The sequence below is a fragment of the Convolutriloba macropyga genome, chromosome 13, assembly GCF_964194025.1.
Source record: "Convolutriloba macropyga chromosome 13, txConMacr16.3, whole genome shotgun sequence".
Classification (NCBI taxonomy): domain Eukaryota; kingdom Metazoa; phylum Xenacoelomorpha; order Acoela; family Convolutidae; genus Convolutriloba; species Convolutriloba macropyga.
The window spans coordinates 44,213,479-44,285,567 of record NC_134480.1 but is presented as its reverse complement, the minus strand read 5'-3'; the positions used below and the strand labels follow the sequence as shown (position 1 = coordinate 44,285,567).

The window sequence follows — 72,089 nt, the reverse complement described above, 5'->3', positions numbered from 1 at the left end:
GTTCCGGCTTTTGGTAGGTATTGGTAGGTTCCGGTATCTGATAGGTTTTGGTTTTGTTAGGTATTGGTAGGTTATGGTATTGTTTTTGTAGGTATTGGCAGATTCCGGCTTTTGGTAGGTTTTTGTTAAGCATTGCTATTTTGTAGGTATTGGTTGGCTCTAACACATGTTAGGCATTGATTTTGATAGGTATTGTTAGCTTCTTGCGGTAAAAAAACTACTGTAACCATCAAAAGATTTCTGATTCCACTCGGTTTGTCTGCACAACTCTGACTTCTCATTAATGGTTGAGATGAGGTCAACCTCAATACAGTGTCAAAAATGAGTACTAATTCATCCGATTCTCCGGATGAAACAATTTTAACTCAACAATCCATAGGCACCTCAACAGCAATCAAATCAAATGAACAGAAGCGATTAGAAACGTCAAAACTAATGATTGAAAATGACATAAAGCGTCATATTGACTACTTGCTTTCCGAAATTGAAGCTTCAGACGATTTGGAAAGTTTGAACGAAACAACAGAAGACATAGGAGCGATGCAACAGAGACTTGAGCCCATAGTTCTTGAATTGCTAAGTTTCGTTGAACTTGATGAAAAGATCGGATGTCCAGAGACTTCAGTCGGCTAAAAATAGACATAAAAAGGACTTTCACGTTGTTAAGAAAACGAATTAAAGAGGTAAAGCCAAGGAACCAGCAAGAAACGACTGCTTCAGAACCTGATTCCAAGAAAAACATCATCCATTATGACATTATAATCCTGCATCAACAACAAAAGCCTCGCCTTAGTTTTTTCCGACGAATCCGTTACTGAACAAACTCAATTATTTGATTCCGCTTCACCGCTCGCTGGAAGCTTTTTTGCCGTTGGTTCAAGTTTCACTGCCCCCGGTGGTTGAACTTATAATGGCCACACAACGTCTTCATCTTTTTCGCGATCGTCAACTGCACCCTGCAGCACATCTCAACCACCTTCCGTGAGTGTTCCAGTTAGATATTCGTCAACAAAAGTCAAAACTCCCACTCAAAACTACCTTAACCCATCCAATCCACCAACTTTCAGTAGTTTCTCGCAAACTATTGTTTCACAAATGCTAAAATTTTTGGGACAATCAGTATCGATTTCCTTTTGTTTCCAGAAACCTGTACCAGAATTAAACGCAGATCATTTCAATGACGATCCGTTGAGTTGGATGAAATGGTTCAGCACATTTCAAGCTACTATTGACCGAGCCCCAATGACATCACCCGAAAAAAAATTCATTTAAAGTCGCTATTAACCGACGAAGCCAAGGCCCTTGTGGACGGTTATGGTTTCAACGGTGACCTATACGTTACAGCAATAAATCGCCTCCCAGAGCATTTTGGTAACCCAAAACTTATTGTAAACGCATTTCTCGAAAGACACTCAAGTTTCAAAGCCCCAAATCTAGCTCATCCAGAAAGCTATACACAGTTCTCTTCTTTCCTTTCAACAATGGTGGACACCTTATCCCAATTAGGTTTCATTCACGATCTACATTCAACAACTAATCTGAATGTTGCACTCGCAAAACTTCCAACCCTGTACGGCTCGAGGTAAACAAATTTGTTTTTGAGAAAAAATATCAGCAACCGTCTCTCCAAACACTATCTGAGCGGCCTCTCACTTTCTCTAAAGCATGTAATGATTTGAGCTCTATAAATCACGTTACGCAAAACAACTTCAAAACAACTGAGAAAACAATTTTTTGAGCAGATATAATAAGGCTACCAATAACAAGAATAATAGTTACCAGGAGCAATTCCGAAACAGCGCAAGTCTGAGAACAAGCAGACAGAAATCAAGCCATGCCCAGCAATGAAAATTGTCAATTCTTGTATAAATGCACGCGTTTCCAGTCTGTTTCAGCGAGCATTCGATGAGACCACACAAGAAAACCTGAGTTGAGTTTTAACTGTTTTGGAAGTCACCACGTCGACAAGTGCGCCTCAAAATACGTCTGCCGTAATAACTATTGTAGAAAAAACAGCACACTCTGCTTCATGATAGTTTCGATATAACTCTTGGCTCTAAGAAAACTAACGATAAAGCAGTCCATTTATAAGGAACAGGTCAAGTCGTCATAGTTCTGTGCAATTGAAAAACGGCGAGAAGACCTTAAGTACATATTCTTATTTAGACAATGGTAGTTGTCTGAGCTTATTGCTTAAGTCAGCAGCCTCAGAGCTAAACATTGACATGAAAGTCATTGGCAAAATGGCAATCAGTGGATACCACATGACAAAAGAAATTGACTGCATTCCTGTAAGTGTTTATATTAAGCCACTGCAGTCTGAACAGCAAAATTTCTTTCTAACTGACGTAATTGCTGTCCCGAATCTGAATATGTCACCTTCCGATACAAAAAAAATTGAACCAACTCTCTGAATCGTTCAAACACCTCAGTCATATCAATTTTCCTGAGATTGGTAATAACTCTGTCTCAATAATTCTTGGAATAGATAATCTTGATCTGATTCACTACAAGCAAATAGTGAAAGGACACAAGAACACTCCTTGTGGAGTAGAGACCCAGCTAGGCTGGACATGTGCAGGAAAAAAAGAGCTGACACAAGACGAAACTTACCCCGTACAGTTCACTCAATTCAATAGCCACCCTAATATGGATGAACCAATGTTCAAAATAGTATCAGATTGGATGAAAATAGAAAATTTGGGCATAGCTTCACCCAAAAAGGCAATGTCCAAAAATGATAAAAGAGCCCTCGAAATACTGGACAACACAACACAACTCATTGACGGACACTATCAAGTTGGTCTCCTCGGGAGGAAAATACAAAACTTCCCAACAACAGATGGCTTGCTGAGAAGCATCTTTACCAATTGATCGACAAACTATCAATAATGCACAGCTCAAACAAATGTACGAAGAAAAGCTTGAGAAGGAAATGGATTTGACACTAAAGTTGATCCTGGCACAGGTGACTCTGTTTCAATTGCTTCTATACTACCTCACCATCCAGTAACCAACGAGAACAAACCCGGTAAAGTGCGGCGTGTAGCCAAAGCGTCAAGTGTTTTTCAGGGTCAGTCCTTGAGCTTGAACTTACTGAAAGGACCAGATCTGCTCCGTAACCTCACAGGTGTTATTCTGCGATTCAGAGAGAATAAGCTTGCATTATCCGCAGACATTGAACAGAGGTTCATGCAGGTCAAAGTAAAGCCTGAAGAGCAAAAATTACTGCGTTTTTTCTGGAAAAACGATGGTCGCGTTGAAACATATGAATACAACAGCCATATTTTCGGCGCTTCGGACTCGCGTTGCATTGCACCAAATGCACTGAGAAAAACAGCTCGCGACAATTAAGAACAGTTTCCAGATGTCATCAAATACATTGAACGCAACGTCTACATGGGCCATCTCTATGTTGCTACTGACTAAATCGAAAACGCACAAAGAATACTACGTGAAATGAGAGCGGACCTATCAAGAGGAGGTTTCAACCCCACCAAATGGAACTCTAACAGTTCTGAGTTCCTTGAAACTGTAGAGCCTGGCATAAGATTGGACACATCAAAAGTTCAGCCTCAAATTCAAAAGGTACTTGGGTTACCATAGAACCCTATAACTGATTGCTACATGATCGAAACTAAGCTTTTCCGAAAAATTAAAATAAATGAGGACATAACCCAGAGAAAGTTACTGAGATTTGTAGCGTCCCTATTTGACCCGGCAGGATTTATTGTTCCTCTAACTATTCGACGGCGGAAAGTTTTACAGGCTGCCTGGAATCAAGGACCGAAATGAGATAAGCCACTTCTGGTTCAAAATATTCCTGATTTTATCATTTCAAGGGATGCAATCGCCAATTTCAAGGACCTACAAATCCCCAGAGAGCACTTTCTAGACAAACCTATCCAATCAGTTCAACTTCATACGTTTACTGATGCTTCCGAGTTTGCTCTGTCAGCCGTCAGTTATATCAGAGTCAAGTACTCCGATCAGTCAATTGCCGTTAGATTCGTTATAGGAAAATCTCGTGTAGCTCCGCTGAAAAAGATGACTATTCCTAATTCAGAATTGCAAGCAGCTGAGTACGGTGCTCATCTTGCACAAATTGTTAAGGAAGAACAAGATATAGATTGCGCCGGAAGCATAATTTGGTCTGACAGCACAACTGCTCTCTACTGGTTGCGAACACCTGAAATGCGACACAGAATTTTCATTGCTAATTGCTTGGCCAAAATTTTAGATGTCTCTTCTGCTTTTGATTGGAGGTACATTCCATCGGCAGCTGACCCAGCAGATGACGGAACTAGAGGTTATAGTGTTTTTGAAATGACATCGGAATCCCGCTGGATTTCAGGACTGTCGTTTTTTGTAAACATATATCAGACTAGCCCAAACAAGAGATTCTCTAATCTCAGTATGTGAGGATAATATCTTACCCTTGCTCAGTACCTGTAACAGAAACTGTTGTCAATTTGAAGAGATTCAGCAGTTGGAACAGACTAATACAGGTAATCGCCTTTTGTTTCTTCTTTGCCGATAAGTTCAAGAAGCGTAATAAAGATTCTTGCTAAAAACATTCAGTTAAGTCTCTACACTAAAGCGTATCTGCATATCATTCAAACAACCCCGAAACAAGATTTCAAGGTAGAAATCTTTGCTTTGAAGAAAAGTGATGACATATCCAGCTCTAGCAGACTAAAACTTCTATCCCCGTTCATACACAAAAACAATCAACTTTGATCAAGAGGCCGTTTGTCAAAAGCAAGCCTTTTGATGACTTTTTGTTACCCCTTGATACTCGACGCCAATAACACTGCCACTAGATTATTGATACAGCATACACACGAACTATACTGTCACTGTGGTCCCGAACAAACTAGGAATATTCTACTTGAGTATTACTGGATACTTCGGTGTCGAGCGTGGCAAAACAAACCATAACACACTATCTTCCATGTCGCCGAATGATCCAAGACTTTAGCATTCCTAAAAGGGCAGCTTTTCCTCAGGAAATGTTGCCTAAAAACAATCAATTTGTCTTCGAAACAACTGGACTTATTTTTTGGACCGTTTCCTGTTAAGAACGATGGCAGGCTTTAGTCGTTACCTACTACTATTTACATGTCTAGTTGTCAGAGCAGTCCATCTCGAGGTTTCAAATGAACTTAGCACCGACTCAACAAATGATTGCATGAGACGTTTTGTCAGCCGGAGAGGAAAACCCAATTAATTCATTTCAGACTGCGCAAAATCATTTGTTGGTTCGCCTCCAGTCCAGCATCGCCGACTTAAAAGCGTCACAATCTTTTGCGGCAAAATTGCACCTTATGAAATTCGAAATCGTAAGTAACCCTCCAGCGGCCTGCATTTCGGTAGAATTTGGGAGCGATTAGTGCTGATTTTTATACTCTCTATCTATAAGGTCATCGGGTCACGAACGCTTACCGATGAAATATTATGCAGAGTTACGTGTGAGATAGAAGCAAATATGAACAATAGGCCCCTAATAATTGTTCCTTGTGATATAAATGATCATTTACCTTTAACTCCAAATTACTTTCTTCTAGGTAGGTCTTCGGTCAATTTGCCTCCTGACGTTTTTATTGGAGACAAAAAGAACATTTCGAAAGCTTGGCGTACATCGCAACAAATAGCTGCTCCATTCTGGAATCAATTTCTGCGAGAGTATCTTCCAGGCCAACAAATTCGTCCCAAATGGAACAAAAGTTCAAAGAATCTGAAATTGGACGACTTAGTATGGATCCTTGAGGACTTCACCCCCGAGGCCTTTGGCCTGTTGCCCGAGTAACGCAAGTTTTTCCCGGAGATGATGGGATCATTCTGAAAACCTTGAGCGGGTGCGCTTTAGTTCCGTCGTAAAGTTGAACAAACTGTTTCCTGACTAAATTTTTAATCCAGAGGTTCTACGATCGGAAATGCGCTTAACGGATTGTGTTTATTGTACCCCAAATTTAGCAATACATCGACAGCATAATTTTTTTTACCTTTTGCACCAATTTAATTAATTTCATTGTGAAACCGTCATTTTAGCAATTGCTTGCATACATTTGGTCTCATACGCTTTCATAAGTGTTACCTTGTTTTATTCCCCTCTATTTTGGACTACATTCGCGATTACTTTGCTGATATTAAAAATAACGCTTTCCAATTGCCAACGATTGTGCTATATGGCAAATTCTTATCGATAGCGCTCGTCTTAACCTTGTTTTGATATTATTTTTTAGAGGTTCGTCCCAAACCCACTGGCTCTCATTTGACATTTTTGGTTATTTCGTTTGGTAATTCCGTTATTAATTTAAGCGACTCGTTCTTACGAACCTCCCGATTAGATTTGAACCCTTGTGTTTCCTTTACCCTTATTTTGAAATTATTTCATTATTCATCTGGATGCATGATTCAGCACTTACTCCAACAGTTTTATTCATTTTGCAATCCTGCAAATGGGGCCGGCGATGTCAAGGACAAGTTGACTTTTGATCGATTTAGAGGAAAAAGCCGGCAAAACGAAAACACATTCAATTTCAAAACCTGATGGAAGTAGTCGACTTCTCAAAACCTTTTATAGCAACAAAACAAGCAAAACAAAACGAATCAAATGTAATTTTACTTTAATAGTACACAATCAAAATTGTCCTAAGCACATTCCCCATCCCAACATAATTCATTAATAGGAACAAAGCAAAAATTTTAAATGTGTTTTCCGTTACCATGGGTCAAGAAAGGTATATTCACAATTTTGTTCATAATTTTGGAAAAAATCCCCGAGCTGGGCAGCTATTATCAACTAGATGGTTCAATCAAATCCGGTACGTTTACTTTTAGACTGCGGCAAAAGCCAGGGTGCATTTTGCACCCTTAGTTCTGCATAAAAAAGCCAACTTCCCTTTCCACAAACAAACCTGGTGTTCTCTGAGGAAAAGTTCTTCATAAAGGAACTGAACATCTGTTCCCAAAAACTCCCTGTATTACGCGAATAGCGTAATCTTTTTTGAGTTGAATTGCTTTACGAGCGTCTTAATTTGAAATAACAAAATTAATGTGATTTTGCGACGCGAAAGCATAAGTAGAATAAATTTCGTTAATTTCGATTTCCGTTTGCTAATGAGGTTTCGAAAGAATAAATTAACAACCTAAAATCAGAGATTACAATTACCGAATGAATAGTAATTTAGAAACCAATTCAAAATGTATGGATAAAAAAGTAAGGAAATGTTCACAACCTCTCAATATGAACCAAACATGAGATACAAAGTTTATCGAGATTATCATGTATGAACAACGTCTGGCTCATAGCAACGGGGAGGGTATGAATGGAAATTAAAGTATAAACAAAATTTAATCAAAAATTTAATCATGTATCACGCTCCCTATTTCCTAATATCGTTAAATTAGTTGGCTATATTTGAGATTCAATGCCGTTACATTATCATTATTTTTTAATACCAAGTAGATTAAGCCTAATAAACGTACTTGTTGGCCTTTTTCTAAAATTTGTTTCAGGGTTGTTTTTTAAACCAATTGAGGCCTAACATGGAGCACTATAATCAAAATTTACCCGAATTAACTCTTCCATAACGAAACAAGTAAAAAATAAACACTGGATCTTTTCATAGTTCTGCTTTATTAAAACGGGCGCAAAAAATTTTCTATTATTTTCTGATAAAATCCTTTATTTGACTTGATCGATTTCGAACATAGGAAAAACAAATATGAAGTTTTGATTAATTACCAGTACACAGCTCAGGCAGTTTATATATACGATTTATATGTGAAGCTATATTCTTCATATAGCCATTCTTTTGATAATATTGAATTATTATTATGAAAATATAATGATCATAATAATATTTTTGCTGGAAACATACATTCTTTGCAAGTACATTAAGCAAGTACGTCGAAGTAACGTAGCACAAGGTCAACTGCAGTTTTATAAAGTGAGCATAAAATTTAGATATGTTATCCGATGGACTAAAACGCAATCAAAAATACCTGGAAACGCATTTGAGATGAGGTGCGTATACCACAGTTTCTGGAAAAATCAAGCCCTGAAATAAAGTGAATCGAATGAAAAGTAATAAATAATAAGCCGCTGTCAAGAGTTTTGGATTAAAATTGTAATACATCTTGCCTATTTCAAATCTTGAAAAAGAAGAATAACTTGATGATTGCAGAATGCTATTTAACCTCAACTTATAACCTGTTTTTGGAGTTTCAATATCATAGAGCCGTTTGTAGGTAAGAAGGCATTTTTATCGTTATCTGTTACTATTTTTCAAGGCTAACCAGCTAGGAAAAGAGTTTATGTAGGTACAAGTCTACGGCGCATATTCAATCTAAGGAAAAAGGTATCTGCATTGAACATTGTTCTAACAAAAATATGGAAACCGAAACATGAACAAAAAAAGGGCACTTTTCTTCTTCTTGAAGCTGAACACCGTATGAAGTTAGCTGCAATAGTTATTCATCGCAACACTAAGAATGTTTACTTTGACTACATATATTGAGATTATGGAAAATCAGTATTTAAAAGGAGATTACGATTATTTTCAAAAAAAATTAACGAAAAAAAAAATTAAATTACGTCTTTATTAGTTTCATAAGTTTCTCTTTCAATAAAATATCTGTATTTATCTAATTCAAAAGCAAATTCTTGTTTAAATTGAGACCTCTGTAAATCACCTAAATTCTTCAATAGATGGAAATATCTCGAAACAAAAACTTTGTTAAAATTATGTCTTCAATAAATTAATCAATTTTACCATTAAAAAAAGATGTGTAGTTACATGAGGTTGCTGTTAACTTCAATTCATTCCCATTTTTTTCAAATGTTTCTTTCCATCGAAAGTGGCCAGCTACGTCAAGTTTAAAATAAGTCCTTCTTAAATTGGAGATTTCAAATTGAAGAAAAAGTAAACCCGTTTGTATATATTCGAGTATAAATTACATAAAGTACATTTAAAATTAAAGTCAATCGGTCATCAAGCTTTAAAATCTGTTTCATTGTATCGAAATCCTCCTGCTTTTTCAGATAGTTTTTGGAGTTTCCTTTGGAGTCCGCAACAATCTCATGTATTCCAGCTAGATATGGCAAAAAATTAGAAATTAAAAGGTATCAGAAATTAAGTACCAGTATTTAGATAAAAAAAACTTATCTCGTGGAAAATTTGCCCAAAAAAATTGAATAAAACAATAATATTTAAAGTGAGAACTTGGGCAACGGCGAGGTCTTGGGAGTTAAAGACTTTAAATGATGTAGCCGAGAAATAATGGTGCGGAGAAAATGAGCTACCTATAGTGTAGAAACTAGTGAGTTAAAGCGCGGAGTGTAGTTACGAAGTATATTCTTATTTGTTTACTCTAGCCCCCCCCCAACAGGCATCCTTACATAATGGAACAAATATTAATAATTTGGTTTTATGTATATACATCCAATAAAAAAATTACGAGATTGATAGAGGTCTCACTTTAAACAGTAATTTCATTAAACTGGGTAAATCAAGAAATTTTACGGAAAGAGAAAATTATTAAACTCATTGAGACGTAAATTTAAAATTCATTTTTTCGTAAAATTTTTTTGAAAATAATCGTAATCTCCTTTTTTATATTGATTATCCATTGATCTCAATATATGTATTCAAAGTAAACATTCTTAGTGTTACGATGAATATCTATTGCAGCTAACTTCATCTGAAGTTCGACTTCAAGAAAAAGAAAAGAGCCATTTTTTGTTCATGTTTCGGTTTCCATATTTTTGTTAGAACGATGTTCAATGCAGATACCTTTTTCCTTAGATTGTATATGCGTCGTAAACTTGTACCTACATAAACTCATTTCTTAGCTGGTTAGCCGTGAAAAGTAGTAACAGATAACGATAAAAATGCTTTCTTATCTACAAACGGCTCTATGATGTTGAAATTCCAAAAACAGTTTATAAGTTAAGGTTAAATAGCATTCTGCAATCATCAAGTTATTCTTCTTTTTCAAGATTTGAAATAGGCAAGACGTATTACAATTTTAAACCAAAACTCTTGACAGCGGCTTATTATTTATTACTTTTGATTCGATTCACTTTTTTCAGGGCTTGATTTGTCCAGAAGCTATGGTATAAGCACCTCATCTCAAATACGTTGTATTTGATAACCGCGTTTCCAGGTATTTTTGATTGCGTTTTAGTCCATCGGATAATATATCTAAATTTTATGCTCGCTTTATAAAACTGCAGTTGACCTTGTTCTACGTAACTTCTACGTTCTTGCTTAGTGTTCGTTGGCCTTTTGTCTGGTTATTAATAGAAATATTGCATCTTAAATCATTCTCTTGAAAATTCTTAAAATTATACTGGAACAGATTACCATTTAGTATTGTAACTTTTTCATTTTATTCCCTGCTACTACACTCTTCAAATAGATGTTCCCCGATAGTCGTGTAGAGTTTAGAATTGGATTACAACAGAAACATTACGTGACCAATATCAGCTTTCTCGCGTAAATGAAAGATTTTGATCCTTTTCTCATCACCCAAGTTTTATGATCAGAGCTTCAAGCGTTTTCGAAAATCAGTTCCAGTAGCCTAATTTAGATCAATTTTGCTTCAAAATTGGTTACTATATTTCACGTTGCCCGTTTTGGGGGCGAAGGTTAAAACTTGGGTCAATCTTTATGACCAATTACCTCGCCATAAATCGCAACGTACCCAGCTATAACTCTTTGCAACTGAACCAATATGAAAGAAAACCGATTTTTCAGAAATTTAGCTTACGGATTTAATTGCAGTTCAAAAGGAAATTAGCAATTTTGCAATTACCAATATCTTTCTTTGCGAGAATAAAAAAGTCTTTCAACTGGGATCCAAAAACCATTAATAAGTTTGGACAATGACTCTGTCTAATTATACGCGCAAAATTGTGGAAATGGGTTGAACTTATACCTGAATACTGGTTACAAAATACAAGCTTTCTTTAATAAGATTTAAGTAACTTATATTTACGTTTTGAGTAACTATACTCCATCATGGAAAATGATAACCAAAAAAGCAAACTTCTGACCAAATTCTATCACTCGTTTCCACAAAACGCGTAAAATTATTGATTTGCTTTTTTGGACTTCGGCCAAGTAATGAAGAGTGGACCGTTAGATTGACCACATAAAGTAAAACCGAAACTGAGGTTAAAATTTTACTGCAACTAATTATATTATATTAAATTAATATTTACAAGAAATGCAATAGATATGATCGCGTTATCAAGTAACTAGACAAGTCACTAGGTTTTATTGTGTTTGAAAGTCTCGGAAGTTAGTTCTCTGATTACTTCAGAATCTCTTCACACTTGATGCTCTCTTTCACTGCTTCTGAAGAATGAACGAAACCGAATTGGTATGATAAAAATATTTTTCAAACACTTCAACGTGTTTTATTTCAACTTTTCCCTCTTCTTGCAATTTCTGGGCCATGATGTCCAAATCTCCATCCCAGTGTCGTTTCACGCAAATTACTGCAACATGACCGCCTGGTTTGACCATACGAACCGAATCTCTCAACCCTCCGCTCCTGTAACAAAAAAGAAATAGCGAGTAATGTCCTAATAAAAAGTATGCACAAATTTAGATCTGTCTTTATTCGGTAATAATTTGTTTCGTTAATTTTGGGTAAGCAAAAATTAATAAAAAGAATTTAAATTTATTGATTTTTATATCTTATGAGGAGGGAATAATCATCACCGTTGCTTTCAACTATAAAATGGCGTGCATTTAATATTGAAACCAATTATATTTTTTCTACTAGATATTCTATACACTCAATCAAAAATCTCGAAAAATTGCCAATATCGCGGCTGCCTTGTATCAATGCTATAATTGATATTTTTCATCCCACATTTTCGACGAAAATTTTTGGCAATTATATTGCAGGCCCACATTTTCTTATCGAACCAAAATTGAAGTTTCTTTCACTTTCTGGAAAAATAAGAGTGGTACCACTGGAAAGAAAACTATTGTAGACATGAAATACAAAAACATGAATTCAAAACTACATTCATCTCCTGTTTCTATCTCTTTTTTCTTTCAATTGCTGACTCCCTCTCTCTCTCTCTCTCTCTCTCTCTCTCTCTCTCTCTCTCTTTCCCGCTCTCTCTCTCTCTCTCTCTCTCTTTTTTTTCCCGCTCTCTCTTCTCTCTCTCTCTCTCTCTCTCTCTCTCTCTCTTCCGAGTCGCAACGATTACCAACGAAAGGTAGCCTTGAAGATATTGTATTTGAAGAAGATAAACGTAAAGTTACTAAGATTTTCAGTTTTCAGTTGTTTTCTCTTTTTGTCGTTATTTCTGTTTCAGCATGAATGACTAAAAAAAGTTCTCAGTATTAAATCGACTTCATTTCGAGGGAGACACAGGAATAAAGCCCTAAGAGATCATTGGAGGTTTGGAGCCCAGCATTCCGACGTTTTCTTCAATTTTTGAGAAAAATTTACTGAAATTTTCAGACATTTGTTACAATAAAAAAGACAAATTAAGAACCTCTGAAAACAAACAGAAACATTGAAATCGATAATGTTGAGAGGCGGCTCAAATTTTGTCAAATTTAAACAAATATGATTTTCTACAAACACTTCAAAGAAGTACACGTTCTGCATAAAATCTTCAAAAAGAGTGCAATTTGCTTTAAAAAATTTCACATGAACTCAATGGGAAATTGGAAACAAAGAAAAGATGCCTGTCTACAATTGGTTGTAGTAAGATAAATATCAAAAACAAAAAGTAAAAATCTTCATTTATTTTTTTTGCCACAATCAGATAAAAGTAGAGGAACATTAGAACAAACAAGAGATCGCAAAGCTTTGAAGACGATGACAATCGTTGATTATGAAAATTTAACAGGAAAAAGATTTTTATAAGTAACTTTGAAGCAATAGTTTTACTAAAATTGCTAGCTTGGCAGTTCAATAACTCAATCAAGCAGAGTTATACTTAATCATACTTGGTATAGCAAAGAGATTCCCTGTTTCTCAAAGTCACAAAAAAGATGAACCTTTGATGTTGAATTGCGAAAATTGAATGAGTCCTCGTAATTAGTCTGAACAAATTACAAATTATTTTGTGTTAAGAAATGATTGAACTAAATTGTTTCGAGAAAAAAAAAACAAAAATAGTTGAAAATTTTTGCTTACTTTGCTGATCTGTCGCTGAAGACTCCCACGGAATATGCCAAATCATAAGTGTTACTAGGCACACTGGTTTCCTGAAATTCAAAATTATCCTTCCCAAAGGTCCAACTGCAGTTAAAGTTTATTTTTTATGTAGCTAAAGTAAAATTTCACGGCAGAGATACTAACAAATTGACAAGATCAGTTACGCCATCTATCATATCAAATACTTCTTTTTTGATTAATGGAGGTAATGTTTCTCCGAACCTGTTTATAAAGTAAGTTATGAACAAGGATACCTTTTTGTACCCTAACACAATATTTTGATGAAAATATAAGTAAATTAACAGTCCAAACAAGGGCGTTTTGTTCTCCTGCAATTTGGTAGCCTCTTCTGCCGTGAGTTTACCCGTAAGTTTTACCATGGTCGTTGGGTTCAAAGCAGGTCACGCAAAATGTTTGCTCCGAAGGTCACGAGCTGAAAATGGTTCAAAATTGTGTCATTTTGTACTTAAAAATCATCACTTTTTCACCTTGTCCTCCAACAAGAGTTCGTGATACCAGAGTGTGAAGATGTTTTTGGGTTGTGCTTGCACAAACATGTTCTCAGTTGGTTCCAGAGCATCAATCTGTCCAGTGAATCCAATGTCTCTAAGAGCTTGACCACTCAGACCAGTTCCAGCTCCAATGTCAATTGCTCTACCATCTCGTGGGATTGTGATACCTTGAAATTAAACCCTACGTCACTTAAGTTTTTCTATGATTATTTGATTGAATGCCATCAAAAGATATTCAATAACTGACAAGGAATTAAGGTAATTTTTTTACTACGTCGACTGAAAAGAGCGCCTTGTCTAGCTTAATTTAGGGACTGGGAATGTCACTTCATGTATCTTATTCGTGACCAAAAATTACAGTGGCTAAGAAATATTGATTGCAATTTCACCGATCAGTGCAAAGTTTCTTCTAAATTAATTCAATTTTAGTTAATTCTGTAGAATCGAGAAGCAATTTCTACTTACTTTATAAGTACTTTCTGGGATCTTTTCAACAATTGCCCCCCTTTTGCAAAAGGGGGACTATTATTGAACAGAATTTCAGCGAGCGATTTATTAACCAATCAGAGACGATTATACGAAGCTGTAGGCCAAATAATATTGTGGTAAAGTATAGCACAAAAGGGGTGGCGATTCTCTACTGTGTACCAAAGGGGGGGGGGGGGTGCAAATGTTGAAAAGATCCACTTTCTGTCAAATGCCAATTGGTTCAAAAGTACCTTTCAAATTACAACTAATTGTTGCTGTGTGCATGTTCTACTGATCATGATCATGGCTTTTTTTCTGGTCAAAGAAGGTTCATAGTTTCAAACTAGTTTTTCTGATCAGGAAAACTCAGTATCATTTTTCAATGATCACAGAAATTTCAGCGCACAGTTTGCTGATCAGAGAAAGTACAGACTTAAATCAGCAAGCTGTACCTGATCTGCGCTCATAATTTGTGATTCCCTGCATACAAAGTTGAGGAGCCCTCCAGCCCAAATTGGCTGAAATCTCTTCATAGTTCACTGCAGTGTTACTGTAATACTCTCTCTCGTCTTCAGCCCCCTTAACTTGCCACCACAAATCAGTCAGCCATTTATTGGCCGATTCTTGGTTTATTTCATTCGATGGCATTGTTGGCTGTTTTTGATGTTCAGATCTAAAAAAGAATAAAATAAAAACATTTATCCTCTTTATTTCACTATTAATTATAGACTATATTTCTGACAGTAGTTACCTGTAAATGACTTTTATGTGAACTGATTTTCAAATTTAATTTTGTTACTTTCACCCCTGTGATGCGTTGCAGACACTTGTGGCATTTTTTAGCAAAATTGCAGACTTCGTTCAGACTTTCAGCAACTCATGTGATAACATAAGAATAAGATTGAATTGGTTTTCAGAGTATGACTTATGTTTAAATCAATCACTTAGTAATATCTGAGGTCATCAACAGGCTTTAATGTAACCCAGTCACGTGATTAAACTTAAAGGAGTTAAAAGATACTTTTAATAGTAGAGACACCTTGTTCAAAATTAACAATTAATTTATCAAATTTCGAGAAAAATTTTTCATTTATGGAAAACAGCGGAACAGAATTGAAAAAGCAACAACACAGGACTGCACAATTTCATTTGTGAAAATAAGCAGGTTAAATTGTCCCAAAATTTAGCAAATGTTTTCCAGAAAGACAGCCGCAATCTAACACAGATGAGCGCGTTTTCAAACTACTTACTTCAAGAGTCAATTGAAGCTCGAAGTTGATTTTGGAGGCAAATATTTTTGATATTTTGAAGAACAAAATTGACGCAGCTTTCAACCGAGCGGTTCGATTTGATTCTGAAGACAAGTTTTTGCAAAGTATCTGCAGGTATCTTCGAAGTGTTATCTTTAATCAGTCATCCTAGTTATAAGTACTTATTAGTTAATAGTAGTTATTATTGATTGATAAAGAATTGTCTTACTATCCATGTTGACATTAAGATTATTGAAAGATTGGAAGAAAATGACGGGATATTGTAAAGTTTAACTTGATGATAAGACCAAGTTTTACGTTACGGTCACCTGCTTATGCAAGACCTGAAATTATTAAAGCCGCATGGAGTGCAAATAGCCGAAATATCACTTTCACTTGAGTTTAACCAAAGCTTTATTGACTATTTGTACTTTCCGGGAAAAAGGCTTGACCTAAATTTATCATTGATTCACGAATTAAATTTGAGGAGATTATTTTCAACACTATAAAACTAACTGAAATAAAAGTTGGAAAATTTATTGCATTGACCTTTGCAATTTTCCGAAATGCGTGGACAACTTTTTGAATGTATTCCAAGTTCACTTAACAAAAACAAATTCAAAAATGAACTATAAAAACATTTCGGTGTTCAGCAAAATTTAACTTTTTTATAGTTCAGATTTTACGATTAGACGAATCATAACGCCCAACCAGAAATCATAACGCGTCCGGTCAACTGAAGTATAAGAACAAATTGGCAGCTTAATGACAAATACACTCAAACGCCGCGGAAATCTTACAAAAGTTTTTTTAAGAAAAGTGAATTTATCTTTGGTGATATTAAAAGACAACTAGAACAAACTGAAAACGAGAAGTTCTTTCGGCTTAAGTCCTTATCGGCCAATCACTACAGCTGATCTCAAACTAAGAAATTATTTCACCTTTGTCGAACTTTACCAGGTGTTTGGAAATAATGATATAAGATCTGATCAAACAAAAACAGTTCGCGCCTCGCTTATTACGCAACGCGACTTACAACGCGAGACATATTTGTTCACTTCAAATTACTATCTGATCAGCTGATTGGTTATTAAATACGCGACTTTCTCTTATCAGTTTAGATTGAAACGGAGGACTTTGATACCACCGATTTCACACACTCGAAATGAAGAGTGCTATTTGTATTGTGATTACAAGTATCGGCGATCAACTAATATATCTATAAGTATGAAGAATGGTCAGGGGTGTGAACAGAATGAGCAAGAATTTTTATTCAAAAGATATTTGAGTTTTTGAAAATAGGTCATAAATTTAAAAAAAACAAGTCAGAGGTGCTGAATGGGCACTATATAAAGTGCTATATGCTGCACGTATTTTTATTTGCACTCGATGCTTGTTTTTTTTTGGTGCAAAATTTAACCGAATGCTCAGTTATAATTTCAACAACTTCAGTGACATACAATTCCACGCATTTGGTACATTGTATTAACTCATTTTATGAAAAAGTTCAACATGTCATATAACAAGCATCGACAAAGTTAGAATTTTCAAGCTCGCAGTCGCGCACTCTTAAGTCAATTCCATCAGGTCGTTTGAAGACAAAATCAGAAACTGATTTCTATTATTAATAATTTTGGTTTCTGCGTAATCGCTGCAGAACAGCATTAGGCTACTGCGGCCTGTTCTCAGCTGCCCTTTTTCTTATTATTCACCACATCTCAGACTGTTCTTTTTATGAGCAGCATTGCTATTTTTTGGTGACTTTGGCCACTTTTTTTGCGTCTGGAACTTTCATGTGGTGCCATTATTGTAACCATCATTAAAATTTAAAATTTTTAAAATTTAAAACAACGGGCTGGATAATATCAGTTGCAAGCGGCCCTATGAAAAGGTTATGTAAATCTAAAAACGCAGTAATCAAAAAATCAACTTCAAGATATTAGAAACAGTGTTTTAGCACAACACTCTGTTAGTGGACATCAAATATTGTCAATTAAAGGGACTTGATCTCGCTTTGGAGCGGTTAGTGTAAAGAGTTTCCGTAGTCATTGTTCGTAGTCATTGCTGCTTGATCTCGTTTCTTAAAACGTTCAAAGTGAGCTTTAGACAAGTATTTTCTGTAAGAGTTCAAACTTGTAACCGTAGAAATGAAACTTCTGCTTTCTATTGAGCGCCTTCAAAATAAATGATGAAAGTGTACCATTCTTAAGTTTTATGGAAAAATTGACATCAGATATCAGAAAACCAAGTCTAAATTGCTTACCTTGATTAGTGAAAGTTACAACGATTAAATAACTCATATAATTAGAAACTGTTTAAGTTACCGCAATAACAGTTCTCTTATAGTTTTTAACGTTTAAAGGATCATCCTGTAGTTTCTGCCAGGAGGCTAATGGTCACGGTTTTCTCTTTGCAATTATGACCAAATTGGCAGACGGTAAAAAATTTTTCAGGCCTATGGTAGAACATGACAAATTAGTCCTACTATTTAGGAGAAACAATCAAGGCTGCTACAACTATGCTGACTGAGATTATGGTTTTCAGAGGTGACGATAATAGGCCTATTACCACAGGAAATCCCACGAGATTATAATAGTGTTGGTTATTTTTTTTATCATTTTGAAAAAGATGAAAATGATTTTAAAACATAAGATGAAGTGATTGAAAAGTGATAAAAATATAAAATACTGATTTAGTTATAATAGAACTTGATCTTTATTTCATAAAAAAATTGTAGGAAAAGATCTAAAGTTACTCTGAATGAAATCAGATAAAAAGATGAAAAAATAGCAAACTAACGTCCCAGATTTATGAGAACTTCTTTCCATGATAGGTAACGAAAATATGCCATCCACAATTGGTTACTTATGAAAAATTGAAATGATTTCTCAAAATGAAAAGAGTTGATTCTTGAAATCTCTGTTTTTTTCCTTGCAAGGACCAAAATTTTAGGTGGCAATGAAAAAACCAGCAGATCTTAAGGCCAAGAGATCGTCGAGACCCAAACAAAAGCAAAACTTCTACAATTTTTGTTGATGGCTAACTTAAAAACAAAACTTTCACAGCGTTTCTTCTCAGGCAAAACATATACTTGTCTTTAGCATCAGTTCAAATTATTAAGAAACAAGTGACTGCAGAGCCGGTGACACAAAGAATAAACAATTAATCCCGAAACTCAGCTAACAATTCTTCAAAAACTGTTTATATAAAAGAGATAATACAAGCTATAGGCGACAACAGGAAAGCAATTAATAATTGATTCGTTAGGGTTAATTTTGGTTGCGCCAACGCGAAACCTTACATAGCGGTTTGTATCATATGGACTTTTTCATCAAAAAGTTTCATAGAAAATTTCTAATGAACGTGCTCATACAAAATGATGTTAATTATGTAGAAGTTAGATAAGATACATATGATAGATAATAGAAAACTTCCTTGTTTAAAAACACAAAATTATTCCACCAGAAAAAATTTTAGATGTATTACAAAAAAGAAGGTAGGAACTGATTGTCATCGCTAAGCAATCTGTGTGGGTCAATTTTTATCTTGCAGTGTTATTGAATTCATTTATTTACCTATTTTTAGTTTTTTCTGTTAGGGTATTAGATAAAGTTTGAAGTTTGATAGAGCTTGCTAGATTTTTACGAAAATTGTTCGACTAGCAGAAAATAATCAATGCTGCAACCCTTCCTGTGCTCCGGAAAGTGCAACAAAGAGTGAATATTGTATAGCAGTCAGCTTACAGAAAAATAATTCACCAGAAAAGTCGGACCATCGTGAACTCTATGAGGTATAGCTTATACCATATGGCATTGATACAAAGTTCGGCAGTATCGAAACTTAAATTGGAAGAAGTTTCCATTTACGTGGCCAGAGCGGACATCCATGAACTTTCGGCATTTCCACACTTGCAATTTACGAGTTTTCGGCCTGTTTATGTGGCTCTAGGTAATGTGCGTGTAAATTCGAACTTAACTACTCGAACCGCTCCTCGGTTCTCGCCGAAGTTCTCAATGACTCTCAATGACTCTCAATGACTTCAATCAGAGTCACGCAACCTATAATAAAAGAGATGACAATAATGTCAAAAGCGCTCAAAATTGGTTTTTTAAAACGTAAATTTTGTTAGCAAATCATGCTAGAAAACTTGATATTTCACGCCGACAGCTGTGGAGTAATGTTTCCTGTTAAAATTGTGTGAGCAATATACGAACGACATTCGATTTCCGGCTGCATTGGGTTTTGGAAGCATAAGAAAAGCTTATTTTTATTAAAAGCAGTTTTTGTTCATGCTTTCCAAAATTCTGACTCGATTGTCGATTTCTGTGATTTTTTCAAAGCTGCTGGAATTCGAATGTCGTAGTAGGTCCTGACTTTTGATATATGTGGCGGAACTCATAAACACAGCTCTGTTAATTCATCATAACTATATGGTTTTGAAAAAAGTTGCAAAACGCAAAAACACGACCACAAAAAGTGTTATAAAGCGTTCGATTTTGTCGGTTAATGTCTAACTCGAATAGCTGTATGGAACGATGTCATTGAATCAAGTTTGGTTCTCACACCCGGCTTCTGACAAAAGTTTGTCAATAAAACGATACTCAAAAGTCTAAATCATTAAGAAAGAATAATAAATCGAAATGGTAAATTATACAAAATTTACTTCAGCTGTGCCAAAATTGAGATAATTTATTTCTTCTGCAGTACAAACGAAACGGACTCAACATCCTTCATGTATGAGTGGAACACTTCCACATGTTTGATATCTATTTTTCCTTCCTCTTCCAGTCTTTTTGCGACCAGTTCTAAATCCCCATCCCAGTGTCTCTTAACACAGATAACACCCACGTGTCCTCCCGGCTTCACCATCCTGACTACATCTGCCAGACAGCTGCTCCTGGTGAAAGTTTTCAATGATTTTAGATAAAATACCGTTATTTTATAAATTTTTAACATATTTGAAAAAAAAACAAAAAATGTGATTAATGAGAATCAGAGCGCCTCAGCCCTTGTTTTCAGCAAAAAATAATTTTCTATATTGACTATGTACTATCCCTTTTGTGCGTTCATTCATTTTTCCAGACCGAATAAAATTACGCGCACGACAACTGGTGAGTTCGTGATATTGTGGCCTATCGACTTTTGGTTTCGAATCCCAACCTGGGTCGTGTTGTTAATTAGTATGGTAATTAACATCACGTGATGGTAATTAGTTAATGGAATCTTCTCTCACTTTGCAGATCTGTCACTGAAAACACCGACTGAGAAGGCCAGGTCATACGTGTCGCCAGGCACACTCGTTTCCTAAACAAAAGTACACACGAGTTTCTAAGTTATAACAACGCCTAGCTTGCATACTAATATTACTGTATTTATTCGAATATCCACATATCAAAGAACTAAATTATGAGATTTTATAGGTAAATTTAAAATTTATCCATTGAATCTTTCTATGAATATTGTAAAATAACATGAGGACTTCGCAGGTTGCCTTCTTTGTAAACATGCAAGGTTATAAATGATGTCTTACAAATTACAGGTCATTTCTTAGGACGATTTTTGTACAAAGTTTCTTAGAAGGGATTCCAGGAAATCTCATATGACTCTAGTCAAATTGGTACATTTGTCTAATATTCTTGTACGAATGTTACCAGATGACCGTTGCAATCTGTCTCTTAACAGATAACTATTATTTTCAAGAATCGTGCAAGATCATAGCAGATAACCGTCCCAGTTCGTCTAGGGCTGAGACTTTGTACGACAACCATGAGATGACCCAACCTCGTATGATTAAGGTGTCCTTTTATGATCATCAGGATTTTCGTATGACCAAAAACTTGGGTATAAATCTAAATTGTTCGAACGTACAAGCGGTAAGTTTACGTTATTTTACCACTACATTTAGCGGTGATTTTTATATAATTTTACCGCATTCACTGCTGATCTCACATATTTTAACACTGTTTTCTTAGCGGTGAACATATGTAATTTCACCGCTATATTCAGCTTTGAAATTATGTTTTTTCACCGCTACCAGGCGATCAAATTTTTTTCACCGCTTACATCGCCTGATTTACGTAATTTCACAGCATTCACCGGTTATCTTACAAACTTTTCTGCATTCACCGCTTGTCTCACATAAATTTGCGCTGAATAGCTGTGACACGGGAAGTTGATTGGCAGCAGTCGATGCCAATTAAAACCAGATATCTGAAGCTTCTAACAGTTTTTAGCATTTTAGTTTAATCATTAGGCTTTGCCAACAAGAGCAGCACTATAAAATTGCTATCAAATATTCATCTTCATCAAACTGACAATCAATAAAGTTTCGAGAACGTCTGTTTATGTGAAAATTGAGTAAGTAACAGCCAAAAAAATGAATTTTTAATTTTTCCATATTCACCTTTGTTAGTAAGAAAACTTGGAAAAACCTATTCAAAAGTCCACGTGTTTATACACTACCGAATAACTAGTTTGCAAGCTCGATTAGTTGCAAGATCTCAAAAAATGAAATGCTTCAAAAGATACCAAAATTGGAATGGTCATCATTAAGCCGACTAAGCCAGTCAGCCATGATCAAACCAACTCAGACACAAGTCAGTCTTGATTTTCAGCTCGTTTTTGAAACTTTGCCCAATAAAAATCTGTAACTGCGAAAAAAAGTCTGTTTTTTTTTTCTTATTCATGTTTTGCAGACCTCAATTATTTCCCTTCAATTTATGACAAACACTCACGCCAAAAAAACTATAAAGTTAATCTTTTGTTTTGTAAAGGCCACTGAAGGACGCCGTTGAACAAAAATATATTTTTCCTGCTCCATTAGTATAGCTTTTTTGCACTGCCACAAGCTACTTGTTTTGCGTGAGAAAATTTGTCTCTCATTGTGTTTTTTCAATGAAGTTTTTTTTCTATAGTGAAACAAATTGTTTACTCGTTAAAAATCAAAATATTTTCAACTATTTTTCAAATTGATCAATTTTTACTGGTTCATGATAGACTTTGAGAAGCCGCCTCGTCCTTGCCTTTAATAAAAACACACCAAACGCTTTTATGCATTTTTAATTGCATAATCAGGAACGCACACATCAGCCTGTGACGAACACAAAAATCAACAAGAAACTTAAAATCTAGTCAAATTCAATAATACCGAAGCGGCACGTAGTCAGCTTAAACGGAGCATATTTATTTTTGCTCAAATTTTTCTTTCAACTTTTTTTCAAACAATTCGTTGAATTTGGTTGGTGACAACTTCTCTTACATTCACGCAAGAATAGTCGTTCATTTCTGTTCGTTCAGAGACGATACGAAACATCTGCTTTTTTCCTTTAGTTATTATGTACCTTTCGTTGTTGTTCATACTTCTGTGTCGAGGCAAGAAAATGTTTTCTTTTGCCTCTATTGGCGATTAATTCGTTCAACGCCACATCGCGTGCTGAAATTTTTTTTATATTTATATTTTTTTTGTATTTTTATAATTAAATTTACCTGTTACCAGACGATTTTTCGGCTAATAGCTTATTTAATCTGGTTTAAGATTCATTATGATCAGACGATATAGCTGTTACTCGGAGGTTTTTCTGCGCTACTGCCCTAATCTGGAACTCGACTTCATCAAAAATACTTTTAAATTCCAGTTGAGGGATAAATTTTGACTTTATTTAAATAGGCGATGATACTATTAAAGTCAAGACTAATTCTTTTCACAAGTCGAGCCAAAGTCTTTCCAAAAATATCTTGTTGACTCGGGTCCATTTCCTAAATTTTTCCAAGCGTCGTCTGGGATCGCATCTAAAGCCCTGTCGAGGACAGTTTTGGTCACTGTCAAGGACGATCATTTTAGGTCCAGCCAAATTCAGAGACAATATTTCAACTCGAACCAAAATCTTTTCATACGCAATATCTGTCGAGCACTGTCTTTTCATACCTAATAACGGTCAAGAACGCCCTTTTCATAAGTCGAGCTCCTGCCCAGGGTTTAATTTTGAATACCTTAGGCTCAAGCTTTTTGATTGTCAAATTGGTCTGGGCATAAGCTAATTTCAGCGCGGATCTTCAACGTGGTGAGCAGGAATACAACTTTAAGATATTTCCATACCTTATCTTCGAGCAATAACTCATTGAAATATTTTGTGTAAATTCCCTTCGGCTCTGCAATCGCAAACATGTTGGTGCTGGGCTCCAAAGCGTCTATCCGTCCAGTGAACCCTACGATTTCTCTCAGGGCTTGTCCACTCAGACCAGTCCCGGCTCCAATGTCAATTGCGAGCCCATCGCGAGGTATTCTGACACCTGGATTCAAATTAAAACTGTTGAAAACAAAAAAAAGTCTGATATCATTGTGTTGATCCAGTTCTGTCATCAAGAAGTTAGGCGATCAGGGCCAACATTCTCACCTGAGTCGACGAGACCAGTGGTTTATCGCGCAAGATTCTTTAAAAAAAAAGGTTTTCTTGCAAGATCTTGCGAGACGAAGCCTATCTTGAAAGATCTTGCTAGATGAATGGTTATCTTGCAAGGTTCTTGCAATTTCGTTTCGGTTAAGCTATGCTCTCGTTGGTTGTTACAGGCATATCTCATCTTGCTAAAAAACTGTCCGAGATGTAGTTTCGTGCTTTTTAGGAGAAAATTTGAAACAAAACTGTTCTGCTAAACTTGTTTTATTATTGAATGTCTTTAATTTCAGGCAGCTATACAAAAGTTGTTGTTCCGTTGAGCACTACCCAGGATGAGGTGCGCGACCCAAGCCAGCCCTGATGAGACCGAGTTGTGTCACGCATGGGGATTATAGCGCGACCACTCCACAGAGTCTGGCAACACTGTCTAGTGTGTGGATATTCTGATCAGGAACCCGTCCATAGTATGCACAGTCTGATCACGGCACTACCTAAGGTCTGAACAGTCTCATCAGAGCCCCGCCCAGAGTAGGGGTAGTCTGATCAGAGCGTGGTCTAGGGTCTGGATAAGTTTGTGGTATGGTCTGGATAGTATGAACATAGCTCTTTCCAAAGTCTGTACTGTCTGGCCAGAAACTTTTCCAGAGTCTGGATAGTCTGACCAGAACCAAGAGGTCCGGCCGAACAAACGGCAAGGCTACCCGAAAAACGAAGATATAATAAAACCCCGTGGGACTGTTCTTTGAAAAGCACTTCCCAATTTTACTTGATGAATATAAAATACCACGTCACAGATTGAGCTTTGATAATTGTTGTTGAGCTGAAGACTTTGTTTTGGTTTAAACTAACATTTTTGACTGAAAAACTCAAAAACCATATACATAAAATGTCGTCTACATTTCTGAAAAAATATATGTCAATGATTACTGCTGTTTCAACAGTAAAAGTGTCAGTCAGGGTGCAGCCAATGCGCGACCGAAGACAGTTTTCCACCCCCAGTGCGCAACCGAAATGGGTCCGGCACCCCAGTGCGCGACTCAAGTCGGTCTGGGGCCCCAGTGCGCGACTGAAGTCAGTCTGGTACCCCCAGTGCGCGACTCAAGTTTGCCTAATCGAAGCCAATTTTGGTCTGGATCGGCTGATCGGAGCCGATTTTGGTTTGGATAGTCTGACCATAGCTGGCTTGGGTCGCGCATCTCATTCTGGGTACCAACACAAATAGCGAGAATCTCAAAACCTTTTGATTCCTTGTTCCATTAAGCTGGAGTGATCTCCACAATTACACTTCAATTAAAAATTGGAAACTACTTTGTTTTTTAAAATTATTAATTGTTACCATTATTTATCTGCTTACATTCTTTCTCATTTCTCAAAAATAAATTCAGAAGCAAAGTACTCTCATGCTGGTCTCGATGGTGCATTTGTCCCAAGCGTTTGCATATTTTCAAAAAGAATGCAAAACTAATGAATATCTTGCAAGATTTTGAAGAACGAATATTATGAAAAGGTCTCGCAAGATAATCATTGAAAGTCGTCTGCGGTGTATAAAACTTTTGTACTTGTCTGTCGTCAAAAACACTAATTTCTTGCACATACACTCAAATTTCAACATAAGCTGTCATTGAAAATAACAAAACTGTTTATGAATCAATTGATCTATCAAAAATCGATATGGTTGGGAATTTCTATTCTAAGGTATGTGAACACTGCTATGCTATAGTTTTCAACTAATGGCAATAATTTCTTAAATGTGTTTGACATTAAATATTCTGTTTTTCAAAGAAGTTTCACACAAAATGTACTGTCACATTTTCATAAAATTTTCCGAACTTCAGCACTTTTTGATTTTTTGATAAATTATTCGTCAGATTAAATATTAGAAATCAAATGAGGTTACGGAAAAATTTTCTGTGTGTATGCTTCATAAACAAAAGCTTTTAGTAAGTTTTATTATACAAGACTAAATTTAAAGGAATGGATTAAGAGAATTTTGCGTATACCAATGAAAAACTTCAAATAATCACAAATAGGGAAACGGAATCCTCTTGTTTCAAACGGCATGGTTGTTTCAAACTCTAAATGTGTTTAACTTTGGAGCAAGATTTTTTTGAACGGCAACCTGTTCATGACATCCGCTAATTGCCGCTAATCCACTCCCGCAAAAATATCTATCTTTATTTTTGCTAATCTTGAGCTATGAGCTACCAACGTGTACTGTAGTTCAATATTGCAATGAGCACGAAAGAAGCGAATTTTAAACTTAAAACTTAGAAACTGAAGAACTTAGGAAATTGAAACCGAGTTTTTCCAGCGCAGACTTTTTATTGGACACCAGAACAAGCAATGATCTAAGTCGAATACTGACACCATGTTGTTTTAATATTAAACTGACCGCTATGGTTTTTGACAACCAATCCCGTACCGAACTCCAAGTGTAAATCACTACTGGCGATTGTAAATGCAAGTCTCCCATATAATATATTTTGCTCGATTTCTCGCTTGAAAACGAGCGTACATTAACCGCCCAAAAAGCAAATTTTCAAAAGTCATGGTGACGCAGAAAGAAGAACAATCTTCTGCAGAGTGCGAGATCGAGGGTTCGCGCCCGCACGGAATTTTTTTTGCTCTTGGCCCAAGTCTGACCATCGTGAAATCAGACTGAACGCAAGTCTGACAAGCCAAAAAAGCAAAATGAATCAGTCTGTGATTCAGTAATGACGGGAAATTGCACGTATACTGGCCCTGTAATGAAACGCACTTGGAGTTAGGTACGGGAGAATAAACTAAAAGTTTATTTTTTCATCAAGAAGATTATTTTTTCAATCTGTATTGTTACTGCTCTTGATGTACAAAACTGGTATATCAATAAAGAATAAAAGGGGCATCTCTTGTTCATTTCTGTCACTCTATTTTTTTCCTGTTATCAAATACCTACAGTACCAGTTTTTTCATCTATACTTTTCCCAGACTTCTTCAGAAGAACTTGATGTTTTCATGTTGTGCCACGAAACTACTTTTGACAATTTGACGGACTACTGCTGTTATTATAACTCGCATCATTCAAGATTTTTGAGGCATCTGACGCTTTGGACCATTTTTGCCGTGAACTACCAATTTCTGCTAGAAAAAAGTTGCTTGATAAATTTTTATGATCTTTTGGTTGTTGAAATTAGGATTAGGGAGTAATATCGAGCCAATTCCTACAAACAGCGTAAAAAGGCTCCCTTTCAAGGTTGAAGTCGGTAACACTTTTATACTTTTTTCAATCTTCTCCCTGTTAGTTTTGCGGAAAAACCTCTACCCGAGTGCTTGTCTTTGGACTCATTTTGTGTGGTTCGCCGGGTTAATGTACTTCTAGTTCAAGAAGACCGGCTAATGAAAGAGACTGGGTTCCTAACAGTGGTATTACAGACTGATATATGATTGGTTTAAAAGGATTTCTGAGTCAGTGTTTCGTTGGGCGTTTAGGGTTCAAAATTCTGACACCCCGATGAAGCATATTCTTTATAATGTTGTGGGGTGACTTTTGTGATCCGGGCGGGATCGGAAAAGCATCGAAACCCTGCAGTCGTTGTGCACATTATATTACATTACACATTATACTAGATAATTCAAGATAAACGTCAAAAAAGCTGGGTCTTGTCAGAATCGGGCGGAAACTGTCCGTTCATGACAAATCCTGACTAGCCGTCAGTGCTTCACGGACAGTATTTCTGAACTTCTCTGAATTAGTTTCTGACGTAGATTCAATCCAAAGTTTAATTTGGAATTTTGAACGCACAATTTGTTCGTTCTGCTTTTGTTTAAAAATTGACGAAAAAATTTTTGACTCCTAATTTATCACAAAAGTACTACTTAGAAAGAAATAAAAACTTGTGTAATAAAATTGACCGTACCTGACTTTTGCTCGTAGTTCAAAATTCCCTTCATGCACAATTCGGGTGCTCTCCAAATGAGATTAGAAGTGACCTCTTCGTATTTGTAAGCAGTGACGTCATAATACACCCTTTCCTCTTCTGGGTTGGTCACTTGCAGCCATAAATCAGTCAGCCATTGACGCGAGTTCTCTTCGTTAACTTCATTTGATTCGGAAGACATAGTTATGTTCTGTTTTTTAACATAATCTTGACGGTACCAATTTTTTATACTTGTTATTGAAAACGTACAACTAATAGTTATATAACTTTTAACCATGGCTTCAGCTACGGGCTTGCTCAGCTTTACCTCGACCTAAATTTCACGATCGACTTCATTTCAACCCAAATGTTATAATCGATTTTAGCTCTAACCAAACCCACTACGACGCAGAGGTATACCCCAAAATTTCGGCCTTAGTAAAATTCGCGCGAAATATAGCTACATAAAATGAAGGAAATTAGGAGACAAGCGTTGTTTCTTATTTTCCGCAAAAGGGGTTACGCCATTTTTGCTAAAGTGAGATACCTTCAAATGTAAAATAGGTGAGAAGTCTTGTAGCACTTTTCCGCTCATTTTAGGTATTTATTTTTTGCATTAAAATTACCTCTAATCTGCGATTTAGCCTAATTAAACGCGCGCTTTTGGGCATGCAAACATGATTTAAAGCCTTATCAATTGAGCATGCAAAGTTATTTGAAGCTTTATTAATTGAAAGTTATTTAAAGATTTCAAAGTGATTTAAAAGTAGAATTAACGGCAAGACGAAATATAACGGCAAGACGTTTTGAATTTTGATCGTTCTTGTAAATATCTGTAATCATCTGTACATAGCGGCTTCCGAATTTATTGTTGAAGAGATTTATTTAGAGAGAGAAAAATGGAGAGAATTTTTAGCAAAAATTTGATCTTTTTGTTTTCACCGCCCCAGCTTAGTGGGCTTATATAATTTAAACCTCAGGTGCACGTGCTGTTTTTTACAGGATAACCTGCTATATAGCAACATATAATTTAACATATAACTGGTGTGCAATGAAACACTGGGGGTTAATCAGAGTAGATCCGAAAAAATTAAAACACAGCTGTAAATCTGCAATATATACAAATATACACAACAAAGTATTGAATCAAAAATTAATAGACACATGTAAACCTGTAAAAAGACGCAAAAAAAGTCGCTTAATGGAGGAATATTTCTGAAAAAAACGAACATCTAAAGCAGACACAGAGTTGAGAAATTTTTCAGAAAAAAATGTTAGTTACCTGTAAACTTGTAAATAAACAAATTCAATTGATGAATGCTATTGGGAATCAATCATTAAATCAAAATTAGCAAGAAAAAACCGTAATTAATTCACATTTGCTTTTTTTACCGAAAAATCCTTCTGTCCAAGTTTATGGACAAAGAAGAGGATTTATTGGCTTGCTACACGCAAATCCTTTGTTCTAAAGAAGGAAAATTTTACGGATGTAGCGAGGCAGCGATCGAAGATCTCAGTTGATATTAATTTCATTCTCCTTTATTCTAAATTGAAAGTGAGGAATAATTCAGAAATTGATTGGCTTGTCAAATTTCAAAAAAATAGGTCAAAACAATGATGCTTGAATATAGATGAAAGCCTTAAAATGTTTATCGTGCAAGATCTTATAAGAAACTTATAAGATCTTGTAAGATAAACCTTCGGAAAGCTATGACTCGTCTTTCTGAAACGATTTTTATCAGGTCTTATACGATAAAAATTCTTGAAGTATGGCATGTTCTTCATATTGTAGACAGTTCAGAGTTGCTTTCAGGCAGTAGCCAAGAAGCCACCGCTTGCAACACTTGAGTGTCAGAGCAACAAAAGAGAAAAGTAAATTGCACTGTTTTTGAGACTTATATGATATTGTGATAAAGGTTGTTCGAGTGTCACGGCTTGCTCTTAAGCGGTGATTATCAAACTAGGCTGAAAATATACTTTAAAGTCCAAAACTATCTTGGACTGCTAAGTTTAGACGTAGTACATAGTCAAGACTCATAATGAAAATGCCACCAAAACAAAATCAACAACAATTTTGTGTCATAGTTGCTTAGATGACAGATTTTTTTTTATAGGAACTTGACATCATTATACTGTTATATTGCAATCAATAAATCATGTCTTGTCAGATCTTACCCGATAATATTTCTGCCCAAGGTGAACTTTTATTGTGTAAGATCTGATAAGATACTTATCAGATCTTATAAGTTTACAATTCAGCAAAATTGAATTATATTTTATACGATCCGATAAGTATCTTATCAGCTCTTACGCGATTAAAGTTCACGTAGGGCAGAATTTTTGTCGTGTAGGACCAGATAAGATCATAGACAAAAAAATTTTTGATCAGCATCTTATCAGATCTTACAGGACAAAAATTCCAGAATCCCTGGGGACAGCATTAGGCCTGCAGTGGCCTGTTCTCAGCTGTCCTTGTTCTTATTGTTACCCACATTTCAGACTGTTCTTTTTATGATCAGCATTGCTCTTTTCTGGGTGATTATGGCCCATTTTTTGCGTCTGAAATTTTCACGTGGTACAATCATTGCAGCCAACATTGGTCAGGCTATGGTCAACCTGAGGCTATGGTTAAGTAGGAGCTCATCCTTACACAGACAGCTTCATGGAGGCAGGGCTTGATCTCTCAATCATTGGCGTGTGAATCACACATCTTACCTCTTGGCTATCACGCCATAAGAGGCTAGCATAAAAAGCTTCCTCAAGACTTATACACCTTGATGATAGCTTAAAGATTCCATAAAACTTTATATTGCACCTTTTTACTGTTCCATAATAACCACAAAATGGACCGTATATGGTTCCATAGTTGATATATAACGGACAATAAGGGTTAATTTACGAACGATTTTTTGGTCCATATCTGGTCCAAGTAATAGAAATACCGTTTACGACCAAAACTTGGCATGTCTGAAAAATTGTTTAACATTTTTTTCAACTTACTTGCGATGAAGCGGACCATTTGTGATATCCTGAAAATTGCACATCAGTTTTTTCTGCAGCAGTATGAGTTGCTGCCCTGGTGATGAGTGAATTTAAAATCTACAAGAATCTTGCAAGCTGATTCAAAGCTTCAAAAATACTTCCCAGTCACCACATTCACGTTTTATTATCAGCGGTAACCCCCATTTGGCATGCATCTAATTGAATTTACATAAGCTTCAATTTTTTTTAAAAAAAAATGAAGCAAAGATGCAAAAATTGGTACCGAGAAAGTTGCCCGCGCAGTCGAGGGAAAGTTTCTGAATAGAATGAGAATTATCTATTTGTTTTACTTTATTCCGCTCTTCGATCTTTGCAACTGAGATCCAAGATCAAAGGTTAGCGTAATTGAGTTAAGATCCGGTAAAGTTTTAATTATATTCACAGTAAATGTTGATTATTATCCATTAATTCGACCGCCAAGACCAGATAAAATTGGATGCTACAAAAGCTCAAGTTTGCTAGCTATCAATGTCAATACGACCACCCCGATCGATAATGAGAAAGAATGCTTAATCAAAATTGACCCATCAAATTTTATCGCGATCAAATTGTATTAAACAAGATTTCATTAACTTTTTGCAAAATAAAGGCAATGAGTAATGACGAAAAGTTGTGTTTTGGAATTAATTGGCTGTGCTAAAATTAAAACTCAAAAGTACGTGATCGTTGAGAAACGCACTTAAGATAGTATATGTATTGTTCATGAAACTTATAAACTTATTGTACTCTTTTGGAATCGACTATATAAAGTCTGTACAAAAATTTTTGAAAATTTGAAGCTAAAAAATATACGCTTAAAAGTTCAATTGAGCATGCAAATGAGTAGTGTGGACAGTGTTTTTGGAAAAATTTGATTATTTCGATTTAACGGGACATACTGTATATAGCGTATCCCATAAAGTAGAATTTATCGAACATTTCAAAAAGACTCTCAAATAACTCATTGGCAAGCTCAATTGCATGGGGTTAGCCGTTTTGTGAGCGTTCGGTTGTTCCAACTTAAGCGGCATACTATAGTTAGTCCCATAACTGTACATATTTAAATTTGAATGGTTGTAAAAAAGCACAAACGGAAGAAGTGGAAATGTAAATGTCAATAAGCAATCGAAAACAAACAATATAGATCTTATTTTCAACCCTTAAAATTATAGTCAGTGTGACTCAATTGTAGCAGGTGAAAATCAGTACTTGGACAACAAGGCTTTGAGGGTTGAAATACTATTGTATTCCCATAGCGAAATATATCAACTGAAGAATGATATTGCTTCAGCAAGATAAAAGTTCTGAGACTTGTCTTGACAACCAGGAGTTTTAAAAATTATTACCTCTATCGTAAAATCGCTACAGTAAAATATCATCATTCCGTTCTAATAGCGTTAATGAATCAACAAGAATTTCTTGCTTTTTTGATTACTTTCTTTTTATTTTTACTTTTTTCAACCTCTTTTTCCGTTCTCCTTTTGATTTTCTCGTATTACTCTTCAACTTTTACTGACACTTCATTTTCTCAGATGGTAAAATACTAAGGTTGAAATACTAGGTTGAAATACAAGGGTTGAAATACGAGGGTTGAAATACTATTGTATTTCCATAGCGATATATATCAACTGAAGAATGATATTGCTTCAGCAAGATAAAAGTTCTGAGACTTGTCTTGACAACCAGAAATTTAAAAAATTATTACCTCTATCTTAAAATCGCTACAGTAAAATATCATCATTCCGTTCTAATAGCGTTAATGAATCAACAAGGAGTTCTTGCTTTTTTGTATACTTTCTTTTTATTTTTACTTATTTTCAACCTCTTTTTCCGTTCTCCTTTTGATTTTCTCGTATTACTCTTCAACTTTTAAGTACACTTCATTTTCTCAGTTGATCTTTTATTCACTCAGCCTTCATTTTTTCTCATTTTTAATTTTCCTCCTCTTTCTTGAATGTTTTTCTTTTTCATTTTGTCTGAAATTCATCTCATTTTTTACTTACTGTCTTTATCTTTCGTCCTATAATTTCCGTTTTATCTAGTTAAATTTTTCTCCTATTCAACAAATTTTACCATTTTTTCTTCGTTCTATCACTATTGTCATAGAATTTTCTCTGTTTTTTCTCCTTACATTTCTCTGTTTTTCACCGTGCTAGATTTCCTCCCCCATGTCTTGCTTGACTCTTCATTTTGTTCTTTTTATCCGCTTGTTTGCTTAAATCGGTGTCTGTACTCTGCTTTCGCATAGAACGTTGATTTTGGATTCTCAAAAACTTTACTTGTATGCTTTTTATTAACTCTTTTTCCTCTTTTCTCACAATCAGTTTGTCAATTTCTTTTGCTTTCTTGAGTGCCTCAATTGTATCTTTCATTATTCTTCGTTCTAACTATTTCCTTTTTTCAATCTTTTTTCGTTCCTCTTCGTTTTTTTTCATTCTTTTCGCAACTGAGAATATTTTTGTTTCTCAATCTCTCTAATGCTAAGTATTGCTTTCATTATATTTTTTAGCTCTTCGTTGACCCTATGTTTTGTCATTTTCGTTTTAATTCATTTGTACTTGGTTTGCTTCTTTCATCTCTTTCCTGTTGTGTGCTTTTTCATGTTGTCTAAAATTTATCTTATTTTTTCCTTACTGGCTTTATCTTTCGTCCTATAATTTCCGTTTTATCTAGGTAAATTTTTCTCCTAATCAACGAATTTTGCATTTTTTTCTTCGTTCTATCAATATTGTCATAGAATTTTCTCTGTTTTTTCTCCTTACATTTCTCTGTTTTTCACCGTGCTAGATTTCCTCCCCCATTTCTTGCTTGACTCTTCATTTTGTTCTCTTTATCCTCTTGTTTGCTTAAATCGGTGTCTGTACTCTGCGTTTGCACAGAACGTTGGTTTTGGATTCTCAAAAACTTTACTTGTATGCTTTTTATTAACTCTTTTTGCTCTTTTATCACAATCAGTTTGTCAATTTCTTTTGCTTTCCTGAGTGCCTCATTTGTATCTTTCATTTTTTCTTCGTTCTAACTATTTTCTTTTTCACTCTTTTATCGTTCCTCTTCGTTTTTTTTTTCATTCTTTTCGCATCTGAGACTATTTTTGTTTCTCAATCTCTCTAATACTAAGTAATGCTTTCATTATATTTGTTAGCTCTTCGTTGACCCTAAGTTTATCATTTTCGTTTTCATTCTCTCGTACTTGATTTGCTTCTTTCATCTCTTTCCTGTTGCGTGCTTTCTATTTCTGTTTCCTTGATACCTCAAATTCTTTTTCTTTTCGTTATCTGCGTTTTTTTTTTCTTTTTTGACACTTTTCTTCACTATCCATTATTTTTTATCTTCACTATCGTGTTATTCTTCATTGTCCTTCCTGTTCTTGCCGTTTTATATCTATTTTCCTTTTTGTTAGGTTCTCTCTTTAATTTCTTTAAATGTGTTCCTTTTCAATCGAGCTTTTCCCCTTCCATCAGCAATCGAATAAAATTTTATTGTGTTCCTCTTCCTTTTATCTATTTGAGATTACTTTCTCGGTCTTTCTGTCAAATTTTCGATATTTTTGTTACTTTTCCCCCGCAGTAACATACTTGTCTTTCCCCCTTCTCTCTACTTTCATTTTGACAATCAGTTTCTTTTTTTTACATTCGATCTCTTTGTTTTTATGCTTTGCCAATGCTTTCATTTTTCCGTTCCTTTGGTTCTTTTTTTCAATTTTCAACCACGTCTGTTTTTGCTACTTTTGTGTCACTTTTTGTAATTCGTATTTTGTACGAGTTGTTCATGATTGATTTTTCATCTAAGCAGCCTTTGTAAGAGAGTTGCAATTGCAGGCCTGCTAGTGGTCCGTAATAGCAGTAAAAAAACCATTTAAATCTGTAATAAGGCATAGCTGAAAAATTAGTCAACATTTTTAATGGAAACTTGCTTACCACAAAACGGATCAATAATGGTACTCTAGCACTGATAGCATAAACATAAAGGTATCTTTTTATGGCCCTGGTTGACCATATATGGATCGTTCTACGGTTAGGAGGGGACCATATATGGCCAGTTTTTTGGTAAGTAAGTTTGGCCAACCCAGGTAATTTCAACCAAAACGGGAAAATTGGGGGAGGAAGAGGGGACCATTTCGTCTGGCCCATACCTCTTTTGGGTCGAGGACCATATGCGGAGGTTGGTCTCGGCCGGAAAGAGCCAATCGATTTTTTTCCAGCAATCTTGTTGCTAAACAACCGCCACATTCACGTTTCATTCCATGATGAAGCAGTCAGGTTTCATTCTCCGTGGTAATTGAAACCTTGGTATGTAATTGAATTTTTGTGACCTTCAAATCTCTCTAAAATCAAATTTTAAAAAACAAATTTTGCTACCGAGAAGGTTGCCCGCCCACTCGAGGTAAAGTCAACTCCGTCCGGCAACCCTCCACTGAAATCGTTCTTTGATCTTTGGTACTGGATCTCGAAGATAAAACACGTAAACGTAATTGAATCCCGATCTTCCGATTATGGTTCTGGTCAGGAGGGTGTATAATGTATTGTCGAGTTAAGACCTGATGAACTTTTAATTATATTGACATTAAATGCTAATTATCGTCCATTTCTTTCAATCGCCGAGGTGAGATAAAGATGCTACAAAGGCTCAAAATTGACGCCTATCAATGTCCATTTGACCACACCGATAGAAGATAAGAACGTATGACTAATCAAAACTTACTATCAAATTTGCGTTCAAAATGGATTTAACAAGTTTTCAGTAAAATTTTCCTTCAAAAATGCAATAAATGTGACATAATTACAAAAAATTGTAATATGCAATTAATTGGTTGTGCAAAACATTACAAAAGAAACATCTGTAAGTATGAAAACCATATACTTAAAACGACAAAAAATTTTGCTGAATTAGACAGAACTCAATTGTTCGTTCAATTGGTAGCTTCATTGCATAGTTTCTAACATGTGAATTAATGTATTATAAAAGTTATTCATATACCAATTTTTAAAATTGTTGAGTAAGTACGAACGATTGGTACTTATATAATCAAAAATTAACTTTCTTAAAAAATTCTTGCTAGACTGATGAAGAAATTATGCTCGTTGTGTCATACCCAAATACATTTAATGACTCGTTTGTTTTAAAGAATAGAGGGTTACAATAGAGCAAAGAAGAATTTGAATAAGTACGGCCATTTTTGGTCGTATTTCCGTTTTATCTAGGTAAATTTTTCTCCTAATCAACGAATTTTGCATTTTTTTCTTCGTTCTATCAATATTGTCATAGAATTTTCTCTGTTTTTTCTCCTTACATTTCTCTGTTTTTCACCGTGCTAGATTTCCTCCCCCATTTCTTGCTTGACTCTTCATTTTGTTCTCTTTATCCTCTTGTTTGCTTAAATCGGTGTCTGTACTCTGCGTTTGCACAGAACGTTGGTTTTGGATTCTCAAAAACTTTACTTGTATGCTTTTTATTAACTCTTTTTGCTCTTTTATCACAATCAGTTTGTCAATTTCTTTTGCTTTCCTGAGTGCCTCATTTGTATCTTTCATTTTTTCTTCGTTCTAACTATTTTCTTTTTCACTCTTTTATCGTTCCTCTTCGTTTTTTTTTTCATTCTTTTCGCATCTGAGACTATTTTTGTTTCTCAATCTCTCTAATACTAAGTAATGCTTTCATTATATTTGTTAGCTCTTCGTTGACCCTAAGTTTATCATTTTCGTTTTCATTCTCTCGTACTTGATTTGCTTCTTTCATCTCTTTCCTGTTGCGTGCTTTCTATTTCTGTTTCCTTGATACCTCAAATTCTTTTTCTTTTCGTTATCTGCGTTTTTTTTTTCTTTTTTGACACTTTTCTTCACTATCCATTATTTTTTATCTTCACTATCGTGTTATTCTTCATTGTCCTTCCTGTTCTTGCCGTTTTATATCTATTTTCCTTTTTGTTAGGTTCTCTCTTTAATTTCTTTAAATGTGTTCCTTTTCAATCGAGCTTTTCCCCTTCCATCAGCAATCGAATAAAATTTTATTGTGTTCCTCTTCCTTTTATCTATTTGAGATTACTTTCTCGGTCTTTCTGTCAAATTTTCGATATTTTTGTTACTTTTCCCCCGCAGTAACATACTTGTCTTTCCCCCTTCTCTCTACTTTCATTTTGACAATCAGTTTCTTTTTTTTACATTCGATCTCTTTGTTTTTATGCTTTGCCAATGCTTTCATTTTTCCGTTCCTTTGGTTCTTTTTTTCAATTTTCAACCACGTCTGTTTTTGCTACTTTTGTGTCACTTTTTGTAATTCGTATTTTGTACGAGTTGTTCATGATTGATTTTTCATCTAAGCAGCCTTTGTAAGAGAGTTGCAATTGCAGGCCTGCTAGTGGTCCGTAATAGCAGTAAAAAAACCATTTAAATCTGTAATAAGGCATAGCTGAAAAATTAGTCAACATTTTTAATGGAAACTTGCTTACCACAAAACGGATCAATAATGGTACTCTAGCACTGATAGCATAAACATAAAGGTATCTTTTTATGGCCCTGGTTGACCATATATGGATCGTTCTACGGTTAGGAGGGGACCATATATGGCCAGTTTTTTGGTAAGTAAGTTTGGCCAACCCAGGTAATTTCAACCAAAACGGGAAAATTGGGGGAGGAAGAGGGGACCATTTCGTCTGGCCCATACCTCTTTTGGGTCGAGGACCATATGCGGAGGTTGGTCTCGGCCGGAAAGAGCCAATCGATTTTTTTCCAGCAATCTTGTTGCTAAACAACCGCCACATTCACGTTTCATTCCATGATGAAGCAGTCAGGTTTCATTCTCCGTGGTAATTGAAACCTTGGTATGTAATTGAATTTTTGTGACCTTCAAATCTCTCTAAAATCAAATTTTAAAAAACAAATTTTGCTACCGAGAAGGTTGCCCGCCCACTCGAGGTAAAGTCAACTCCGTCCGGCAACCCTCCACTGAAATCGTTCTTTGATCTTTGGTACTGGATCTCGAAGATAAAACACGTAAACGTAATTGAATCCCGATCTTCCGATTATGGTTCTGGTCAGGAGGGTGTATAATGTATTGTCGAGTTAAGACCTGATGAACTTTTAATTATATTGACATTAAATGCTAATTATCGTCCATTTCTTTCAATCGCCGAGGTGAGATAAAGATGCTACAAAGGCTCAAAATTGACGCCTATCAATGTCCATTTGACCACACCGATAGAAGATAAGAACGTATGACTAATCAAAACTTACTATCAAATTTGCGTTCAAAATGGATTTAACAAGTTTTCAGTAAAATTTTCCTTCAAAAATGCAATAAATGTGACATAATTACAAAAAATTGTAATATGCAATTAATTGGTTGTGCAAAACATTACAAAAGAAACATCTGTAAGTATGAAAACCATATACTTAAAACGACAAAAAATTTTGCTGAATTAGACAGAACTCAATTGTTCGTTCAATTGGTAGCTTCATTGCATAGTTTCTAACATGTGAATTAATGTATTATAAAAGTTATTCATATACCAATTTTTAAAATTGTTGAGTAAGTACGAACGATTGGTACTTATATAATCAAAAATTAACTTTCTTAAAAAATTCTTGCTAGACTGATGAAGAAATTATGCTCGTTGTGTCATACCCAAATACATTTAATGACTCGTTTGTTTTAAAGAATAGAGGGTTACAATAGAGCAAAGAAGAATTTGAATAAGTACGGCCATTTTTGGTCGTATTTATTGGTGCTATTAGTAAATATTGTGTTAAAACTGCACTTTACTTACAAACTGACTTGGATCGTTCTGACTTTGTCTGTTCTCCATCCATGTGGAGTGATTTTTCTAGATTGCCCCCACTTCATGTTCCTCACCTCACTTCATCGCTCCCCCCACACCGCCATTGCTACCTTGTTACACCCGTAACCCATAGCTCTTGACCATTCCCCCCTCTGTACCCCAAAACCCCGTGCGTTGCCCCCAACCCCAGTTTGCTCCCCCCAAACCCAGCTCACTGCACCGAAATGCCAGTGCACTCGCCCGTATAGAATGGAATTTGTTCCAGGTGATGAAGGCCTATTTCGGATCACTCACTGTCAGATTTGATACTGTCAATCTACCTCCCTCATCCGCCCTCCTTCGTTTATCTCTGTGGCGGATCGAACAGATGTGGACCTCCGGCTGGTCCCGCTCGCAGACGTTGCAGAACTGGTGTTGATGGCAAACCCCTTGGCGACGTCGAAGTAGATGCCTAACTGCGATCTTTACCAAAGCATTCACGTGAAAAAAACACTTAAACTCGAAAACATGAATTTGTACCTTCTAATGTTTTAAACCCAAAAAATGGTTTTATCTAATATGGTATCTAATATAGTTTTATCAGACTATTGTTTTACATATTAAGTTCAGAACCAGTCTAGAATTTTTCGCGTGGTAATATAAGTACTAGCAAAAAAAAAGAATGGCTTTGAATCCGAGTTTTGGTAAACGACTCATTCTGCCCATTGTAAGTTCAGCCTAAATTTCTACTCTATCTGCGCATTGTAAATTCAGCCTAAAATTTCATGATGTGCAGAAAATCTGAATTGTAAAATAACAGCATGTTCAGAGTATCGCCAGAGAAAAATAGCATGTTCAGAATTTCGGCAGAGAAAACGATAAAAATATCATGATGAACAGTGTATATTATGCCATGATCAGAGATCGGGGCAGTCTAAACACCATAATTGAGATAGAATGATTCAGCACTGTGTTGTTATGACACATAGAACCGGGTATACATTTTCTAGGTGAAACATATTTTAGTATATTATAACATAAATAGTTATGAATAGATTATAAATAGGTTGTGTGCATAGTCACATTTTCACTCAAAATAAATACATGCATTCTAATCAAAACCGCCTGTTTCAGCTCTCAATTTTTGCACGCTTTTAATGAAAATGGTTATGGAAAAATCTCAGATTAACATCTATTGTCGTTTTTGTCAATCATTATCACCATTGCAATCTTAGTGTGGGATTTTGGGTTGATGAATATCCTTCATAAAAACGAGTAAAACTGCTTTTGTGCAGAAAACCTATTTTATTCACTACCATAAAGTCAAATTTTTAGTAATATAATAGTAATATATCATACATTATGAATCAACCAGGCGTTTTTCTATCGAATTAAATTTTCCATCTGTTAATAGGACTCCGGAACGCAGAAAATATGTAAAACAATTGATTTCAATGACATACGTTTTTTCATATACAATCATTACTTCATCCGTCTACAAAAATGAACAATTTTTCAATGAACGTACTTCCGTAACACAACAATTGAGGGTTCAGCTCTGCTGATTAAGGAATTTTGGATCTATTCTGTTTGCGCCAGTGTTTTGAAGCCAACAAATTACATTTGTTGTGTTTTTATATGGTTGCGCTATATGCCTTCTAAGCTGGGGAAGGAAACGAAATCTAAAAATAGTAGTACTGGGAAATATTTATTGAAAATTGCTTTCAAATTAAACAAAGATGCAAATGTTTTCTATCAATGTGTAATTTGGTGCAACTACTTTTTTGAAACTTGCATTAATGCAAGAAACTATCGTATAAACTCTTGTTGGTGATTGGTGACAAAACACCCGGGATTGGTGACATAGCTAAATCAGTCTACAGACATTTGTGTTTTGGATGGTCAGAACTGTGAGATATCTAAATTAGCACTGGCTAGTCAGGATTTTTCGAAAGTTAATTTTGTTACAGGAAAAAAATTGTTCAGCTTCACTCCCGCCTAAGGTTTGCTTTAAACTTTGCTTTGGTCTTCTGCGCTTCCTCGGGAGTCTTTATGATTCGCGTAGTCACAAGTCGTAACCGCTACGCTAAATTTGATTTGTGGCATTAACGTACAAGCTTGCTTAAGTATAAAGAGAGTGCAGACTACTGTAGTAATTGTCAGTTGTAAGAATAAAATAGGACACAGTGCTGCTGAGACTTAACTTTGTGGCATGGGTAATATTTCAGACTAAATAGGATAATTTTAGACTGTGCGAAGTCATTGAGCTCAATATAATTACTATGAAGAAGAACTTCTCATTAAGCAACATAGAACATATTTGGTGCAGACGGTTTCAGGGCAAATTAAAAATTATAAAATAAAAATACGTTGAAAATGTTGAAAGGACGCTGCTGAAAAGCTGAAAAGATTCAAGACTAGGATATTCTTTTTTGAAATTAATAAAGTTGTAATCATGTGGTTAAAAAACTAGCTGTAAGTTACGCGGGGCGAGAAGCGATGACTATCTTGTAAGATCTTACCAGATTCCTGCAAAAGTTGATAATCTTATAAGACATCAAAAAAGACTTGTGAATGATAGTTATCCTGTAATATCTTATAAGATGAAAGTCTCTCTTGCTCTAAAATTAGAGAACTGGTTGCGCGTTTTTTATGCATTTTTTTTAAAACTGAAAATTGGTTTCTCAAATGACAAAGTCAAATTCTTTCTTGAGTATAAAGTCGATACGATTGAGTTTCAATATAATACCGGAAAATGCAGCTTCCAAGATCTTGAAATAGATCAGTAGAGATTTTCATAACCTCTTATTGCATTGTTGTGAACAAATAGCCGAATTTATAGTTTCTATATAGCTGTTTTTATAAGAAACTCGATAGCGACGAAGACATAAAACAGATTTATCCAATCGTTTTGATTAATAATGGGTATTAAAGTATTTGTCACAAAATTTGTAGGTTTTCGGTTTTCAAGTCTTAAACTATTGAAAAACTTTTTTTTACCGCTTTTGTCACATGTGGATCATCTGAAAGTTCCTACAGGTCTTTACTTGCATGAAAAGTGGACGTTTATCCTGCGGCAACCTTGTAGAACGAAAACTTGTCTTTTAGGGATCTTGTACGACAATCTGGTAGGATTCGGTAAAAAATCCTGTTAGGCGATGCATCCTTTTGTAAGATACTGAAACGACAAGACATGGTTTTCCATCATGTCGTATTGTGTCCCCAGTTGACCCGAGTATGTGTTAGTTATTAATAGCCCCAAAGCGATAGCTCGGGCTATTGTTGGCTTTCTCTTGGTTTTGGATTGTATTGGTGCGCTGTGTTCTTTTAAGATGTTTTCAATTTTTCAAAGACTTTGATCTTTCAAAATGGGATAAACAGGTAAAACCCAGCAGGCAATAAGTTTCACTAGAAATTCAAAGTAGGCTTTAGTAGTTAATCAAGTGCTTACAGTGTTGCAGCTGCTGGGATGACCTTTATTAAAGAATAAAATGTAATTTTTAGGAGTTTTTGAGCTCAAAATGGTTCAATTTTTAATAATTTTTTGGTGATTTTTGGAGTTTTTTGTTTGATTAATCTGATGTTTTTGAAAGATAATGAAGGTCTTTTATGAGACAAAATTACTTGTTATCACCATTTTGTGAGCTATATGTTTTTGTACTACAAACCAAAACACGCAAAATGATATTAACTTTTGCAAGTTTCTTCAAGTTTCTTGGAAAATTTTTGTCATGTTTTTTAGTTTTTCCATCCTCAGGGGCCAGGGAATCTCCTTTAAGGTTTGATAATTGAGCACTGTCTGGTTTTCTGTAACGATGGAACGGTTTTCAACATTTTAATGTCTCGATTTTGAGCTTTTTTTAGAAATAAAATCTACAATTTTATATAAGTTTTGCAAAAACTTTTGTCATTTTTTTTTACCCAACCTCAGGGGCCAGAAAACCTATTTCACGGTCTGATGTAAAGTTACGGCATGGTTGTTGTTGTCAAAGGAAATCTTTCCAACAATTTGGGATTTCGACTTTTAGGCAATTGAATGGTTTTCAACATTTAATTAGAACGAAATTATATTTTTTGATAAATTTTGAAATCATTTCTAATAGTTATTGTCTTTTACTTAGTTTATCGGTCTTTATGAGCCTAAAATAACTTTTTAAGGATGGCAATTGGGTTACTGGATGTCCTCTAGAGACACAGAAATAGCAGTGAAGATATTAAAATCACAATTTTCATCAACATTTCAATGTAATTTGCAATTGATTTAAGTTTTCTTCAATTTTTTTTCTGAGAAAATCGATCTTCAACCGCCCATGAACTTTTTTCTGATCTTGCAGATATAATACTGGTCTGACTTCAGAGACAAAAAATAGTTTTGTACAAATTTTTGAAATACGTTTTTTAAAGGGTTCGAATTTTGCCTTCGAGGTAAGAGCTTCAAAGTTTTTGCAATGAGTAAATATTTTCAGTTTATTTGATTGTTTTAATTTCTCAAGTTTGAGATGATTTTATCTGTGTGTCGGCTGGAATCAATCAATTTATCTGCTGGTCAGTAGAGTAATTCTAAGTTTTTCATTCAGTTCTTTGTATTGTATTTTAGGACTTGTCCTGCTATGTTTTTTACAATTCAAAGAATTTAAATTGCATTGGGTCTTTGTCTTTTTTTTTCGTATCTGTGCACATTTTTTCATGATGTTTGAAGTCAAATTGCAGTAGTGATTTTGGTCACGCCGAAACATGAAGTGGAGCGAAAAGGCGAGTGGTTTTGTGACGTGATATTTTTTTGCTCTAATTTTAAGGAAGAGTGTGAAAACGGTGATTGAATAAAAACTTGGTTTCTTGCTAGTTGTTTTTTGTTCACATGCTGAAATTTCACGTGGATTTTTAATGATCTTTTTCAATTTTTTGGACGGGACTTTGTTCTAAACGATTTTTCAAATCCATTTATAGTTCTCTCTAGGCCATAGTTTTTTGTTTGAGTCCCATTTGCATTTCTCGCTAGCGGTTTTTTGTTCACATGCAAAATTTTGACACTTATTTTTTACTTTGATTTTACAATTTGACAGAAAAATAGTTATGCTGTGCGAATCTGATAGAAAAGTTGAATTCTGGAAGACATGCATTCCAGATATCTAAAAAGTAAGAATTCACTCTCAACTAGGGGGCCTTGTTATTAGTGATAAAGCGTGGTCTCTCAAGAGCCTTTTGTGGTTTCGATAAAGAGAGGCTCAGGTGTTATGTATGTGACATTGCCCAGATTGTTTTTGTTTGGCAGTAATTACATAATGCATTGCAACTCTACAGTTCTGAGACAACAGATGTTCATGACATTAAGAATTGAATTGCAGATAAAAATAAAATTGGGAAATTTTTACAAATACAGATTGAAAATTTTTGGGGTGGTACCACATAAAAATTTAAAAATTACTATAATCCAACGAAAATTGGTTTGTATATACTTTATATACACGGTCATGCCCGGGTCGAGGTGTCATTGCTAAAAATCGCTAAAAAGTGTAAAAATTGCGGTGAATGGGGCGAAGAGATGTAAGATATGCAATTTTTAGCGGTGAATGGGGTGAACGCGCTGAAGAAAAAAAATCAACCCTACAGATTGCAAATCTCAGATAAATTCACCGTTAAAAATTACTTTAAATTTTTATGTGGTGAACTTTCGTAAGAGTCGCTGTTTATTTGTGTATTTTCACCGTATTTGTGTATTTTCATGTGGTGAACTTTTAAATTTTTATGTGGTGAACTTTCGTAAGAGTCGCTGTTTATTTGTGTATTTTCACCGCTTCAGCTTGGTAGCGGTAATTTATATTTTTTAACCGCTTAAGTGGTGAAAATAATAAAATCATCGCTAAAAACGCAAATCTTACAAAAATTCAATGAATTTGTTTTTCATAACGTTTCTTGAATCTGATTCAAAATCACAGCAAATAACGTTGAAGTAAGTGACAGATTGCGCAGTAGAGCAAGAAGTTGTTGACATGCAAAAGGCGAGAGTTTGGAACGCGTTTACGGCAGTTCCTTTTTTAAGATATCCGTTGAATGCGGTGAAAATAAAAATTTCATCGCTAAGAACCGCAAATCTTACTAAAAGATTTTTTTCCATCGCTATTCACCGCAATTCTCAAGTTATTTTTTTTCGACAAAACCTCGACCCGGGTGACTCTTTTGTACATTTGTGCTTCGTATATCAGACGCGTAATACTGGATGGGAAAATGGACATTTCTTTATTAAAAAGTTGATGTCGTAGAAGTTTCTTCATGATAATGTTGCAATATGTGACCTTTACGATTAAGGTCATAGTGATCATAAAATTTTCATTTGTTACAATTTTAATCATAACACTTTTTCAATACTAAATCTTTTAATCATACAAGTTTTCCTATTGAGAAACTTGGAATAAATCAACGTTTTCTATGGTTGAGTTTCAAATCCTACTATTTTCCTCTGTGATAAAATCCACTTCATAGAGGTTGCCTTTACGATAGAGTTTAAGGATATTAGCTTTTGGCGGCCCGAATTTCGAATGGGTCTATATTGGAACAGGTTTAATTGGGGTACATTCTTGAAGTGTCCTATAATGTTGTGCCAGATCTGGTATGAGTGTAAGAGTTGGTTTTTCGCCGGCCATCTGGGCTCTTTTTAGTTTTTCCAATTTTCGACAAAGTTTACATGCAACTTCGATACCTGTTTGTTCATATATATAAAATTGTCTCCACTCCTGATATTTGTTCAACTTCTTTTCATCTTTGAGAAGACTCTCCAAATATTTTGACAGTTGAGACAAGCTGGAAAAGTCACTCAAGTGGATGAACGATCCGGGCAACATTTCATTGTACGTGTCCCTCCGCCCCCAAACTATTGGTATAGCCCCGGCCACGATTGCACTAATAAATCGTTGACTCACAAAATCGGTGCAGTTTGAATTGTCAAACGCAAAATAAAACTTGCAATCTCTAAGCAGCATCTGAGGAACGTACAGGTGACTCATCTCACTCAGCCTCTCACCTGTGGGACCGTGATTGACTACGTTTGGATGTTTTGTGGAATTGTTCACACAATAATCTGCAGCGTGTCCCCACAAATGAACTTTCGAGGGTAAAATTTCAATCAGTGCTTGAACCATTTTAGTCCTGATGATAGAGAATGGGTCACATTGTGTAATAAACCAACAGAAGTCTTTTGATCTCTTGTTCTGTAAAAAGAGTTCTTTCCGAGGCTTCAATTTTAGCTCATCATCTAGTTTCTTGTAGAAGTAACCAAATTTTTTTTCAATTGTAGCTTTTCTCGAAAGAAAAATCGTCCAATTGAACAATTGATTAAGAATAGGTTCCGCTGTCAATGCATCCAATGAAAGTTGGTGTAACGAGTTTTCCAAGGAATGTCCTACCCAAATTTGGTCCCTTTTCCTAGTTTGGAGTGTAACGGTTCCGTTGAACTTTGTGATATCAGCCCTGATAGGATACCAGTGCAATTGTTTTCCTTCTTCACCTGTTCTCTCACTGACACATCAGTGTCCTTATAACCAGGAAAACTGGTATAAGCAAATAGTTAACGAAGTTCGACGTCCCAAAACAAAAGTCAAAATAACCATAAGGAGAAAACAGCCCACTTGTGAGGCCTCAACTTCAAACTTTTAAAATACCAATATATATATATATATATATATATATATATATATATATATATATATATATATATATTCTGAAAGTTTCTGCATACAGAACCATAAAAATGACGTCAAAAGTTCGTTAATATCGTTTTAGTTAGATATGTTCATTTTTAAATATGTGGTCCTTTTAATTAAGAAATTTTTCGATATAAGTGTTTTGAAACGCAAGCATTTTTTTTTCGTCAATTTTTAGTTTGCAAACACAATTTTTAGTCTGTAATCTATTGGAACAGCGTGCAAAAGTTGTTCTTATTGGAATTTCAACCGTGATTCTCGAAGAAAAATTCTGAGAGAAAATGTTCTTTTATCTTTCTTCTTTGGCTTGTTTTCAAGACTAGTCGAAGAAATTGAAATTCCTAATTGGAATAAAAAAATGCAACAAACTTGGCAAACACTGATCTGAATTCTTTTGAATAATTCACAATTAGCAAGATTTGATATAGGTTCTTGTCGTTTAAAAAGGATCATACCAACAGTTTTCCGTCTTTAATAACCGAACGTAAATTTGCAAAAAGAAACATACCTACAATTTTTTCTGTAGGATTGTTTCTCGTCTTTGTTTCACTGAAACTGAACCCACTGACAATCCTTTTTTATTTTAAAAATTAAAATTTTTGGACTAGGGGGCATTACGTTCCAAATGTCCTAAAAATTGAATAAACAAACTCAAATTTTTCAGGCTTTTTCACGACCCATCAGAGTTGTAATCTTAAGCGGAAATACTAGGTTAATTTGGGTACTAATTGTGGTTCTAATTCATGTGCTAATTATGGATTAAGAAGACACTTAGTGCCTTTGCAATTACCCTTAGCACTGTGCAGAAGAACAAGTAAATCATTAAATTTGGTGCCAAGTAAATACTGATAAAACTCGACCGAGAACGTTTCAGGCTAATCGCATGATTAGAACGGTTTGTTTTCCGCAAGAAATTGATTTATTTCTTTCGGAAATTAGCCACAAAATTAGGGGTGGCTTTATATAAAAAAAAAGGAAACAACTGCCTCAATTTATGCAACGCTCCCATGCCCACGATCACTGCATCCATTGAGTAGAACATATCGGCGGTAACATGGTGGTTATACTTCTGGTTGTAGATACAATCGAAATCAAGATGGCATTGCTGCCGGTAGTTTCCCTCAGACTTCAATTCTTTTGACTGCTCTTCGCGTATTTGATCCTTAGTGTATGCCAAAACACTCACGTTGAAGTGTCCATTTTCTTTGGTAAATTTGATCTCTGCGCCATTCTTGGTCAACTCCGGTTCCGAAAAGACCTGCGATTTGGAATAATCGTGAAAAAATCCGGGTTCTAAGCAAAAGGATTAATCAACGACAAAATGTGTAAAACTATGCATCAACCTAAAAAGATTTCTGTTTGAAAGAGCCTTTTTGTACAGGTTACGTGACTCTGAGGAAAACACAGAGAAACTGTTGCATTGATTGAGAGCTGCTCAGGCTGAGTTGCAAGAACTTCCAGACTGCCCTTGACGAAAATTGCCTAAGTCCAGACTGTCCCAGTTGAAAAGATCTTATGTATTAGTGAGTTCAACAGACTTTTGTGCGTACATGTCCAGATTTTCGTTTTTTTTAACGGACTTCTGAGCACACATGTCCAGACATTTGTGCGTTCATCAGACTCTCTAATTTTAAGTGCAGACTTTTGTGCGTTCACTAGACTTTCGTTCGTTCATCTTCAGACTTTCGTGCGTTCACGGGACTTTCGTGCGTTCACGGGACTTTCGTGCGCTTATCAGACAATCGAGCATTCACTAACATTTCCTTGTTTTTAAGGATTGTTGTGCGTTTACGTCCAGATTTTTGTGTTTGAATCCAATTTTTGTGCCTTTACGGTCTTTCGTTCGTTCATGTCCAGCCATAAAAAAATTTTTGTGTTGCTTGTTTCTTGTTGAAAAAAGTAAAACTTCAGGGGTTAATACTTTTTATAACTGATTTAAACTTGGTTTAAAGTATCATGGTTTGGAGTGTAACGGTTCCGTTGAAGTGTAAACCAGGAAAATATCAAAATCAATCCTAACATGGGAAAAGTTTCAGTGCAAATGGAGTCTGAAACAGCTCCAATTTGTTTAGCTGGTTTAGAAAAAAGTCGGGTGTCCGTAAGTTTTTGTAGGACATTCCGCAGATGTTCCATTTGGAAAAAGAAATTCTGTTATTCAATAGCGCCAGTGACCTATTACATTTCATCCAAACATGGGAAAAAAGCGAAGAAATAGGTCAATTGTAATGAATGAGTTAATTTGTATGTAGAGTCTGAAACAGGAACAATTTTTTCTGTAGCTTGTTTAGGAAAGAAATGGGAGTCGTTAAGCTTTTTAGGACATTTTTTTTGTTATTTTTTGAGATCCAATGTTTTTTCTTCAATCTTGTGAAAGAGTTGTGCTAAATAGATTGGAGTTGGCATGGAGTTTTTACGATGTAAGTGGAGTCTGGTACAACAAAATCTTTAGTACTCGTTGCCTCAAAGAAGGCCACTTTTTATACGAAACTCCAGACGTTTTTGTTGGTTTAATTTTCATAAAATTCAATTTTTTGTCGCGTCAAGAATTTTTCTAATTTATGTGAAGTCTAAAACCAAAATAAAACTTGATCTGGCTGGTCTTTAAATAGTATGTAGTTCAAAAGGAAATTAAGACTAATTCGATTATATATTTTCGACAAATAGTCATTTTTCCTCGGTTAGTGAATTTTTTCAAACTGCACCGAACTTGGTATGGAGTTTTGCCATTATGCGCTAACTCTCAGAGGCAATAAATTTCTAGCCCGATTTTTTGATGAAAGAACGTATATCTAATTGTTATCGGACAATTAACAAACAATTTTTTGAAAAAATACTGGATTGAGTTATAAAATTAGTATTTGCAAGGGAATTTTTCACCTTTTTCTCATTTACATCCTGAGCAATAATGGGTTTTCAGCAGGCCAAAGAATTGTTAAATTATAAACTTGAATTGGCTCGGAATTCGACCAGTGCAGCTGAAATCTGAAACAACACCAACAAGTTTTTACAGACTGCCAAGGTAAAAAGTTAGTATCTGTATATGTTTATCGAGCTTTTTATTTTTTTTCTGTTCTGAAAACAAATTTGTTTTATTCAAATGCGCCAGCAATTTTCTCTAATTGGCTTAGTTCTGGTTTGGATATTTATCTGCTGAAAGTGAAGCACGGTAAAAAACCAAGTTTGAGCATCAAATTAGTCATTCTAATGCCAAAGGTTTTCCATTATATCAATTTCATCTTTGTTTAATCAATCTGTTTTAAGTTTGTATTTCGACCTCCGTACTCTGTGAAGTGAGTTTTTAAAACTTCGCTAATTTTTATAGAGAACACTGTATTTTCGAAAAATGGTGGTTTTTCATTGGCTTAAGGAGCTGTTCAAATTGACAAATTGAGCCAAGCCTGCAACGGAGTTTTCACTGCGAATGTAGAGTAGAGATCAAGAAGAGTTGATGCGGTAAGTTTCCTAGGAAAAAAATTAGGTTTTTAACAGAAACGTGCACATTGGTTAGAACGCTTCTAAAAACAGATATTTTTTAAAGGGCTCAAAAAGTACTTTAAATTGGATCAAATTTGGCATGGAGTATCCCCAGTGTATGTTTTAGTCTGAAACAAGCAAAAATTTTGTTGTTGCTAGAAATTAAATTTGCTAGAAAATAAATTTGTTTTTGGCACAAAAAAAAGCGATTCACACGAACAATTGAAAAAATAGGCTTTTTATATCGGATCAAGGAGTTGTTGGAGCAATCTTTGTACGGATCGTTCATTTTTAAATAGATCGCAAAAAAATGATTTTTTGCCATGGCCTGCCTGGGAAAAAAGTTAGTTTTTAAGGAGAAATTAACAATTTATTTGAATAAACATTTTTAAAAATAGTCCCTTTCATCTGCTCAAGAATTTGTTCAGAGAAAACGAAATGTGTTATTGAAGTCACCTTGTGTTTTTGAAGTTCGAAGTTCCGGAATGTTTTATTGTAGCTGGTAGATAAATTATTGTTTAAGGCGGATACTTGAGAACTCAGCAAATACGGTGTCTGAAAAAATATGGCCGTTTTTGATCGAATTGGACCAAGTTGGGTATGAAATACCATTTATAACTAGTGTATATGGACTATAAATTATTGGCAACCTATTGCATAGACTGTTTAGAATGCATTTTGCTTTCCAGAAGAAAACTTAAGCGTTTTCTTTTTTTGAGAAGTAGTGGATTTCCATCGGCTCAAACAGCTGTATATCCTTTTGATTTTTCAGCTGAGGATAGAAATATATGCCACGTGACATAATTTGACCTGCTATTAAAGTTAGTGAGAAAATCCTGCATTCGCAAAACAAGCAATAGATGAAACTTGTAGTGTACTTCCTCAACTTAAGATGCAAATTGAGCATTTAATTAATGGAGTTAACTAGCTTGAGAAATTCATTTTGGAAGTTGTAGGCTTAACCGACAGTTTTTCTCCAACAGCGCCTGAGAATTCAGAATAATAGAGCTATATTATGCAAAATGTTATTTGAGAAGCCTCTCGCAGCTTCTTCAGCTTGTAGATTCTCTTAGAAAGGAATTAAAGAACTGTTACAATTTCTGTTTGTTACTTTTTCTTCATTTGTCATCAAAATTATATGGACTGTATAGTAGTTAAAAGTAAAAAGTATTTTAAAGTTCTAGAGTCTCTTCTAAAAAGTTTTTTAGCGGGAAATTTAGACGTTTTTAAATAAAAAGTTTTTGAAAAATGGTTGATTTTTTTTCGGCTCAAGAAGTTGTTTTTCTTCTGTGGGTTGAATTATATGTCTCGTTATCAAATCAGTGAGAAAAAATTGTATTGTGGAGAAATGCATAATTGTTTGAGATATTATAGTCAAAACATCAAAGTCAATTCAGCAGAGTAACTTAACTTTGCTTTAAATACGCAATTTGAGTAATTCACACAGTTTTAAAACTCTGTCATCCTATATCGGAAAGCCACGATTAATCATGAATCTGGTTCTGAAAAAAATCTGGAATATTCAAAATTGCTTGCCATTTGTTTCTAGCAAGAATAAATTCCTAAAAAATGTTTTCTTTGTTTCTCAGTTTTAGCGAAGCTACGATCACAGATCGTCATGAATGAGAGGGGAATGTCTCACAAACGCGGAATTTTTAAGACCTCGTTTAATCAATGTTGACGCTAACAACGAAAATCAAGCAGCTGTTGAAATTTGGCCTGAAATGACTTCTTCGGCCAACAGCGTCTGAAGATTTGAGCGACAGTATGCCAAATGGAATTTGAGTAGCCTTTACGTTTCATTCAGCCTGCATATTCGTTAAGATAGGTTTGCTTAATTGTTCCGAACTCTGTTATTTTAATGTATAGTGTTATATGATCCAGTGTTTTTCATTGATTCTTAACAAGATAATCGAAATAAAGGCGATGCAGTCTGTCTCACACATTGGTTGACCTATACTCCGACTTTTGTTTTGCCTTCAATTGTGCTTCATCGTTCTTTTTTATTTCAGGTTTTGTGAGTAGATACTATTGGCTACAGTGTTCAAAAAGATGAAGTGCGTATCATTGAAAGTGTTTTAGAAACTTGGGGATCTTTGAGTCAATTGGATCAGTTCAAACGAACTAGATGTATTGCAACTAGGTTAATCATTGGCTTTCAATGGCGCACTTATGATGTTATCAAACATGGCACCAATTTTTACAAAAATTTTTTTGAATGGCGGAAACAACTCAATTCTGACAATCCAGCGGCTGTAGATATTTCCAATGAAGTTTTTATCGAGGAAAAAGTTGATGTGCCTGTTAAGCTACCATCAAAAAGGAGAAGTTGTTCTGGTCAACACATTTCTTTCAAAATTTTTTGTTTTTATAAGTTCTGATGAAAACCAAAAAGAGGATGTATGGGATGTTGACACTCGACAGAACACATTAAGTTAGTCTTTGCAATATGTTCAGAACTCTAAACCGAGGCTAATGGGGATTGTGAGTTGTTCTCTTCAAGCTTATCCCCATATTTTTTGGTTTCTGTAGGAAAAACCATGGCGTTGTTATAGGTTGGTGATTCCCTCGCAGCAATCAAAAAAATTCAATAACAGTTTTTTCTAGAGGGAAAACATAAATATTGCAAACACTGAAAATTTGTTGGAGCAGGCTGAATTGGAGGGTTCATCCTCTTTTGACAAGTTGAGACAAAATCTTCAGTTTAGTTTGGGCTGAACGGCAACAAACTGGAAAACATTTTATTGAACGAAACCGTGGGTTCATCAAATGCTTCATCTTGGACCAGCAAATGAAACGATATTACACAAGAAATCTACAAAAACGAAGCGTGGTTTCGTGGAAGTTTTTCCCAAGTGGGTTACTGCAGAATTCATCATTTTTGTCCCTGTAAAAAAAACAGGAAAACTCTATTTTCTGTTGGCTTTCTCCCCGTGTTCTTTCCTCGCAAGATTTTTCATAAACTGCCATCGCCTTAAACGTCCAAAACACTACAAAGTTGCAATTATTGTTGAAGCGCCCGTTCAGTCAGAGAAAAAAAAATCCGTTCCAGGTGCGCAACTTCCGTTCCATGATGAACCGTTCCAGCCTGAGGAAAAAATTGTTCATGAAGCAGGAATTATTAGAAAATAAACCATACACATGTTTTAGCGATCTTTAAGGTTTCAGATCCTCTTTTTATCAAGTAATCTTCAAGTATTCTCTTTTTTTCTAGGACACATCTTGCATCTGCAAAAATTTTCAAACATTTATAAAAGGGCACTAAATACGAAATGTTACTGCCTGATCAAGCTGTGAAATCAATTACTTCGACAACACAAGAAAAGACCAAAGCTATTGCGAGAGATCAACAGAACGGCGTTTTTCCTACCTTCTTTCTGCAATTAACTTTTTACCCTTTCTACCAATTGAAAATCTAGGTTGAGAAAATTTCTGAGCTTGACGCAATGGAATTTTCTGGCTGAGGCTGACAATCTTGTGAAAACTTTCAAAGCGACCACTATTCCGTCTGAACTTGTTCCTTGTGCTTCGGTATTGACGGCTTAGATGAACGCATGATTGCGACAATGATTGCTCTGTGAGCCTCATTCATGCCTCCAGAGACAAGGCTGGTACCATTAAAGATTTGTTTTTTAATAGGCCTTTAACAAGTTTTCATTTACAGTAGCACAATAATACTATACATTTATTTTATTCGGAAAAATTCATCACTTTTTGCCATAGGTGGGCGTGAGTTTTTTATATAATAACAGTTAGAGTTTTCTCATGCCTAGATGCTGTAACACTGAAGTATCCTTTAACGCTCATTCAGGAGTTGCAAAAAGCGAAAGATGCCACTAAATAGGCAAGAAGATAGAACAAAAGATTTCATTGGGGACTTGAGTCCAGTAAGCACAGGATATATTTATATATATATATATATATATATATATATATATATATATAGATATATATATACACACATATTTATATATATATATATATATATATATATATATATATATATATATACATATATATATATATATATATATATATATAATTGGCTGCTATTGATGACAGAATTGAAGTTGAAAAAAAGTTTGGGGTCAGAAGTAAAGCCCTAAATATAGATGTCGCGTTTTTTGAAGTTAGTCAGAAAAATGAAGTGGAAAACTAGTTAGATGGAGAGCAAGAATTTGAATGCATGGAAACAGATTATTAATACGGTTTTGATTGAGACAATCTCAACTTTTTCTGTTTGAGAACAAAACGATACCTTACTAAGTTTTGGCAAAAGTCTGTTTAGTTTTTTATTCTGTGGTCAATAAACAAAGGCTAATTTTCTCTTGATATTTAGTGTTTTTTACCTACTGATTTCTGCCACTTCAATTATCATCTCTACCACTGCTAGTTTTTGAAAGCTTTCTGATCCTTACAGGAAAATCGTTGATTTTAGGAATTTGCTCCAAAGTTCCAACTGCTTAAGATAGAATGATTCTGAGCAAAAAACTGGCTCAAGTACAAAGATATGCTGCTGGAACATTTTTCAAAACCAATAGAGTTCATGTTCTTAAAAATCTCCTCTCTAAAGTAGCTTCATGAAACAGTGAAATGTTAAGGAAAAACTCCAAAAAGTGTATATAGATTGACACAACATTAAAAATCGTTGTTCAAATCTGGGTTGAGAATTGAACCTGATAACCTTGACAGCTACAGCTTATAAAACCTCATTGGAAAATGCATTCACAACCTGCAGTCGGAAATAATTTGTGCTGTTGCCATGATTGAGTAGACAATCGAAAAGCAGCGAGAGTTATGACGGATCTTCAATGGACACAGAGTGATTAGTAGTGGCATTTGCGACATGGACGAATCTTCCAACTGAGACCACTACAAGAAAGGTGGCATTTTGTGGAAGTAAAAATTTTGAGTGCATTTTCTGAAAATAAAACAAGGTTAAAATTGTTGACCTCATACAACGATAGTTTTTGGCTCTGAAAACATGTTTTTTCTTTGATAGCGTGAATCAAAAAATTGAAGGGGTTGCAGTGGAGTCCGAAGGCAGAATAGCATAAATGAAATGTCATTAAATCAAAAACTTATTGTGAGACTTCGGATGAGGGTATTCAATAATGATTACTTTGGTTTTAAGTCAGTCTATATAATCCAACTTTACAACGAAGACAAAAATGTTAGTTTTGCTTCTCAGACTAGCTCAACTTCCATCCTAAAAACACCTTCCTCCAGAGTGTGAGACTACCACTAAGGCAAAGAATCCAAACAAGGCGAAACCAGTTTTAGTAATATCAGCCTTTCTTTCGAGCAATGCGACGTTTTAAATTATGGTATTAATTTTTTCTAAAAATGCGACGAGGAATGCGACTAATTAGGTTATGGTATAAATTTATTCTAAAAATGCGACGAGCAATGCGACTAATTAGGTTATGGTATTAATTTATTTTAAAAAACAACGAGAGCCATAAAAAGCTCGTGTAGTAATGCAGATTGCTAAAGCAAAACTCATGAAGAAAAGTTTCCTAGAAAGCTTTTGACATTGTTGAAATTTTTGCAATCGTCACCAGTTGATTCAAGATATTAGCTGTTTCTTAGAGCGGGAAAAAATCTGCTTCTTAATCATTATGAAGAGACAATTTCTTATCAGCGTCTGAGTGGAAACGAAGATTTCTAGCGGAAAAAAATAATGACGCTTGGGTAGAATATAAATTTGTGACTAGATTGATTCATTTTTAAAGCACTTCTAAGAGTTGCATTAACCAAAACCTCAAGATTGCGAGAAAAACCTAAGCTTTCGAAAGCTCAAACTCGAGGATTTCTACCAATTGGTGTTATTGTAGATGATACTGAGGATAAGGTTGAAAAGTCTTTAGCGAGCACAAACCACTATTTGTAAGATACAGAAAAAAAATGCATCTTTTGCATAGCATTAACTCGCAAAAATTACGCTTTTTACAGACAGGGTGGACCTTTCAGGGCTTTCCTACCGGTGATTGACATTTTTTCTACCATCTGTACGTGAAAAAAGCAGGGAACTGGATACGATTGGATCAAGTCAATCCCGGCTTTATATTTAACAAAGCAGAAGCCCGTGCAGACTTCTTGAGAGGAATGAATCCCACGTTGGAAACAATAAATTGACATCAAATTTGTAATTTGCAATTAAAAAGTTTTCGAACAGAATGTGAGCGGGCATTTAATGAGAGGCCAAACAATGGGCAATTTTAGGTCATCGAACACCAGGAAGTCGAGAAATTCTTCAATCGACCATCGTTTACGGGAAATGACCAATCGATTGTTTGTTTAGACTGGAGAAAGGGAGTCACTTCATTGTCTCATTTTAGCTTTTGGTATATGAAACAGTTCCCATTGCAGCCATTGAATAAAATTCAGTCATATTTTTATATCAATCTTTTTTCAATTCAGTTCGTAATCGATAGACTTTTTTTCGTTTTTCTCATTAGTTCATTTGAAAAAAACTCTAATGAATACAAGGTGAATTGAAACAAGATTGATATAAATATATGAATATCAATTTTTTCAATAGTTGCAATGTGAACTGTTTCATATACCAGAACTCAAATTGAAACTATGAAGTGACACTCTTTCTCTGGTCTAAAAAAGCAATTGATTGGTCACTTCCCTTAACCTATGGTTCGTTGAAGACTTTTTCGGCTTCCTGGTGCCCGATGTTCTAAAATTGCACCCTGTTTGACATCTTATTAACTGCTCGCTCACATTCTCATCGTAAAATTTCGATTAGCAAAAAAAAACAAATTTGTTGTCAATTCATTGTTTTCGACATGGGATTCATTCCTCTCAAGAAGACTGCACGGGCTTCTGCTTTGTTAAGTAGGAAGCCGGGATTGACTTGATCCTATCTTATCCAGCTTTTTTTCATGTGCCTTTTTTCACGTGCAGCGGGGAAAAAGTCAATAACCGGTAGCAATGACCTGAAAGGTCTACCTTGTTCGGGAAAAGTGAAATTTTTGCGCGTTAATGCTATACAAGGGCTGCAATTTTTTTGCCCTATAATACAAAAGTGGTTTTTACTCTGCAAAGTCAATTCGACCTTATCCTCAGAATCCTCTACAAAATAAACCGATTGATACAATTGGTCGAGCTTGAGTTTTCACAAGCATACCTTTTTTTGCCGTCTTGAGTTTTCGGATAATGCAACTCTTAGAAGTGCTTTAAAAAATAATCAATCCAGTCACAAATTAATATTCTACCCAAGCGGCATTATTTTTTTCCGCGAGAAATCTTCGTTTCCACTCAGACGCTGATAAGAAATTGTCTCTTCATATTGATTAAGCTGAAGAATTTTCCCGCTCTACGAAACAGTTGATAACCTGAGTCCACTGACGACGAATCCAAAAGTTTCAGTGAAGTCAAAAGCATTTCAAGGAAACTTTACTTCTTGAGTTTTGACTTCTGCGTTACCACTCAGTTGGGCTCACAACTTCAGAACGCAAGCTTTCTATGGCTCTCGTTGATTGGGAAAATTAGTTCTAATTAAAGCATGACTTAAACTTTATCATGATGGAATGGATGAGCACATCCACAACCCTTCTCTCTTTGTGTACACAGTGTGCATCCGCAGCAGCCGTTGCATCGTTTCAATTTGCTTTCGGGTTTGCAATAAGATCCGAATCAAGATGGGTTCAAAAGTAAAGAACAAAGTACATCCTTTGGATTTAGTTTCCTCAATGACTGTCAACTCTATTACCACCTGCTCAAACACATTATCGAAATCCATGTAGCATGTTTCAAAAAAGGTACATATATACGTTTTTTTGAAGAGCTGGCGCTGTTTAGTAGTCGTGTAGTCAACAGCAATAAACATGGGCCAAGTTAAAATGTTTTGAAAACAAAAATTTCAACTGTGTTTACACTTTGGCTCTTTTTTTACTGCTTCACATGAATGCGCGAATGTACCCCATCAATTTTGTTTGTCTTCAACATACTTAAAAAGTCGGCAAATAAATCTCTCAGAATATAAGTTGGAAATGAACGATCAATATCAACGTTGTCAGTAAATTGCTTGTACGACTGCTACTTGGCGTCAGATTCTTCAAATTTTACCTTTAAAACCAATGCGGAAACTGTCTGACTATCAAATGTAACTGATCTACTGAACTAAACTAGTTACGCAGCGATGAAATAGATATTTTGGTAGCTGCTAGACTTGTAGCTCACTCCCAGGAGTACCGCGTTCAAAGCCGAGTTCGAAAAAATTATTTTTAGAACATATTAATGCCATTATTAAATTCGTCGCATTGTTCGTCGCATTTTTAGAGTAAATTAATACCATAATTTAATACGTCGCATTGCTCGAAAGAAAGGCTGATATTAATAAAAATAGTTTCTCCTTGTTTGGAAACTTTTTCTTTGCCTTCGTGGTTATCTCACGCTCTGGATGAAGGTGTTTTTAGGATGGAAGTTGAGCTAGTCTGAGAAGCAAAAACTAACATTTGAGTATTCGTTGTTAAGTTTGCCTGACTTGAGACCATAGTAATCATTTTTGATTATTCTCATCCGAATTCTCACGACAAGTTTGTGACTTAGTGCCATTTCATTTTTGTTATTCTGCCTTCGGAGTCCACTGCAACCTGCCTTCCATGATTTGATTCACGCTATTAACAAAAAAAACATGTCTTCGGAGCCAAAAAACTTTCGTTAAATAAAGTCAACAATTTTAATCTAGTTTATAATTTTACATAGTGCACTCAAAATGCTTACTTCCACGAATGTCACTTTTCTTGTTGTAGTCTCAGTTGCACACGCATGAAGGTTTCTTCCATGTCGCAAATCCCACTACTAACTGTTCTACGTCCATTGAAGATCAGTCAACATTCTCAATTATTTTCGACTGCAGGTTATGATTGAATTTTCCAATGCGGTTATCTAAGCTCTAGCTGACAAAGTTATCAGGTTTAATTCTCAATCCAGAATTGAACGGAGAGTTTTAATATCCTCTCACATCTGTTTGCAACTTTGAACTTTTTCTTGACATTTCTCTATTTTAAGAAGCTTCTTTATATATGATATTATTAAGAGCATGCACTTTATTGGTTTTGGGAAAACATCCAGCAGCATTGCTTGATCCAGTTTTCTGCTCGGGTTCATTATATCTTAAGCAGTTGGATTTCTGATGCAAAATCTTAAAATCAAGGATTTTCCCGTAAGGGTTAAAAAGTTATCAAAAACTAGCGTTGGTAGAGAAGATAAATCAACTGGGTCACTTCCCTTAAACAATGCTTGTTTGAAGACTTTTTGGACTTTCTGGTGTTTGATGACCTAAAATTGCAAATTGTTCGGCATCTCATTAACTGCTAGCTCACACTTCGTTCGTAAGGGCTTATAAGGTACAATGGAAAAACGCTATTAGAGTATCATGGGCTTTTTCTCAAGCGCTGATCATCAAAATAGGCTGAAAAATTGTTTTCAAAGACCAAAACCATCTTGGACTGCTAAGTTGAGCCATAGAACCTAGTTGAGACTCAGAATAAAATTTTCCGCCAAAATAGGCAAAACATATTTTTTTGCTTCATAATTATTCAGTTGATTATTTCTGCTTTTGTAGGAGCTTGACAACGTTATACAGCAAAATTAAATGCATTAAAACCTGTCTGATCAGATCATACAGGATATAAATTCTGCCCTAAGCGTCTTAAGGTATGAGAAGATGCTTGTCACGCCTTATAAGATAACAATTCAGCCAATTTGAAATATTATCTTATAAATTCTTGTGAGATTCTTAACAGATTTTATAAGATAACAATTCAGCAAAATTGAATTATTATCTTATAAGATCTAATAGGTATCTTATCAGATCTTACACGTTTAAACTTCACGTAGGGCAGAATTTTTCATCGTGTAAGACCAGATAAGATCTTACACGATAGAGATTTTTGATCAGCATATTATCAGATCTTTCAAGATAAAAATTCCAGAACCACTGGTGTAATCTGTTTTTTTATGCTACCCAAAGATAATTAAACGCACACTGTAAAAAAAATTGAACAACCACTAAACAGATCAGTTTTCAAATGTTAAAAATTGTATTTAAATGCCGTATTGTAACATGCATTTTGTGTATGTTTCAACACCAGAACATCACGATATCAATTTACCGGTGGGAATCAGGACTCTCTTAATGTTGGCTCGGAGGAGCTAGGCGTAAGCTGATTTCTACGACATCACGAATCAAAACTATTTACTTACGGATGAACAGAAGGGGTAATACAATGCAGGCATAGAGTCCAAGTACCAGTGCCACAAAGTTGACCGTCTTGTACTTCAGAATTCTCATGTTTAGAAATAATCTCACAGTCTGTAATTGTTGTGTTTCAGACGCTTCTTGTTTTTGGTATCACAGAGAAGAAATTATAATCTTTCCATGTTATTCGAAAATTGGAGAGCTTTTTTCGGCTTATGTGTCTATAACTAGCTTGATTGTCTTTGATTATTTCTCACCTCTCTCCTATCGAATGAACATTAAATGTTAGTCAGGTTCAGATATTTTAATGAAAACTAATGTTCCTTATTAGTAAATTTTTTAAATCTAAATTTTGTCCGTTTTTTGGTTTTTTTTGGATGGAATTTGAAGATTATATACATTTGCTACTTGTTTGATTTATAAACTAACAGCCTATCCGAAAAATCATAAATCAATCAAACAAACAAATACTGTTTTAATTAATAAAATAAGTAACCAGCACAAAAATCCCTGTTAAAATCCCGCCAATTTGTTCACAAAAGGATGTGATTTAGGTTAAAATAGGGAGTTTGACCCCCGTCCCCACCAACACCCCCAAACACCTTTTCGCTAATGTTATATCGTTTTCGCTCAATTAACCCCACTCTGGAAACTTTACAGCCAGCCCCCCCCCCCCCCCCCCTCCTCCAACTCATACATCGGTTTCTCCTTACTCTCCCCCTGTGATACATCAAACTCATTTCATTACCAGCTCCCTTTAATATCAAATTCACCACAAAGTCCCACTATTACTCCCCACTCTTACATCGTTTTCAAATTTTTCGAATGAAAATTTAGTGCCCTGAGGGAATTTTCCTGATGACCTTAATAGCCAGAGCCTAGCCAATCTCTAGTGCATTTAATAGTTTTTCACTGGTTAATGGTTATGATTAACAAGGTTCTGGCATAGGTCCAATTTTAAAAAAAGGTTCCGACAAATATTCTGGTTGATAATTGTCATAGATGGTATCAGAATTAGATAAATTTGTGAGGCTCCCCTATTCTAAATTTGGCTGTTCTGATATTCTTCAATGCTTTCAAAGCTCTTCGCGTAAGAATTTGAGCGAGGCATAGTGGCTCTAAAAACTGAGTCCGGTGGGCATTTTTTTCAAAGGGTGATTGGACCAAAAGTTGTCCGGATCCCATGTCTGGGACCAAATGGTGTCTGCACAACTCTATACCAAAACTTGTCTGAGACGTTTCCCGCAAAGAATTATTGGTGCAAAGTGTTTCTAGATCGCTCATGTACAGGACAAAGAAAGGTAGGAAAAAAATTTTCCTTAAACTCATGGTTTGGCTACCGGCAGCAAAAAACAAAGTGAAACTCGTCCAAGAAGCGCCAAAATATGCGAACATTCGATAAAGAGAATAATTGTTTTCTGCCGGAGTGGTAATAAGCTGATGCTAGATTATAGAATGTTAAAAATTTTGTTTTTTATTTTGCTTAAACTTTTCTCAGGTGCTTAGAATTTGTTCTGAATGAGCAGAAAACATATTTTACAAAAACATAAAACATAACTATACAAGAGTTATTACTGTACTTATTAATATAATAGGTAATACAGGCGTGTTACTAGTTGTTCAAAATAGAAAGTTGGTTATAATGAATCCATAAAATTGTCAAGCTTATATTTGTACTGCTTTGCTAGAAAAAAAAGCTAAATGCAACTGAAAAAAATCGTTTAATTCTATATAATTGCTATTTGACAAAAAACTACTGCCATGCTTTTGGTTAAAATTCTAATGAGGCCGCACAATTGTCCTGCCTACCTCAACACACCCCACATAGCTTGATAGTTTTTGAATCAGCTCTCGGTCTGATATGAACAAAAGTGGTGATTGTGAACAAAACCTTTTCATAGACTAAAAGGAGAAAGCTGTTGATATTTTTTTTAGATGAGCAACCTTTATCACGTGTAGCATATTCATAACACGTTTTAGTGGGCAAAAAGCAATTTATGATGATATGTATAAGTAATTAGTTCTCTTTAAGAAGTGATTTTCAATCTAGTTCTAAACCTCATGTTTTTCCCAATTTTCGGTTTTTCCACGATTTTCGGTTTTTAGCGGTGAAATTTCATAAAATGCTAGGAACATTCTATTTCAGTCAGATAAATTTCGTTTAATGGGAAACATAAGTGTTGACTTTCGTAAGAATTGCAGTTTTTAGTGGTAAAGTTCTGTAAAAAAGCAATTTTAGCGTTGAAAAATTTCACCGCTACCAACAGAGTTGTCGTACATAATCATTTAGTGCAGCAAAATTTATATACGATGTAATTATTTTATTTGAAGGTTAAACTTGTAGAAGACGGAATGGATTCAAAAAGTCCTATTATTTACTGTTCATGCACACACCTCACTTGTGCCTAGTATCCTGCCATGGGAACAACTATCTGTTCATAATTTGTAGATACTGCTAGTTTGTTAGCTCCTTTCTGCCCAATTTATTGAGTTTTCCAATTTTCAAATACAAATTGAACGAACCAAACTGTATGAGTGAATTCGCAAGCGATTAGTCAGCTGCAGATCTGTAAAGCAAGTAATTTCAAGTAATCGATCTACTTGCCTTGTGAAACGAGGTACAGATTTCACTTTGTGTATGACATGGCGCACGACATGAACCTCTTATAAATGGACCCCTTTGGGTATTGAACCCTTTTGAAAGAATCCAAGCTTGGATCTTCCGCTCAAGTGGGAAAAGCTGCGGACACAAATAAAGTTAGCCCTGCTGGCAAAGAAAGACAACACGCTTGACACACTACTTGGCCCTCAAACAGAATAAGTCCCTCTGACCCTGAAACCTATCTACGAAAACGCCATTGCAGGAGCTTCTGCTCAATAAGATCTCGAAAGACTAGCTATGAATGCTAAACTCAAGATGAATTGGGAAAATCAATGCCAAAGAAAAAATGGAAATTTGAATTATGTATGATGATACACCTGGGACCAAGCCGATCGTAAAACTGTTTCTGTCATCTATCTAACCATAGGTACAAAAAGAAGAATAACCCTCAGTAGCCGTAACCCGCAACTAATGAAGTACACTTTGAAAACAGCCAAATTTTGACGTTTTATGGAGTAAGCTTTTATCCGAAACCAAAACTTCTCTTTTGATAGATATGTTCTACTCACAACAAAATATTCCAAGGGAGAAATAATTGAACATTTTTTATTTTTTTTAGAAAATTGAAAGAACTTTTAGTGTATTGTGACTTATGCAGTCAGAAAGACACATGAATCAGAGTTTTTTCATAGCTAACAAGCAAAATGCAGATATACAAAACAAACTCATAAAAAGGTCGAACCTGTTCATGTATTAAGATGGGCAATCAACATGGAACTTGAACCCGGAATCAATTAGGAATTTTGAATAGTCACGCTAGCATGCAAGTGAATACAATTTCTACACAGCATCCAACTGGCCTTGTAAATACACGATCCAATATCCAGTTCCAAACACGAGCGTGAAACCAAACTGCCAAAATTGCGGAATGCCTCATCTATCAATCACAATAACAAATGCAACTCCACAGTTAAACTCTGCAAAAATTGCGGTTTATGAAACCAACTTGCACGTGTCTGTCAAAAAGTTAAATCCACTACTCCCCAATAGTTATACTACTCTCTTGATAGGCAATACAAATGTGGGTTTCTTGTTAACTCTGTTATTGTCTGCAACATTTGAAAAAATCTCTTGCCAGAAGAAATGTACAAAACTCTTCCATTGCTTCTTGGCTCACTACAACAGCCCATAAAAAACTTAAGGAATTTAGGGAATGGGCCCATCGGCGTGGTTGGACAGATAGAATCCCCAAAGTTATAATCAGCACGTTTACGAGGCCAAGTTTGTAGTTGTACATGACCGTTTTTAAATTTCTTTTTGGTCGAGATTTTTTGACACACTCATTCTTATCACAACACAGACTCTAAACACATCTAGAGGTTATATGGCCAACGCCGTAAATCAATAATATAAGTTCAAAAATTGAACAGCAAAAAAATGCACAAATTCAATCTCACGTATTGATCGCTCAAAAACACATTATCAAACCAAAATCTCTTCGCAAGTTACAACACAAACATCAGAAAGACAGGCGGGTACATAATAGTTTACAGGACAGAGTTTACACCAAACGAGAATTTATATTTTTCTACTATAAAACTCAGGTAATTAGATCTTTACCCTGAAATAGCGAAGCAATGAAATTTTAACATTTTAAGTAATGATATGACAGGTACATACAGACTGAATAATTTCTAAAGGACTCACTGATATACTTCACCAATTCCAAAAAGCCATGGATTATACATTCATTGGCCGCAAAAAACAAATTCTGTTTTCCTGATGATATTTTAATAGTTGGCAGAGTTTCTGATAAAAACCATTTTAGAGTAGTTATTTACAGTCTTAAAAAATTGGGCAGATAAAGTTTTTCAATGTTTCATTTTGCCAGATGCAAAATTTCGTGGCTTGGATATAACCTAATTCAAATGGTGACTTTGCCTCTCGAACCTGAAAAATCAGCTATAATAGCACTCAATATACCAAACACACTTTGATCATTACCTAGTCACAGAAAATTTATCATCAGTAACTTGGCTCAACTTTTACAATTCCTTCGTCCCCTTCTTCAAAAATTTGAAAACATATTTGAAGAGATGCACATGAGACACAGCTTAATGTCATAAAAACCCGCATTGCAAATCATACAGAAAAAATGAATTAAAACCCGCAATTCGAAATCAGTGTTAATTGTGACGCTTCACGATCCGGTCTTGGAGCAGCACTCGAAAAATTCACAGTTGATAAATGAAACCTATTTTTTGCATCTAGAATCCTTAACTGTAGCGAAGAACGATTTAGCGTAAACAAACTCATATTTCTTGGAGTAGTCTTTTCCATTGATTACCTTGAATACTATCTCTAGGGCAAAAATTTTGGGACATTACTAATCTTTGGGCTTTATTATCTAACCGTAAAGAACATCGTTCTAATAAATCGTTTAATAGTCGCCTTTCTCGCTGCGTTGAGCGCTTACTAACATTTCAAAATCAAGCATCTGCAAAGCGCAACAACGGGTTTAGTTGATATTTATCTCGATATTCATATCAACTAGCCCATAGTATCTCTGTTTATGATGATGAACTTTTAGAAGCTAAACATTCAAGCATTATCATTATAAAAATTGATAGTTCCTCTAATATGAAAAATAATCATGCGTCGCGTGTTCATTCAACACAGAAAAAATAATTCCGCACATACGCTTGCTTCAAATTAGAAAATCACTCGCAGAGTAAACAACACATTACCATTCTTTAATACCCTTAATTATAATACCTCGAAATACAAGTACCAAACATTCTAAAATACAATTTAATACTTTGACACCACACTGAGTGCTGTATCCTACAAAATTGGCGACCGCTTTGCGAATTAAATCTCAACAGAGGGAATACATTCAAGCAATTCCACCCTGCAAATTACACTCCAAAAGAGCCTTTATCTTCACGCTCCCACAAATAGTTTCATCAACTTATATGATTTGGGTTACACATTCGTAAATAACAATGAAGTGATTTTGCCTGATCGAACTCTGATATTCAGTCACCCCTTGAAAATCAATCATCCACGTTGAAATATTCAATCAATCTTTGAAATAATCAGTTATCCAACATGAAACTCAAATCAATGCCTAAAACCTTTCGATTCCAGCCCATCTCATTGCTCAAAACTGAACAACTATAAAACAGTCCCCGCAGATGGCACTCTATACCCAATGTTAGTGCTCCCCTAACTGACAGGCCACAAGTACTTTTCTTGGACAAAATTTTTGGTCAAGTTTTAAGCAAATCCACCAATGGTATCCCCGACGAGCACAAAGGCTATCCTTAGAGAAGTATCCGACTACGTTTTGCGGCAGGATTAATCGCGACTCAAAGAAATAAGTTCATATCTCCCCTCTTACTGGCGGGATCTGCTGGTAGGCAGTGGATGTGTTTGCATGGATGAAAAGGTGGCCTTAACCCTTGCTCCTAAAGAAGCAATCATAGAAGATCTATATACTAGTCAACCTGGTACCTCGGGAATGGCTTTTATGGCTCACCAATGCTGGTGACCATACATGAATCGTGAGTTCCTTGTCCGCTCAAAAAATTGTAAACCCTAAACTACAATTGACAAAGAAACTGTAACAAACCATTTAAGTTCTACCTGAAGGTCATTGAAACAACTGCGTAGCGATGAACATGAAGAAATAAACAATCTCAAGGCAGCTCTAGATGCGGGGACAGACTCTAATGGGCCTCAATTGAAGAGCCGCGGTTTATGCAATCGGATAAATCTGCCGCTCAACTCCTCCGAATGAAATCGCAATTCAACCGAAAATCGCAAGGATCAAACACAAAAGAGATCACAGAAAAATCTCGACAGCCTATAAGACGTCTTTTCCCCGGATTGGTGGTTGTAAATTGTGATGACCATGCTTATGTCATACATGAACCTGAAAAGATTGATATCACCGTTTGCCATAGTGATATCGCTAATTTTGGACAACGGGAAGAGAGGGGGAGGAAACTGAAAGAATACTTTGAATTAAGGGGCCAGAACACAAGAAAAAACAGACAAAAAACTCTGAGATATATTTAAGAGTCGAGGCGGTCAGAATACAAAAGGGGGACAGAGAAACGAAACATTGCAAAAGAGCTACTACCATTGGAGTATTATCAAATTGCTCTAAATTTTCACGTGCTATGCGAAAGCCGATGTCAAAAGTGCCCTTCAATTTTTTCCCTCCAGAATCAACTCCAATTCAACACACTGATAATCGACAAGCAAATACAGCAAAAATAGCTCCCCACTTACTACAACGGAAATTATACTTCCATCAACGTCCTTTCCACATGAAGCATTACAACAAACTGAGCCAGAAATAACTCGCAGCAGCCCAAAGTACTTTGGCATCAATCAAAGTATTGCTCCATTTTTGCACACGCCGAAACCAAAGGAACGTGCTGGTGACGTCGAATCTGCCCAACCTAACATCATGCAAACTTTCAGCAACTGCAAATTTGAGTTCTTCTCTAAGAAAATTCCATCTCCCAAAACATTGGAACTTGGATCTTCCGCTCAAGTGGGAAAAGCTGCGGACACAAATAAAGTTAGCCCTGCTGGCAAAGAAAGACAACACGCTTGACACACTACTTGGCCCTCAAACAGAATAAGTCCCTCTGACCCTGAAACCTATCTACGAAAACGCCATTGCAGGAGCTTCTGCTCAATAAGATCTCGAAAGACTAGCTATGAATGCTAAACTCAAGATGAATAGGGAAAATCAATGCCAAAGAAAAAATGGAAATTTGAATTATGTATGATGATACACCTGGGACCAAGCCGATCGTAAAACTGTTTCTGTCATCTATCTAACCATAGGTACAAAAAGAAGAATAACCCTCAGTAGCCGTAACCCGCAACTAATGAAGTACACTTTGAAAACAGCCAAATTTTGACGTTTTATGGAGGAAGCTTTTATCCGAAACCAAAACTTCTCTTTTGATAGATATGTTCTACTCACAACAAAATATTCCAAGGGAGAAATAATTGAACATTTTTTATTTTTTTTTAGAAAATTGAAAGAACTTTTAGTGTATTGTGACTTATGCAGTCAGAAAGACACATGAATCAGAGTTTTTTCATAGCTAACAAGCAAAATGCAGATATACAAAACAAACTCATAAAAAAGTCGAACCTGTTCATGTATTAAGATGGGCAATCAACATGGAACTTGAACCCGGAATCAATTAGGAATTTTGAATAGACACGCTAGCATGCAAGTGAATACAATTTCTACACAGCATCCAACTGGCCTTGCAAATACACAATCTAATATCCAGTTCCAAACACGAGAGTGAAACCAAACTGCCAAAATTGCGGAACGCCTCATCTATCAATCACAATAACAAATGCAACGCCACAGTTAAACTCTGCAAAAATTGCGGTTTATGAAACCAACTTGCACGTGTCTGTCAAAAAGTTAAATCCACTACTCCCCATTAGTTATACTACTCTCTTGATAGGCAATACAATTGTGGGTTTCTTGTTAACTCTGTTATTGTCTGCAACATTTGAAAAAATCTCTTGACAGAAGAAATGTACAAAACTCTTCCATTGCTTCTTGGCTCGCTACAACAGCCCAAAAAAACTTAAAGAATTTAGGGAACGGGCCCATCGACGCGGTTGGACAGATAGAATCCCCAAAGTTATAATCAGCACGTTTACGAGGCCAAGTTTGTAGTTGTACATGACCGTTTTTAAATTTGTTTTTGGTCGAGATTTTTCGACACACTCATTCTTATCACAACACAGACTCTAAACACATCTAGAGGTTATATAGCCAACGCCGTAAATCAATAATATAAGTTCAAAAATTGAACAGCAAAAAAATGCACCAATTCAATCTCACGTATTGATCGCTCAAAAACACATTATCAAACCAAAATCTCTTCGCAAGTTACAACACAAACATCAGAAAGACAGGCGGGTACATAATAGTTTACAGGACAGAGTTTACACCAAACGAGAATTTATATTATTCTACTATAAAACTCAGGTAATTAGATCTTTACCCTGAAATAGCGAAGCATGGAAATTCTAACATTTTAAGTAATGATATGACAGGTACATACAGACTGCATAATTTCTAAAGGACTCACTGATATACTTCACCAATTCCAAAAAGCCATGGATTATACCTTCATTGGCCGCAAAAAACAAATTCTGTTTTCCTGATGATATTTTAATAGTTGGCAGAGTTTCTGATGAAAAACATTTTAGAGTAGTTATTTACAGTCTTAAAAAATTGGGCAGATAATCTCCGTATAAAGTTTTTCAATGTTTCTTTTTGCCAGATGCAAAATTTTGGTGGCTTGGATATAACCTAATTCAAATGGTGACTTTGCCTCTCGAACCTGAAAAATCAGCTATAATAGCACTCAATCTACCAAACACACTTTGATCATTACCTAGTCACAGAAAATTTATCATCAGTAACTTGGCTCAACTTTTACAATTCCTTCGTCCCCTTCTTAAAAAATTTGAAAACATATTTGAAGAGATGCACATGAGACACAGCTTAATGTCATAAAAACCCGCATTGCAAATCATACAGAAAAAATGAATTAAAACCCGCAATTCGAAATCAGTGTTAATTGTGACGCTTCACGATCCGGTCTTGGAGCAGCACTCGAAAAATTCAGAGTTGATAAATGAAACCAATTTTTTGCATCCAGAATCGTTAACTGTGGCGAAGAACGGTTTAGCGTAAACAAACTCATATTTCTTGGAGTAGTCTTTTCAATTGATTACCTTGAATACTATCTCTAGGGCAAAAATTTTGGGTCATTACTAATCTTCGGGCTTTATTATCTAACCGTAAAGAACATCGTTCTAATAAATCGTTTAATAGTCGCCCTTCTCGCTGCGTTGAGCGCTTACTAACATTTCAAAATCGAGCATCTGCAAAGCGCAACAACGGGTTTCGTTGACATTTATCTCGATATTCATATCAACTAGCCCATAGTATCTCTGCTTATGATGATGAACTTTTAGAAGCTAAACATTCAAGCATTATCATTATAAAAATTGATAGTTCCTCTAATATGAAAAAAAATCATGCGTCGCGTGTTCATTCAACACAGAAAAAGTAATTCCGCATATACGCTTGCTTCAAATTAGAAAATCACTCGCAGAGTAAACAACACATTACCATTCTTTAATACCCTTAATTATAATACCTCGAAATACAAGTACCAAACATTCTAAAATACAATTTAATACTTTGACACCACACTGAGTGCTGTATACTACAAAATTGGCGACCGCTTTGCGAATTAAATCTCAACAGAGGGAATTCTTTATTTTAATACATTCAAGCAATTCCACCCTGCAAATTACACTCCAAAAGAGCCTTTATCTTCACGCTCCCACAAATAGTTTCTTCAACTTATATGATTTGGGTTACACATTCGTAAATAACAATGAAGTGATTTTGCCTGATCGAACTCTGATATTCAGTCACCCCTTGAAAATCAATCATCCACGTTGAAATATTCAATCAATCTTTGAAATAAACAGTTATCCACCATGAAACTCAAATCAATGCCTAAAACCTCCCGATTCCAGCCCATCTCATTGCTCAAAACTGAACAACTTTAAAACAGTCCCCGCAGATGGCACCCTATACCCAATGTTAGTGCACCCCTAACTGACAGGCCACAAGTACTTTTCTTGGACAAAATTTTTGGTCAAGTTTTAAGCAAATCCCCCAATGGTATCCCCGACGAGCACAAAGGCTATCCTTAGAGAAGTATCCGACTAGAGAAGTTCTGCGGCAGGATTAATCGCGACTCAAAGAAATAAATTTATCTTCACTCTTACTGGCGGGATCTGCTGGTAGGCAGTGGATGTGTTTGCATGGATGAAAAGGTGGCCTTAACCCTTGCTCCTAAAGAAGCAATCATAGAAGATCTATATACTAGTCAACCTGGTACCTCAGGAATGGCTTTTATGGCTCACCAATGCTGGTGACCATACATGAATCGTGAGTTCCTTGTCCGCTCAAAAAATTGTAAACCCTAAACTACAATTGACAAAGAAACTGTAACAAACCATTTAAGTTCTACCTGAAGGTCATTGAAACAACTGCGTAGCGATGAACATGAAGAAATAAACAATCTCAAGGCAGCTCTAGATGCGGGGACAGACTCTAATGGGCCTCAATTGAAGAGCCGCGGTTTATGCAATCGGATAAATCTGCCGCTCAACTCCTCCGAATGAAATCGCAATTCAACCGAAAATCGCAAGGATCAAACACAAAAGAGATCACAGAAAAATCTCGACAGCCTATAGGACGTCTTTTCCCCGGATTGGTGGTTGTAAATTGTGATGACCATGCTTATGTCATACATGAACCTGAAAAGATTGATATCACCGTTTGCCATAGTGATATCGCTAATTTTGGACAACGGGAAGAGAGGGGGAGGAAACTGAAAGAATACTTTGAATTAAGGGGCCAGAACACAAGAAAAAACAGACAAAAAACTCTGAGATATATTTAAGAGTCGAGGCGGTCAGAATACAAAAGGGGGACAGAGAAACGAAACATTGCAAAAGAGCTACTACCATTGGAGTATTATCAAATTGCTCTAAATTTTCACGTGCTATGCGAAAGCCGATGTCAAAAGTGCCCTTCAATTTTTTCCCTCCAGAATCAACTCCAATTCAACACACTGATAATCGACAAGCAAATACAGCAAAAATAGCTCCCCACTTACTACAACGGAAATTATACTTCCATCAACGTCCTCTCTACATGAAGCATTACAACAAACTGAGCCAGAAATAACTCAATCAAACGATATAAAGATTATCATCATCACAAGAAGCGGCAATAGCACTCGCAGCAGCCCAAAGTACTCTGGCATCGATAACATTGTCAGATCAATCAAACTATTGCTCCATTTTTGCACACGCCGAAACCAAAGGAACGTGCTGGTGACGTCGAATCTGTCCAACCTAACATCATGCAAACCTTCAGCGACTGCAAATTAGAGTTCTTCTCTAAGGAAATTCCATCTCCCAAAACATTGGAATCGTCTCCCCTACAGATCGTATAATTCGTCCAGCAAATCAAAGACCTTATTTTAAATTCAATCTACAGGACGAAGAAGATGAAACAAATTACTCTCAAAACTGACTAATAAAACAATCATTTCCTTTATTATAAAAACTAGCTATTTTTAACCGGTAATGATATTTTAGTAATTAAATAAACGATGAATAAAAAATAACATGTTATACATATTGTTATCATATGAAACGTCCAAAATATACATTTTAGGATTTGACAAAAAGGGGAATGTTGTGAATGATCATATATTGCTGTAATTTTTCTATAAATTTTACTTAAATTATTTGAATGTTAACTTGTTGAAGTCAAACTTGATTAATAACGTCCCCTATTATCTACTATTCATTCACGTACCTGTCTTGTGCTTATTCTGGCGCAACGATGACATCCAGTTATTTCATAATTTTTAGCAACTACTCACTTTTCACTTCGTTTCACACTTCGCTATAAGTTGTACGATTTAAACTTTTTTCCTGCATCAAA

At 35.4% G+C, this 72,089-nt stretch overlaps 3 protein-coding genes across 7 annotated transcripts; all 3 read right to left on the bottom strand.

Annotated features, from left to right (window-relative positions):
- Positions 1–11,180: 11,180 nt before the first annotated feature.
- On the bottom strand, positions 11,181–15,596 carry LOC142351499 (uncharacterized). The gene is made up of 5 exons (XM_075403552.1): positions 15,431–15,596; positions 14,633–14,853; positions 13,689–13,879; positions 13,180–13,250; positions 11,181–11,568 (listed from the first exon to the last, which is right to left on the bottom strand). Exons 2-5 carry the CDS (start codon positions 14,826–14,828, stop codon positions 11,361–11,363), a joined length of 666 nt encoding a protein of 221 aa, XP_075259667.1. The 5' UTR covers positions 14,829–14,853; positions 15,431–15,596; the 3' UTR covers positions 11,181–11,360.
- Positions 15,597–20,061: 4,465 nt separating this feature from the next.
- On the bottom strand, positions 20,062–35,653 carry LOC142352296 (uncharacterized). Of its 4 annotated transcripts, none has more exons than XM_075404815.1 (6): positions 35,099–35,651; positions 30,985–31,269; positions 27,720–27,930; positions 23,526–23,719; positions 20,664–20,734; positions 20,062–20,327 (listed from the first exon to the last, which is right to left on the bottom strand). In XM_075404815.1, exons 3-6 carry the CDS (start codon positions 27,919–27,921, stop codon positions 20,120–20,122), a joined length of 675 nt encoding a protein of 224 aa, XP_075260930.1. In that variant the 5' UTR covers positions 27,922–27,930; positions 30,985–31,269; positions 35,099–35,651; the 3' UTR covers positions 20,062–20,119. The 4 variants fall into 4 exon arrangements, with proteins under 4 accessions (XP_075260930.1, XP_075260931.1, XP_075260933.1 ...); XM_075404816.1 differs by having other exon boundaries at positions 30,985–31,200; XM_075404818.1 differs by lacking the exon at positions 30,985–31,269 and having other exon boundaries at positions 35,099–35,653.
- Positions 35,654–44,664: 9,011 nt separating this feature from the next.
- On the bottom strand, positions 44,665–61,386 carry LOC142351823 (alpha-(1,3)-fucosyltransferase 4-like). Of its 2 annotated transcripts, none has more exons than XM_075404027.1 (4): positions 61,277–61,386; positions 59,889–59,997; positions 47,177–47,483; positions 44,665–45,957 (listed from the first exon to the last, which is right to left on the bottom strand). In XM_075404027.1, the coding sequence occupies exons 2-4, from the start codon at positions 59,974–59,976 to the stop codon at positions 45,036–45,038; spliced, it is 1,317 nt and encodes a 438-aa protein (XP_075260142.1). In that variant the 5' UTR covers positions 59,977–59,997; positions 61,277–61,386; the 3' UTR covers positions 44,665–45,035. The 2 variants fall into 2 exon arrangements, with proteins under 2 accessions (XP_075260142.1, XP_075260143.1); XM_075404028.1 differs by having other exon boundaries at positions 47,177–47,448.
- Positions 61,387–72,089: the final 10,703 nt, after the last annotated feature.

What these genes read in the sequence shown, in the direction of transcription:
- LOC142351499 (XM_075403552.1), bottom strand. Translation starts at nt 14,828, where the DNA reads ATGCCATCGAATGAAATAAACCAAGAATCGGCCAATAAATGGCTGACT. An exon ending in AACTCTTGTTGGAGGACAAG is followed by an intron (nt 13,251 to 13,688) that starts GTGAAAAAGTGA and finishes TTTGAATTTCAG; the next exon opens with GAAACCAGTGTGCCTAGTAA. An exon ending in TTCAGCGACAGATCAGCAAA is followed by an intron (nt 11,569 to 13,179) that starts GTAAGCAAAAAT and finishes TTTTTGTTACAG; the next exon opens with GAGCGGAGGGTTGAGAGATT.
- LOC142351823 (XM_075404027.1), bottom strand. Translation starts at nt 59,976, where the DNA reads ATGAGAATTCTGAAGTACAAGACGGTCAACTTTGTGGCACTGGTACTT. An exon ending in ATTACCCCTTCTGTTCATCC is followed by an intron (nt 47,484 to 59,888) that starts GTAAGTAAATAG and finishes CCTTTTGCTTAG; the next exon opens with AACCCGGATTTTTTCACGAT. An exon ending in GGAGCGTTGCATAAATTGAG is followed by an intron (nt 45,958 to 47,176) that starts GCAGTTGTTTCC and finishes GTATCCTATCAG; the next exon opens with GGCTGATATCACAAAGTTCA.
- LOC142352296 (XM_075404818.1), bottom strand. Translation starts at nt 27,921, where the DNA reads ATGTCTTCCGAATCAAATGAAGTTAACGAAGAGAACTCGCGTCAATGG. An exon ending in GAACTACGAGCAAAAGTCAG is followed by an intron (nt 23,720 to 27,719) that starts GTACGGTCAATT and finishes ATTTGAATCCAG; the next exon opens with GTGTCAGAATACCTCGCGAT. An exon ending in TTCAGTGACAGATCTGCAAA is followed by an intron (nt 20,328 to 20,663) that starts GTGAGAGAAGAT and finishes AACTTTCACCAG; the next exon opens with GAGCAGCTGTCTGGCAGATG.